The sequence below is a fragment of the Pelodiscus sinensis genome, chromosome 31 (assembly GCF_049634645.1).
Source record: "Pelodiscus sinensis isolate JC-2024 chromosome 31, ASM4963464v1, whole genome shotgun sequence".
Lineage (NCBI taxonomy): Eukaryota > Metazoa > Chordata > Testudines > Trionychidae > Pelodiscus > Pelodiscus sinensis.
Genome location: NC_134741.1, coordinates 2,433,802 through 2,503,754, shown reverse-complemented (window position 1 = coordinate 2,503,754; position 69,953 = coordinate 2,433,802). Strand labels below are relative to the sequence as shown.

The following is a 69,953-nucleotide window of genomic DNA, read 5'->3' as shown; positions in this document are numbered from 1 at the left end:
AACATCAGCTCCAAGCTCTTTTCCTGCACTGTGCAGTGAGAGAGGAGTGAGAGCCACATACCTGCTCAAGGTGCTTCTCACATCCTAGAGAAAAGAGACAGAAAAGAATCTCAGCCTCATTGGACACACACAGGGAACCCCAGGGAAGGGATTTTACAAATATGGGGAAAGAGCCTCTGTCCTGACCCCAGGGCCATAGATTACCTGAACTAACGGGGTTTTGCCATCTTTAATAGCTCTGTGCCTGTAACTATGCAAAGCACAACAGTTACTCACATGTCAGCAATGCACAAGGTGTTACACCAAGATCTGATAGCTGGACCCCAGCACTTGTGATTCAGGAGCCTCCCTTCCCTGTGTGGTGAGCTAGGATGTTTCTTCCTCAGTCTCACTTGTAGGAATTCACTCACTGGCTTCTGACTCTTCCCCTCCAGCTCACTGCACAGCACAATGAGATAGGAAATCTGCATGGAAAGTCTCCTGACAGTGTCAGTCTGAAGCCTCCCAATCTCCTCATCCAGCTTCTGCAGCTGAGTAAGCAGGAATTCCTCTTGTTCCTCCAGAAACTGCCACAGATGCTGAAACTCAGCCACAATCTTCTCTGCCTCTCTGCTTGTGTCTGTTTCTGTATGAAAACAGGGAAAGGGCTGGTCAGGGGCACAGATGGAGTCCAGGTCCCTTTCATGGGGAACTGAGTGTGCAGCAGGGAGAACTTCTTGGAAAACCCTAAAATTTGTGACATTTGACTCTACTCTGCAGGTACTAGGGAGAGGCCTCTTTTCCAGCATCTCCTTTGGCCCTGTGTCCCTCTGAAAAGGATGTCCCCATGTCTGTCATGGGCAGCAAGTTCTGTTATTCATGGGCTCTGGGAATTCAGACCCAGAGCAGCAGGAAGCAGGATTCAGTACCAAGCTGACAGAAATACCCAGGGAGGAAAAAGCAGCAAACATGTTAATGCACCAAATGAGCAGACAGCCCTTCACATTCAGTTCCCTTGGGGAGGACTTCTGGGAAAGCCACAAGAGCTGGACATCAACTCATCCACTGACATGGAAGCTTAGAGGAGGTCTACACATGGATCTAACCCAGCAACCCATGATCTAGGAGAAACACAAACAAACCCAACCTCACCAAGGCCACACAGGAGACTGCCTCCTAACACAGCCCTCCCACTGCCAGTCCCTGCCGGTTCATAACCTCAGGCACCTACCAGATACTCCTGGCTTTTCCCCTCTGCTTTCATTTTACTTCTCAGCAGCTTTTTTCTCTCTTCCCTCAGGGTCTTCAAATGGGTCTCCAATTTTTCCTGAAGAAACAGAAATAAGCACCAGGGCAAACCCCGAGATATCTGGAGCCCATTTGTCTGCCTTTAAGACAGTCCTAGTTTTGTGGAGCTCTGTCCCTGTCCGGCAGGGACTCAGCCCTGGACGTGGCTTTGTCCATAGAAAAAAAAAGACAGGAGGAGACTGCAAATGAAGCAGGACGCCTGTGAGGGTGGGGGATGGATCGGTGGTGGCACCTTTGTAAAGAATGATGCAGGTAGGGATTGGGGAGGTAAAAAGATTTAAGACAACTTATCATGTAACCAATTACAATTTAAGCAGTGACAGTATTTTTTAACCTACTGAAAGACAAGGCCAGTAGTGGACATGAGCTCTCCTGGGGGCAGGGCTCTCTCACGGGGTCAGCCACAAGGACTGCTGATAGGTGGGGACTTCCCAGCAGTTGCAAACTGACATTAGCTGCTGGGGAAAGCAGGCACTGCCAAGGGCAGTGGGAAGTTTAACTGTTAACTAGCACCGATAAGCATTAGTTCATCAGTTGACCAGTTGGAACTCTTTTTACAACCCAGCTGAATCTCAGTGGTCTCTAACATGGACCTGCGCTGCCTGAAGCCCTGCTGTGGCTGGACTCAAGGTATCTGGGCCCCACACAATGTCCAGCCTAGTGACCTCTTCTAGCACTCGCTGCAGCATTGGAGTTTAACCTCTCTTGGAGCATCACAGGAGCTCAGCATCCCAGTGGGAAACCTCTTCTCCCTGCTGGGCCTGGGGCTTTATCAAGGCGTCTTTCCCTCCTAAGGATCACACTTCAACACTATTCAGTGATGCTGAGGGGCAGGGGGCAGTGTAGCCTAACAGTTAGGACCTTGGACAGCGACCGGGGTTCTGGGCTAAACTCTATAGGCTACATCTACACTGGCACCCTTTTCCGGAAATACTTAAAACAGAACAGTTTTCTGTTATAAGTATTTCCGGAAAAAGCGCATCTACATTGGCAGGATACTTTTCCGGAAAAGCACTTTTTCCGGAAAAGCGTCCGTGGCCAATCTAGACACACTTTCCCGCAAAAAAGCCCCGATAGTCATTTTCACAATTGGGGCTTTTTTTGCGGAAAACACTACTGTGCTGTCTACACTGGCCCTTTTCTGGAACAGTTTTCCAGAAAAAGGACTTTTGCCCGAACAGGAGCAGCATAGTATTTCCGGAAAAGCGGCTGATTTCTTACAGTAGATTGTCAGTGCTTTTCCGGAAATTCAAGTGGCCAGTGTAGACAGCTGGCAAGTTATTCCAGAAAAGCGGCTGCTTTTCCGGAATAAGTGGCCCAGTGTAGACACAGCCCATCACTGATGTACTTGGTGACCATGAGCAACTTCCTGCCCCACTTTTCCTTCCCACCATTTGTCTAACTAGTCTGTGACCTGCTTAGGGCAGGGATTGTCCCTTGCTGGGTGTTGTGCAGGGCTCAGATACCATTGGGGGTCTATAAGGAAATTGACAGATTATTACTGCTGTTATTCCAAACAGTAACAGCTTGTAAACTCCTGGGCTCCTGTCCCAAGGCAGCTCGCTCATATAGAGTGGCCCTGCAGATCCTGTGATCTAAACCTCTCTGATTGTTAACACCTTCCCTTGTGCAAAAACCCCTCCTGTCACCAGTGGGAACTGGGTTTCAGGATTCAGAGTCTCAGAGAAATGTTTCCCACATCAAGTATCTGTAAAGACTTGATGTAAGTTGTCACAAAGCCAGAGCAGTTACTTTTTACAGCATCTCATATATCATGAAGGATTTACAGAGCGGTGTCACACCTGTGCCACACCTGTGTCACACCTGTGTCACACCTGTGCCAGGTAACAGTCAGTAAAATTAGCTTGTAATTAAAACCCAACCTTATTTCCCATTACACAGGACAGCAACTCTGTACCTTGTACTCCTGTGGAGGCTTCCTGTATGGGCACCACTGTGTGAACCTGGGATCTGTCACACACCACCCAGATAGGAGTTTGATCCTCTTCACAGAACAGCTTCAGAGCCTTCTGGTGGTCCCCATACATCTTGCTCTCTCTGCTGCCTGGAAACTCAGTGGCTTGGCTAGTTCTACCATGTTTGCCAGCTGACGGTTGGGTCCATGCTGCTCAGTGTCTCTGCACTGACAGCTGAGGGGAGCCTGGCAGAAATTGTGTCCACACTCCAGAGAGACTGGGGCTGTAAAATCCTCCAAACAGACGGGACACAGCGGTTCCTCCCGAAGACTTTCCACGGGGCTCTCTGCAGCCATAGCTGCCTCTGGGCTGGGGAACCGGGGTAGTTTCACTTTCCAGCACTCAGCAATGTTGGGGCAGGTCTGGAGGGGAGTGTGCGTGATGTCCAGAGATATACATACCAGCATTGATGTTAAACAAAACAAAAAAAAATCAAAATTAAACAGTAAAAGAGCCCCAAAAGCTTTGTTTACTCATTGTACATGCCAGGGCCTCTATTGGGCTCCTTCAGCCAAGTGCGCCAGCGAGAATCCTACCCCCCAATCTCTGCACCTCTGACGCCAGGGCTCCTTATCCTGTGTTCAAATGCCCCCCCCTCCCACACACACACACACACACTCTGCAGTCCCCTCTTACAGCACCTCTGTGCCTCCACAGCTCGGACCTGCTCTCAGGCCCCACTCCCACCCTCAGCCCAGTACGAGCATCAGGAAGCACTAAGATGAAGAGAAAGATGGAGCAACATGCACTGAGCTGAATTTTTATAATTCAACAGAGGAGAGAGCAGGTAGCACTGAGCCAGCCGGAGGCAAGGCCATTGCGCTGCCGGAGCAGCTCCCCCATACCATGCTCCCAGCTGGTGTATCCCACTCCCCAAAGCCTGACCCACAAGCAGCACAGGATGGTGAGTCACAGCCCCTCCCCCACCCCAGTTGTGCCAATCTCCCCAACTCCCACAAGCCGAGCTGCAGCCCCCCAGCCTTGCCCCCCGCGCCTCTCCCCCACAGACCCCCGCATTGATGCCCTGCAAGTGGCAGGTGAGCAGGGCAAAGGCAGGTAAAGGGATGCTGCCCCCCCCACCCAGCAGCGGCCACCCCGCAAACACCCCGGGGGCGGGGCAGGAGCGAGGTGCCCAGCAGCCGCCAGGCCCGAAAACCAAACCACGGGCGCTCCCAGCCGTTGGGAACAGCGGCGAGAAACGAACGAACCTCTCCCTCCCCCCGCGTAGCCAGAAATTTGGGTGCCAGAGGGACACCCCCCCCCCAGCGATTTAACTGCCCGGCCCCGACCTCACCTGCCGCCCCCACGAAAGCAGGAGCGCGGCGAGTAACGGCTCCCTCAGAACGCTCCCTGTCGCAGCCTCTCTGCCGCGCGCGGAATCAAACCCTGCGGCCAATCGAAGCGGGGTGGGCGGGTCCTGAGCAAGGAGTGACGGGACAGGCGGAGAAGGACGCACTGAAAACCCGGCGGGGGCGCTGCGGAATGGGGGAAGAGGTAAATGGGAGGTAAAACCGCGTGTAGCGCGTCAGTGACTCCGGCGTTCCACTTCTCCCCACTGCGCAGGTGCCGCGCGTGCAGCTGGTGGCCCCTCGGCAAGCGCCTCCCGCCGGTGAGCAGACCGTTCCAGCCCCAGTCTGAGCGCATAGTGAGGGTACTGTGGCTACTGCGCATGCTCCACTCGGGTGGCGCTTGCGCAGCGCGTCCTAAGAGGGCGAACTCTGAGACCAGCTGTTGGTGCAGTTGCAGCCGGGTGAGTGCGGGGCGGGGGTTATTCGGAGGGTGTGTGTGTGTGTAAGTGACGTGCTGTCAGTGGGGGAAGGGCCGTTGTGGTTGCAAACCGGCCCGTGGGGCGGGGGCAGGGCCTTTCCCGGGGCTGGGATCTGACGGGCACCACGTGCCCAGGGACTGGCCGGGGGGGTGTTTCCCTCCCGGGTGAGGGGCTGGACGCAGGTAGTTGTTTTAGCTGCAGTCCCTGCAAACCGGCCGTCGCCTGGCCTGGGTCTAGGGCCCGGAGAATCCCTGTTCGGCTTGTGTGTCTGCTTATAGCTGCTTGGCTCACGCTGTCAAACGGGCAGGGAACCTACGGCCCGGGAGCTGGACATGGCTTCTGGCTTACCTGGATCTGGCCTCCTGATATTTGGGCGCCTGCTCTGGCTTTCTAGTCCCGTTCTCCGCCACACACACACACACCCCCACCCACCCACCCCCGGTCACTCCAGCTGGTGTGTTGGCCATGTCGGTGAGTGAAAGATTCCCTCCCCCCCCAGTTTGTTTGTGCAGGGAAGATTATGCATGAAATTGCAGGGGAGAGAGACAAAGTCTGTGCAGGGGCCAAATTGACTGAATGGGTGGGGAGATGACACAGCTGGCTGCAGGGCCAAGAGGGGTTAAAGGGTAAAATTAGGACAGGCATCATGGTTAAAAACAGGATCTGAGCCCTGCCAAAAAACAGTACCCTGGGGGAAAAGGGGTGACATTTGCAGTGTTTGTAAAAAATATGGGACAGGAGACAGAGTTTTCTCCCTGCCAAGATGGAGGGTGGCAGCACCCACTTCCCTGGGCTGTGTGGGTGTCCAATGCCTAGAGAAGACACCTCTTCCCTACCTGAGAGGTGGGTGCTGCCCAATGGGGTAAGATTCAGTAGGTGGGGGCTGCCTGGGAGAGCTGCTATTTTGCTTCCTGCCAAGGACTCTAGTTTATGAGCAGACGTCCGGGGTAAAATACCTGCTGCAGGGTTCTTAAAACTGGGTAAATTGTCCTGTATTTTCTGTCTCCCTCCCCCTCCATACTGGCAGGTCCTGCTGCCGCCAGATCCTTGCTCCACAGCCGCCTGCCAGCCAGCAGAGAGTGGGGGGGCCAGTGGCTGCTCCCTCAGTTGGTCCATCCGCGATTCTTCTGCTGCGTGTCAGCGTCAGCCAGCAGACCCCTCCCCCATTCCATTCCCATCGAGCTCTTACCACACTACCAGTAGCAATAGGCCGGTCCATGTGAGCAGGTGCCAGGCGTCAGATGGTGACTTGTTCCCTCTGCAGCCCCCCATCAGCCTTTTGCATCCTCCCCCTCTTGCTATCTTCTCCCTGCCCTGCCCCTTCATGCCCCATAGCATTCTGCTCCCCCATATCCCCTGTGCCCATGTGCTGCCCCAGAGAAATGTGATTCCAGGTGCCAGGAGAGGGGAGTGTGTCATCCCTCCTTACAGGACTGGGCTCAAAGGAGAGCAGCAGGGTCAGCTCCAGGAATGTAATAGTCTAGTATATTAATCAATTAATTGATAGCAAAAGCCTATAGATTAATGCAGTGGTCTCCAACCTTTTTAACCACAAGATCACGTTTTCAACTTAAGTGCAATGTAAATCTACTGCAAACCCAAATACCCTTGCCCCGTTTCCTTCCCACCCCTTCTTTGAGGCTCCACCCCTTCTCCGAGACCTCACCCTGCTCACTTCCTCCCCCATCCTCATTCACTTTCACCAGGCTCGGGTAGTGGGTTGGGCTGCAGCCTCTGGTCTTGGGACAAGGGGTTTGGACTGTGGGAGGGGCTGTGGTCTTAGCTTAGTGTGGGGGATTGGAGTCCAGGAGGGGTTTTGGGGTGCAAAGTCTGGGAAGGAATTTGGCTGCATGGGGACTCATGTCTAGGGCAGGAGGCTGGGTGTAGGAGGAGGCTCAGGGCTGAGACAGGGGTTCAGGAAGCAGCATCTGGCTGGGCACTGTTTAACTCAGACAGCTTCTGGGTGTTGGAACAGTAGGGTTCAGGCAGGCTTCCTCCTGCCCTGGCTCTGTACTACTCCTGAAAGCAGCTGGCATGTACAGTAATGGCTTCATTGCGCCATGTGCTGCCCCTCATCCACTGAGCCCACTGCTTCTACTGGCTACGGTTCCTCATTATTGATCAATGGGAGCTGCAGGAGCAAGTGGTGTTTGCCAGCAAAGACAGCATGTGGAGAACCCCTACTCTGCCTTTCTCAGGGGCTGCAGGGACACACCAGCCACTTCCAGAAACCAATTACCACAGGGATAATGACTCCAGCCATGATAGGTTGGGCATTTTAGAACTCACTACTCAAAGAATTAAATTTAAGTGTAAGAGAGAAATGAAAATTATGAAATGCACAGACCAGTCAAAAAGCAAAAATACTACACTTTGCAAGCAGTAACAGAAGTAACAAGAACCCCCACATGTGTGTTGGGTCGGGAGATGAGAGGGAAGGACACCCCCCAAGATGGAGGAGTTTTTATTTTGCATCTCACTTGTGTGGCCCCAACTGACTTTTCTGTGGGTCAGTGACCCCTGACTCAAAACAGGTTCCCTGCCCTTCTCAGAAATAAAGATAATACAGAAACTTTTTGTGTTTGACATAGTATTTTATTTAAAAATGAAGCCTGGCCAACAAACCCCCATCTGCCCATAACATGATAACACTCCTTCACTCTTCCTTCCCCCAGACCCTAGATCTGAACCTATCATACACTGGAACCCCCTGCTCTGAGCCCCTCACATACCCCAACTCAAATTCCTGCACCCTCATATCCACAAGCCTGTAGCTTGCTTAGTACCTTAACCCTACATCTGACCCCAACACTGCCCAGCCTGAAGACCCCACCCCAACTCAGCATCCCCTTCTCCACCTCCTCCTGCATCCAGATTTCCTCCCAGAGCTTGCACCTCTCACCCCTTCCCACACCCAAGTCCCTCATTCCCACCTCAGAGCCTATACATCCTGCCTCAACCCAGCAAGGGTAAGGCTACACTGTAGGGCTGCAAGGGTAAGGCTACACTGTAGACTGGCATGATTTTTCCGGAAATGCTTTTAACGGAAAAGTTTTCCAGACAGAGAGTTTTCTCCCTGCCAAGATGGAGGGTGGCAGCACCCACTTCCCTGGGCTGTGTGGAAAAGAGCGTCTAGATTGGCACGGATGCTTTTCCGCAAAAAGGGGCTTTTTTGCACAAAACAAATCTCAGCTGTCTACACTGGCCCTTTTGCGCAAAGTGACTTTTGCCCGAATGGGAGCAGCATAGTATTTCTGTAAAAAGCACTGATTTCTTACAGTAGGAAGTCAGTGCTTTTGTGGAAATTCAAGCGGCCAGTGTAGACAGGTGGCAAGTTTTTCTGGAAAAGCAGCTGATTTTCCAGAAAAACTGGCCAGTCTAGACACAGCCTAGGAGTTTTGCAGGATTCTGGAGATATCCCAGAAAAACTCTTGTGCATCCAGGGGGCATTTGTTCTTCCGCTTTTTTTAGTGGAAGAGCAAACGTGCTCTTTCGGTAATCCCTATTTTCCTCTTTCCATGAGGAATAAGGGGGCTTCCAAAAGAAGGGTTTTTTCTGACATTTGATCCAGTCTAGACAGGCCAAATGTTGGAAAAACCTCTTCCTACAGAAGAATTGGGGAAAAAAGCAGCAGTATAAGTGTTGAGGATGGCAAGTGATGGAGACGAGGAAAATAGAGAGGAAGGGATGGGGCTTCAAGGAAGGGGCAGAGCGATAGATGTTGGCTTGTTCTGTCATTTAAAAAGTGATCCTGGGTGTAAAAAGGTTGGAGACCACTGGACTACACACATTACTTCTCCTCACCCCTACTTGCTAGTACATTTTTTAGCAGGCTGGCCAGCAGTCCAGTTCAGTCCTGGCTTGAAATGGGTCCGGAAACTACCCCTGCTGCGGCTCTGTATTTAAAGTGTATTAGGACTTGGGTGGGCAGGCAGCCCAGCTCAGTTCCAGTTCAAACCGGGTCCAGGAGCTCAGATCCCGCCCCTAGACAGAAACTGCTGCCACCCTGTGATACTGCTTCTTTATCAGAAGTAGCAGTACAGGGCAACAGACATCTGGTCTGCGAGGGGAGCTGCTTTTTAAACTAGCTACCCTCGCAGACCAGGTCTCTCCTGGCAGCCAGCACTGGGCAGGGGCTATCCTCAGGAGTGAGGAGGCAGGGGGCTCCTCAGCCAATGTGCTCCAGCCCCACCCCCAGGGACTATAGAATAGTCAACTAACCAATAAGAATTATTGAGATTACTCAACTATTCAATTAACTGATATTTAACATCCCTAGTCATCTCTTCCAGACACCCAGTCATGTGAGAGAGGTGTAGAGGGGTGTTCCCCTTGCCCTTTTGAACCCTAAAATCTTAAAGATAAAAAGGCTCCAGCTGCACAGTCATTATGCTTAACAGGGATTTGATGTTAATTTGAACTTTTGTGCTGCTCAGTTCTGATGGATTACTGCTGAGCTCACTTGAATACGAGTTATTTTACCAGGTGTCCAGTATCCAACATAGGGAAATATGATCACCCCGAGCCTGGGGCTTTTTCACATCACCAGCCACTTAGATTTTGCTTTCTGAATTTTCACTACAGGCGAGGTTATTAAATATGAAAGCTCTGAGATACTTTGGGAAATAACTTTGTACTTTCAAATTTATGAAAATCTGTATTTCTGTAAGTAATTCCCCGTCCTGCAACCCCAAAGTACACGCTTTTATATTACTTGATATATATACAAATATTGGGCATTTTACTTGAATATTTGTACTTCTAATCACATATTTTGGTGTCACAGTTTCTCTGCATGCTACATCTATTGTTACAATACTTTCCAATGGGGCTCTTCACTCCAACAGTCTTTCTGTTCTGTGTTGCCAAAATCCAGGTTTCTAAAATGAATTCTCTCCTTTTTTGCAAGGGTCCAGATTAGAGGTGTAAGGACTAATTGAGATGCAGAAAGGGGGGAACAGATGCCTCGTGGGACTGAAAGGGAGAGGGCAGAGGTGACTGGTGGTAGCAATAGGTGGCACCAGCTCCTATGCCCCTGACAATATTTCAGTTACTAAATAGAGAGCCCCAAATGCTCCCTGCTGCTGTGGGTGCTCCTCCCTGCACCAATCGCCCACTCAACAGCAACAGGGGAATTCTTTCTCTGAATTTTTTTTTATGTTGTAGATATCGGCAAACTCTGATCCATTATGGACTGACAACATTTCATTTGCATATTCATTATTTGCATAATAAATATGCAAAGAAAATGTTGCCTATCTGCCAAAAGTTTGTGAATGGCTTTACCAGTCCGCAGTATAAAACTAGATTGGGAACCACTGGTCTAGTGGATACGGCTCAGTGTGAAAGCTGAAGCCAGGCAAGAGAGGAGGCACAAATGTTTGCTAGGGACAGTGATTAGCCACAGGAATTGATGGATTCTCCATCTCTTGATACTTTCAACTCAGCACTGGGCGACTTTGTGGGAAACATTCTATAGGGAAACAGAGCTTTGTGCCTGGGTAGCTGAGCTAAGCGTAATGGCTTGTCACAGAGGGGGTCAGATTGCAGTATTAACATTTATCTTGGATACTGTGAATCTATGAACTTTAGGGTCCCATCCTGCAAATACTTACCACACCAGCTTAATAGTAAACATTTGACTGGCATTAACTTCACTATGGCTACGTCTAGACTGGCATGATTTTCCGGAAAAGTTTTCTGTTAAAAGCATTTTTGGAACAGAGCGTCTAGATTGGCACGTACGCTTTTCTGCAAAAGCACTTTTTGCAGAAAAGCGTCCATGGCCAATCTAGACGCGCTTTTCTGCAAAAAAGCCCCGATCGCCATTTTCGCGATCGGGGCTTTTTTGCGGAAAACAAATCTGAGCTGTCTACACTGGCCCTTTTGCGCAAAACTTTTGCGCAAAAGAGACTTTTGCCCGAAAGGGAGCAGCATAGTATTTCCGCAAGAAGCACTGATTTCTTACAGTAGAAAGTCAGTGCTTTTGCGGAAATTCAAGCGGCCAGTGTAGACAGCTGGCAAGTTTTTCTGGAAAAGCGGCTGATTTTCCGGAAAAACTGGCCAGTCTAGACACAGCAGTTGTGTCTACATTAGCATCCTTTTCTGGAAAAGGGATGCTAATGAGACCAGTCAGAATTGCAAATGCCGCGGGGGATTTAAATATCCCCCGTGGCATTTTCATGAACATGGCTGCTGCTTTTTTCCGGCTCGGGGTTTTGCCGGAGAACAGCGCTAGTCTAGACAGGATCTTGCGGAAAATAAGCCCTTTTCCGGAAGATCCCTTATTCCTACTTTCAAGTAGGAATAAGGGATCTTCTGGAAAAGGGCTTATTTTCCGCAAGATCCCGTCTAGACTGGCGCTTTTCTCTGGCAAAATCCTGAGCCGGAAAAATGCGGCAGCCATGTTCATGCAAATTCCGCGGGGGATATTTAAATCCCCCGCAGCATTTGCAATTCCGACTGGTCTCATTAGCATCCCTTTTCCGGAAAAGGGTGCTAATGTAGACACAGCCAGCCTGTACGTCTATTGTGGGGAGGGGTTATAAAGTCTCTGTTGGTTTTGTCCTTATGAGATGGCCTGAGTCTGTGCTACAAATAAATGGAGGAAAACGAGGCATTTTAGAATCATAGAGCTGGAAGACACCTCACAAGGTCATCAAGTCCAGCCCCCTGCCCAAGGCAGGACCAATCCCAACTAAATCAACCCAGCTTGGGCATTCTCAAACCGAAACTTAAAAACCTCCTAGGGATGGAGATTCCACCACCTCCCTAGGTAACCCATTCCAGTACTTCACCACCCTCCTAATAAAATCGTGTTTCCTAATATCCAACCTAGACCTCCCTCACTGTAACTTGGGACCATTGCTCCTTGTTCTGCTATCCGTCACTACTGTGAACGGCCTCTCTCCATCCTCTTTGGTAACCCCCCTTTAGGAAGGTACCAAATCCCCCCTCACTCTTCGCTTCTGCAGACTAAACAAGCCCAAATCCCTCTCTCTCTCCTCATAGGTCATGTGCTCCAGCCCCCTAATAATTTTGGTCACCCTCCGCTGGACCCTCTCTGATGCGTCCACATCCTTTCTATAGTGGGGGGCCCAGAACTGGACACAATACGTCCAGATCTGGTGAGGACCAGAGCCGAGTAGCTGCAGGAACCTAAATTTAAACACCTACATCCATGCTCAGGCAGCATAATTAGTGGCTTGTTTCTTGAAAACACTGGGAGCTCAGAACTGAATCCCGTTGTTACAGGTGCAGTAATGTTGAAACTCAAATCAGGTGTTGAGATAAATGAATGTGGATTTGGCATCTAAGTTGTGTGCTTTTTATGAAATATCTAGACTCAGCATTTGCCCACAGTGGCAGAGTCTAGCATGTGTGTCACCAGGGACAGAGACTAGGCAGAATGGGGGTGTGGAAAAGAATCAGAGTCCTTTCTGAAATGTCTCCCATTGCCTTTCTCCCTCTGACAGGCTGCAGAACACCCATGTCTGTCTCCAGTTCAGTCCCTGGCCTGCAGAGCCAGGGACATGAAATGGCTGTGGCGGAGCCGGTTAGCTTCGAGGAGGTGGCTGTGTATTTCTCTGAGGAGGAATGGGCTCTGCTGGATCCTGGCCAGAGAGCCCTCTACAGGGATGTGATGCAGGAGAATTATGAGGCTGTGAGCTGGCTGGGTAAGGATTCCTGTCCCCTCGGGTATTAGAAGCTGGATGGGCTCTGCAGCAGTTGGTTGGGTATGGTTCAGGGTCCCTCATTGCTCTCTGCTTCTCCAGTGTCAGGACTATCAGCCCCAATCATCCTGACTCCTGTGTGAGAGACTGTCTACTCCATGTCCTCTCCCAGGGGAAGCAGGTTCAGGGACATAAAAATGGTGCAGCTCTTCCCACGCCCCAAGTCTCCATGTGCTTCCCATCATCTTGCCCATGTTGTTCTTTGGCTGGAGGTGTGAGTGGAAGGGCCCAGGCAGGAATGGCAGGTATCAGAACTCTGGGACTGGGTTCAGCTGCTCTTAGTGCCTGCAGGGTATGTCCCCCCCCCCCCCCCCCCCACCTGGTCAGGGTTTGAAGCAGGCAGCCAAGGACTCACTTAGCTGCTCAGGCTACTTCGTCTGCCTCCTTCTGGCCCAAGTAGAGCTTCTGAGGCAAAGATCAGGGCGAGCCAAGCTCTCCAGCCAGGAGTTTGTGGTCAGAACCCTTGGGGAACTAGAGCTCTGCTGGGTCCTTCCTCTCCAAGTCCTAGTGACCCACCGTGTGGCAGCTGCAGTCTGAGCCCTGCCTGGGGGCCTTGATATCAGACCTGTGAGCCCTCACTGGAGCTCCTTTTCTGAGCAGTGTGTTCCTGTCCTGCCCTGGGGCAGGGGGAATGGAACGGACCCTGAGGGAGACTTAGTTGTACCCTAGAGAGTGTAGCAAAGCGCTCAGCTCCCCCAGGGAAGTGGCACCTTTACTGAAGGTAAGTGTGTCCTGGGATCTTGTACCAGCCAGAGCCCAGTCCCTGTAACGTGGGGAAGGAGCTTCTCTGGGTGGGTGACGTGGATCTGGAAGTGGTTCAAACCTTAATGAACAAGATCAGCACTTGGTTAATTGCTCCCCTGGACAGGATTTCCAGTCTCCAAAGCTCATGTGATCTCTTGGGTGGAGCGAGGGGAGGAGCTGTGGGTCCCAGATCTCCAAGGCTGTGAGGAAGGGGAGATATTCAATGACTCCCACACAGGTGAGGAATCAGCTAAACTGACACAGAAACCAATTTCTGTGTCCTCGTAGCAGGTGTCACTTGTGCATTTTCATCATGTCTGACTACCCCATCAGCCTGTATTCAACTGCAGTCTGACGAGGGAGGTGGGAGACGGGGTGTTACTCAGGTTTCTTTCCACCTGGGTAGCTTGACTCTGTGTGAGATGATGTTGGGAAGTAAATCCAGGGAGACGTGGCCTCCAACCAATAGGTGACTGGCACAAACAGGACCACAGAAGAGCTTTCACTTAACCTTTAACGTTATTTCACCTCAGTTGCTTACACTTGTCTACAACAGGTTAGTAAAATGTCCCAAACTGCAAAGATTCCTGAAGTTGGGTGTAGTTCTTGAGCAAGGATGAGTAAGATTCAGCCCACCAAGCTGTTTGATCCGGCCCAAGGCCTGCTCTGTCTGGGCCCTGAAGCTGGTGGCTTCCCTCCACCAGGAGCATGAGGTGCCTGGAGGGAGCTGCCAGCCATTTTCAACAGTGAAATGTGTGCTAGCAGGAGGAAACTGAGGGGCAAGAGACTTTGCTCACTTCCCTGCTCCTAAACCAAGTCTCCTCCCCCCACCCTTCATCAGGGGTGCGCAGTGCTTTGAACCGCCAGCTGTTCAGAATGGCTGGTGGTTCCGTGTAGGTGCCACCCAGCTCTGGCTGTGAGGGGTGAAAGAGTTTGCATACTCTCTTTTCCCCCAGGTCCCGTGCCCAGGTACAATGATTGGCTTTGGGCAGGGAAACACACAAAGTCTCTCCCCACACCCTTCCCAGGGCCATATGGCTCTGAGCAATACATGGAGGTAACCTCCCTGAGCCGCCAGGGGCTGCTGCAAGAGGGTGCCTGCCTCAAGAACCCTGTTGGGTTGCTGGCTGGGAGCAGCCTAAGGTAAGTTACTCCCAGCCAGAGCCTGCCTCTGGCACCCCAGGGCCTCCCACTTCCCAACTCCCTGCCCAGGTCACCACCCCCTCCTTCCCCACATCACCATGCAAATGCTCTGCACACACATCCTGCCCCAGGTTACAATTCCCTCTGTCACCCAAGTCAAAATTAATTCCTGCACCCCATTCCCTCCTGGACCCTGCACCCCAATCCCCTGCCCCAGACAACTCCTTCTTTACCCCAACTGCCTCTCTGACCCCACGCCCTTTTCTGCACCCCAGTCCCCTTACCCCAAGCTCCCTTCTGACCCAGCCTCCTTCCCAAACTCCACATCCCCTGCATAGAGATGAGTGGCCCTTGAGCACTTTACAAAATCTGAGAGTGAACCCCCCCCCATAAAAAATGATTGTCCACCCCTGCTCTTGAATGACCCAGCGGCAGTTTTCAGTGGGCCAATCTTCCTTCTGCTGGTGGGGACCACAACTTCCTGTAAGGGAATCCCTGATAAGTCCCTAACTTGTCATCCCTGTTTATTCATTAGTATTACAGTAACCCATCATTTCAGGGAAAGTTGAGCAATGCTGAAGGTCAGGCAGGCAGTCACCTTCCAACCATCAGCTAGCCAGGTGGGATATTTCAGAGTTTTCCTGCCTTGGGGCCCTGACAGACACACTCTGAGGGCACACAGACAGGCTTCTCAGCAATTGCAACAGAGATCTCTGCAGGAAGGACATGGACTTTTCTGTGGCATGGTCATGTGACTTTCTAGGATCAACCACAGCAGAAATAGAACCGTCATTGGTGGTTGGTTTGAGTACTGAATCACTACCAGATTCATGCTTTGTATGTTTAACTCCACGTACAAGAATGATACAGGCACAAAAACAGGGCATGCAGATTATGGAGACTGTAACTTTAAAAATGATAGACATAACACATCATGTAACATCTTGAAAATGCTTTATGAAAATTCATATTCATCAGTCAATTTTCATGAAGTGGAGGGCTGTGACAATTTCATCTCCCCTGCAGGTGTTTCAGTGTTTTCTCCCCCTTTTCCTGTTCCCCTTTCAGCTCAGCACAGTGAATGACTCCTGTTTGGTTTCTGTCTCTGTCCCAGCAGGTGATGGGATGCTGAGGGAGAACAACGAGGAGAGTCTTCAGCAGGCAGGACTGGAGCAAGTTGCTCCACATGGGATGTTACTAGGAAGATCTGAAGGGCATGTTTCCCAGAATCCTGAGCAGGGAAAGACATGTGAGAATCATCTTAGCCCAGAAAAGCAACAGGGAATTCATGCAGTGGAAGGATGGGGTAAATCTAGTCATAGGAACAGAGGTGTGAAAAGAAACAAAGACACTGTTAAACAGAAAATCCCTCATCAAGAGGGACCCTACACTTGCAGCGACTGTGGGAAAAGTTTCCAATGTCAACAGGTCCTCCTTTTACACCAGAAAATCCACATAGGTGAGAAACCCTTCAACTTGTCTGACTGTAGTAATAACTTCAATCGGACCTCCAAGCTTATTACCCATCAGGGAATGCATCCAACTGAGCAACTCTGTGAGTGCCCTGACTGTGGGAAAAAGTTACATTGCCGATTAGGTGTTACTGAACACAAGACAAACCATAGAGCAGAGAAACCATTCAAGTGCAGTGACTGTAGGAAAAGCTTCAATGAGCACTCATGTCTTCTTGGACATAAGAAAATCCACAGAGTGGAGAAACCCTTTGACTGCTCTGACTGTGGGAAAAGCTTCAGTAGGAGGTCAAATCTTGTTACTCATAGGAGAATCCACACAGGGGAGAAACCCTTCAGCTGCTCTCACTGTGGCAAAAGCTTTAGTAGGCGCTCGCTTCTTAAGACTCATTGTGCAATCCACACAGATGAGAAACCCTTCAATTGCTCTGAGTGTGGGAAAAGCTTCAGTCAGAACACAAGCCTGATTAAACATCAGAGAATCCACACAGGCGAGAAACCATTTAGCTGTTCTCAGTGTGGGAAAAGCTTTAGTGGGCACTCACTTCTTAAGATTCATTGTGCAATCCACACAGGGGAGAAACCCTTCAATTGCTCTGAGTGTGGGAAAAGCTTCAGTCAGAATGCAACCCTGATTAATCATCAGAGAATCCACACAGGAGAGAAACCCTTCAACTGTTCTCATTGTGGGAAAAGCTTTAGTCGGCGCTCACTTCTTAAGGCTCATTATACAATCCATACAGGGGAGAAACCCTTCAGTTGCTCTGAGTGTGGGAAAAGCTTCAGTCAGAACGCATACCTGATTAAACATCAGAGAATCCACATAGGACAAAAACCCTTTAGCTGCTCTCACTGTGGGAAAAGCTTTAGTCGGTGCTCACATCTTAAGACTCATTCTACAATTCACACAGGGGAGAAACCCTTCAGCTGCTCTCACTGTGAGAAAAACTTTAGCCGGAGCTCACTTCTTAAGACTCATTGTGCAATCCACACAGGGGAGAAACCCTTCAGTTGCTCTGTGTGTGGGAAATGTTTCAGTCAGAATGCAAGCCTGATTAAACATCAGAGAATCCATACAGGGGAAAAACCCTTCAACTGCTGTCACTGTGGGAAAAGCTTCAGTCATAACGCAAACCTGATTAAACATCAGAGAATCCATACAGGGGAGAAACCCTTCAACTGCTCTGTGTGTGGGAAAAGCTTCAGTCAGAACACAAACCTTATTAATCATCAGAGAGTCCACACAGGGGAGAAACCCTTCAACTGCTCTCACTGTGGGAAAAGCTTTAGTCGACGCTCACATCTTAAAAGCCATTGCAGAGTTCACACAGGGGAGAAACCTTTCAACTGCTCTGAGTGTGGGAAAAGCTTCAGTCAGAACACAAGCCTGATTAAACATCAGAAAATTCATGCAGGAGAGAAACATTTCAACTGCTCTAACTGAGCAAAAATGTTCAATCGTAGCTGATAGGTTTTTGAACATCAGAGAACCAACATAGTTGAGAGGCCTTTTAATTGCTCTTACTGTGGGAAAATGGTCTTAAATTGCAGTGAAGGAGGTTTAGGTTAGACATTAGGAAAAACCTGATAACTGTCAGGGTGGTGAAACACTGGAATAAATTGCCTAGGGAGGTTGTGACATCTACGAGGCCATGTAACCGTGTGTTTCCAGTTTTGCTAATCACAATAGGACAAAAAGTTAATATACCGTAACAGGGATTTGCGTAGCTTTTTACGATTGCTTTTCCAGAAGAGGCTTTTCCAATATTTGGCCCCATGTAAATGGGGTCTAATGGCAGAAAAGCCTCCTCTTTTGGAGGAGCCCTTGTTCCTTGTAAAACAAGGTATACAGGGCTCCCCGAAAGAGCATGTTTGCTCTTCCGCAAAAATAAGCAGAAGAGCAGATGCCTTTACTGGACATGGCGGGGGGTTTTTTGGGATACCAGAAGTATGTGCCTTGTCTTGCTCAGCTATTTCACTCCAACTTTGGGATGGAACTGCGATTTACATTTCATTGTTATTCAGTCTGAAATATCCCTCCTGCTCTCTGCTCAGTTCCCAACACTGGCTGCAGACAGCAATATTTGGTACATTGGCTGCTGTCCATGCTGGCAGAGAGCTGTCCTGCACTTGCAGTTCATCCACCTCCCAGAGAGGCGGCAGCTCTGTGAGGTGGAGAAGCATTGTGGGTGGGTTTTCAAGCCAGGGCATTTATTTGTGTGTGTGACATTTAATCAAAGCCCATTTTTAACCCCTCTGGTCTGGGAACAGAAATGAAACTTACTGAAGCTAGGTCTGTCCTTCACATTCCTGAAGATCAGAGAATCAAAAGGAAAGCATTGGTGGGGGTGTAACTCAGTGGTAGAGTGTTTGCCTGCAGATCAAGTGGTCCTTGGTTCAACTCCGTGTCCCCTGCAAAAACTGTCCCTTTAAGGCAGTGGTGTCCAACCTTTTTACATCCAAAATCACTTTTTAAATGTCAGAACAAGCTAAGATCTATCCCATCCCCTCCCAAAAAACCCCACCCCTTCCTTGAGGCTCCGCCCTCTCTGTTCCCCTCCTCTCTATCACTTGCTATCCTCAGCCCTTAGACACTCTCACGGTACAGCTACACTGCCACTTGTTTTCTTCTTCAAAAAAAGCTATGCAAAATGTACACCGCATTTTGCATAGTTTTTTTGGATCCTTCTGTTGGAAGAGGTTTTTTCTAACGTTTGGCCCATTCAGACTGGGCCAAATGTCAGAAAAAAACCCTCTTTTGGAAGCCCCCTTATTCCTCGTGGAACGTGTCTGTTCTTCTGCCAAAAAAAAAAAGCAGAACAAACGTGTCCCTGGAAAACTCTTAGGCTGTGTCTAGACTGCATCCCTTTTCTGTAAAAGGGATGCAAATTAGACACATCGCAATTGCAAATGAAGCGGGGATTTAAATCTGCCCCCCTTCATTTGCATGAACATGGCTGCCGCTTTTTTCCGGCTAGGAGCTTTGCCAGAAAAAAGCGCCAGTCTAGACGGGGATCTTTTGGAAAATAAACCCTTTTCTGAAAGATCCCTTATTTCTCTTAGAAAAAGGAATAAGGGATCTTTCGGAAAAGGGTTTATTTTCCAAAAGATCCCCATCTAGACTGGCGCTTTTTTCCGGCAAAGGTCCAAGCTGGAAAAAAGTGGCAGCCATGTTTATGCAAATGAAGCAGGGAGGATTTAAATCCCCGCTTCATTTGCAATTGCGATGTGTCTAATTTGCATCCCTTTTACGGAAAAGGAATGCAGTCTAGACACAGCCTTATAGTCTAGCCGTATCTGCACTGGATTGAGACAGGAGGTGTGGGCTTTGGGGTGGGAATGAGGGATTTGGGTGTGGGAAGTGGTGAGAGGTGGAAGCTCTGGGAGGAAATTTAGATGTAGGATAATGTGGAGAAGGGGATTCTGGCTCAGGGAGGGAGCTCCAGGCTGAGCAGTGTTGGGCTCAGTATTGTTGAGGTGCTGAGCCAGCCACAGGCTTGTGGATGTGAGGGTGCAGGAATTTGGGTTGGGTGTGTGAGGGACCCTGGGCAGGGAGGGTTGGGAGTATGATGGACTCAGGACACAGATTGTCAGTGTGTGGATGGTGTAGGAGTGTTGTGGTAGAAGACTGGGGATGCAGGAGTTTGGGGATGTGAGAGGCTCAGGACGGGGTTCTAGTGTATGATAGGCTCAGGTTTGGGATCAGGAGAGGGGGGCAGGAGTGTTATGATGCTGAGGCCAGATGGGGGCTTGGCCCCAATTAGGGGTTTGTTGGCCAGGCTTCATTTTAAAATAAAATATTATTTCAAACACAAAAGGTTTCAGCATTGTCTTTACTTATGAGAAGGGCAGGGAACCTGTTTTGAGTCAGGGGTCACTGACCCACAGAAAAGTCAGTTGGGACCACACAAATGAGATGCAAAAATAACCACCTCCAACCCCCCCCCCCCACCTCACTAAGGGTATGTCTACACTACCACCCTAGTTCGAACTAGGGTGGTTAATGTAGTCAATCGAAGTTGCAAATGAAGCCTGGGATTTAAATATCCTGGACTTCATTTGCATCTTGCCAGGCACCGCCATTTTTAAATCCCCGGTAGTTCGGACTCCGTGCCCGCAGCTACACACGGCATGGAGTAGGTAGTTTGAATTAGGCTTTCTAATTCGAACTACCGTTACACCTCGTTCCACGGAGGAGCAACTGCAAGGCAGCCTGGTGCCAGCACCAGCAGTCATCCGCCACATGGCCCAGGCTGCAGCTCCAGCTCCGATGCTGAGAGCAGCTGCCCAGCAGGCCTAGCTCTTGCCCCAGGTCAACCCGCATTTCCAGCCCCCAGGAGTAGCTGAGAAGCCACAAGGCAGCCCTGGCCATGGCTCCAGTCCCAGGGAAGGGCTGAAGCAAAGGCCAGGGCCATGTGGTGGTTGCCCTGCTGCTCCCAGGGCGGGGTCATGTGGAGTCGAGATTGGCCCCAGGCCCATCGCCCCCATGGGGCTGCCAGCCGGCTATCCCAGGACCTCGTCCTGCAATCAGCTGGGCAGCCACATTGGAGCCCTGGCTCCTCCTCTCCCACCAAGTCCTCGTCCACCAGCTCCCCAGCCACATGTAAGACAGGCGAGTGCACGGCTTCACTGTGGATGTAGGTGGGACTGAAAATTTTGTGCCCAGCTGAGAGAGAACTTAGCTGTCTGGTCACTGCAGAGGCCCCTATCCACTGTGCCCCCAGCACCTCCGCATGCCCAGCCCCTACAGTGCCCCGGGCTGCACTTACTATTTAGGAGTAATTAAAAATCACAACTAACTCTAACTGCCACTTTAGGAAATGTCTGCGTTAGGCTATGTCTACACTGCCCCTGTCTTGTGGAAAAACAAATGCAAATGAAGCTAAGTGTGGAATATCACCGTGCTTCATTTGCATAATTAATTTTGAGCAAGGAGCTTTTGTGCAAAAAGGAGCTGTGTAAATGGAAAAAATGTGAAAGAACGGTTCTTGTGCAAGAGGGGGGGGGTTGTGCAAAAAGAAGCAGTACAGATGGCTTTTTTTGTGCAAAAGCCTCTTGCACAAAAACTGGGCCTCATTAATTATGCAAATGAAGCACAGCAATATTCCATGCTTACCTTCGTCTGCATTTGTTTTTCCGCAAGAGAGGAGCATTGTAGACATATCCTTACTGAACTAACAGAATGTAGCAAATCATTTGCAAACACACCATCATCACCCAAAGTTTCCACCAAACACCAAAAATACCAAACCCACTTGATCTAATGTTGCCACTACAAATAAATACAGTGGTGAGACCGATATCCTCAAGATGACTCAGTCTAAGAAAACACTGGTGGGCTGTTTCCCCCTGCTCACTGCACTCACCAACCCCCCTCTCGTCAGCTGCTTTCGTGGCCAGAAAGTCATAAACCACACACTGACCCCGGCTGCGCTCTCCATGGCGCTAAGTCACTTGCACCCTTGGGAGCTTCTGGCAGCTAGGTCAGGCCTGTGGGGCGGCTAGTCCAGAGGCTGGGGCCAGGGTCAGAGGCTGGGCCCCGGCCTGCTCCATGGCTGTTCCAGAGATGAAAGTTGCAGCTACAGCCAGGGCTTTGTAGCGGCTGACCAGATGCTCCCAGACTATGTAGTGGACACCTGCTGGAGCCAGAGCCAGAGCCAGAGCCAGGCTGCAGTGCCATTGCTCATGGTACCTCTCTGCTCCTGTTCTGCACCCACTGTTCCCTCTAAGATTTCCCACCCAGAAGCGTAGTGAGTTTTGTCTTGTGCCCCAATAGTGAGTCATGTGCACTTGCTCAGATGTGCTGCCCCCGAGAGATTCTCCCAGCGCAGAGACCCCAGCCCAGCCCCCCCTTGCAGGGAGCCTGAGCCCTGCTCACAGGCAGCAACTCCCCACCTGGTGCTTGCAGGGCTGCCTGCGAGTTGCCGCCAGGGGCTGAGGGAAGCTGCTGCCTCCCCCAGGATTTGTAGAGAGCGGGGGGAGGCAGAAGGTGGGGGAGGCAGCTGGGTGCTGCAGGGGCAGGGGGCTCTGAGAGCCAGAGGGCAGGGAGGGGGAGAGGGGTGTGAGAGGCTCTGGCCCCAGAAGCAGCTGTATGACAGGCCCAGAGCCAGCCCCCGATCCAGCCTCTTTCCTGGAGAAGCTACGCAACTGCCACGTGGCCCTGGCTCCCCACTCTCCCACCCAGTCCCCGGCCCAGCCATGTGCAAGAAAGTGGAGAGGAGGTTCTGGCTATGGGCGGGGTTACATTTACTTGTGCAGCCCATGCAGGCGCGCACTCTAGAAGGGACTTATGCCACACCCCTCTTCCCCCCTCACCGCCCTCTTGCTCTCACATTGCCCTCTGCTGAATCCCACTCCCTACAAACAATGGACTGCAGAAGCTTCCCTCTGCCCCTGTAGGGATCCAATTTCAGCCCCACAGGGAGCAGCCTGGGGCAGCCCCTGCCCTGCACACAGGCTGCCCCAGAAGCAGCACTTTCTTGGGGCAGGTCTGTCCTCCCCACACAGGATTCGGGGGGCCAACAAGGGAGGGCCTGGATGGAGGTCTCTGCACTGGGAGAGGCTCTCGGAGGCAGTGCTGCTGGTGGGTACCAGGGCGGCACATCCAAGCAAGTGTACGTGACCCAACACCCTCACAACAAGCTGCTGCCTTTTACAGGCAGAGCTTTCTCCTGAATGCCTTGTCTAAGCCAAAACAAAATACAGGACTATGTAGCACTTTAAAGACTAACAGGATGGTTTATTAGATGATGAGCTTTCGTGGGCCAGACCCACTTCCTCAGATCAAATAGTGGAAGAAAATAGTCACAGCCATATATACCAAAGGATACAATTAAAAAAAAGTGAGCACATATGAAAAGGACAAATCACATTTCAGAACAGAAGGGGAATGCAGGGCGGGGGGAAGGAAGGTGAATGCCTGTGAGTTAATGATATTAGAGGTGGGGAAGGGTAGATGTCTGTAAGTGAATAGTGTTAGAGGTGATAATTAGGGAAGCTATCTTTGTAATGGGTAAGATAGCTGGAGTCCTTGTTCAGCCCCCCCGCGGAGAGTGTCGAATTTTAGCATGAATGCCAGTTCAGAGAATTCTCTTTCAAGTGCAGATTTGAATGTCTTCTGAAGTAGGATGCAGGTGAGTAGGTCATTGAGACAGTGTTCTTTCTGGTTGAAATGGCAAGCAACTGTTTTTTCTTTGTGGCATTCATGCTAAAATTCGACACTCTCTGCGGGGGGGGGCTGAACAAAGACTCCAGCTATCTTACCCATTACAAAGATAGCTTCCCTAATTATCACCTCTAACACTATTCACTCACAGACATCTACCCTTCCCCACCTCTAATATCATTAACTCACAGGCATTCACCTTCCTTCCCCACCATCTTGTTAGTATTTAAAGTGCTACATAGTCCTGTATTTTGTTTTAGCTACACCAGACTAACACGGCTACATTTCTATCACTTCTCTAAGCCAGGCATTCTCACCTCTCTCAGTTACTGCAAACTGCTTGCTACAAGCACTGCCAGGACTCTCTTCCCTATGAGCTTCCTTAAGCAACAGTTCACCTTTCTCTGGCTCCACAGCAGCCTTGCCCTGCTGAGCCACAACCAACTTTTCCTGCAATTCCTTTACTCCCTGAGTCTTCTCTGGCCCCTCCAGTGGATTCACAGACAATTCTCTCTCAGGCACACAGACAGACTCACAAGAGACAGGGTCAGAGGCACCTTCTCTCCCTTTGCAGCTCTCTAGATGGCTGTAAACTTCCACACCATCATTAGGCTCCAGAGTTAGCAGACCCTCATTCTCTCCTTGTGCCCAGGCTAAGGGGTCACCCTGGTCCCACAGAGTCACTCCCCCCTCTTCCAGCAACACAGCAGCATCAGGCACAACATCAGGGTCACCACTGTCTGATCTCTGGGTTTCTGGCAAAACACTGACTGGATCTACACAAGTCACAGCATCCTCCTCCCCAGCAGACACAAACTTAGAGCCACCTCCTTTCTGGGCCTTCTCTGTGTCCAGACCCAACTCTGGGACAACAGCACTGCCCTCAGCCATCACAGGCTGTGGGGCACCTTCCTCAGACAAAGGAAGAAACTCTTCCCCACGCACAGACAGACAACCAGAGACAGCTTCTCCCTTGTCCCAACACCCCTGGCTAATTTCAGGCATACAGCTAGACACTGAGATGGCTTCCTTTACTGCCCCACTGCTACTTCCACCAGCCAAATTTCCAGCTTGCACACACTGTGCTTCACACCACTCCTTTTCACCTTGTACAGGTTCAATTCTACAAACCTCACTAGCCACCAACTCCTCAACTAAAACTTCACTCTGGCCAGCCACTCCAGACTGCCCCAGAGAAACATTTCCTTGATTTCTGGGCCCTTCCTGCCCTGGTTCTGATTCCAGCCTCACCTCTGAGGCATCAGATGGGCCCTTGGGTCCCTCACTCACAGGCACACTGCCCCCCTACACAGACACACAGCTATCTGCCACAGGCACACATTCGAGACACTTTCCCCTTGGTTACAGTAAAACTGACCAGCCCCAGAAAACTTTCTCTGATTTCTGGGCTTTTTCCACCCTGGTGTTGATTTCAGCTTCGCCTTTGAGGCACTAGACAGGCCCTTAGAAGCATCACTCGCAGATTCATGGCTAACAGCCACAGGCAAACATTTAGAGACACTTTTCTTTCGGTTACAATAAAACTGACTAGCCCCAGAAAACTTCCCAGAGTTACCTGTACCCCCCTCACAAACCTCATACATGCTTCGGGGCTGTGTTACAACATTACCTAACATGCCCACACGGTCATACACTGAACTTTCAGGAGGACACAGTTCCTTTTGTGCTTCAATTCTTTTGGGTTGAAGTTCAAATCTGGCAGCGTTTTCCCGGCCTTGATTGATTTGTCTGTCCCACTCTGCCATTCTCTCTGCATGTTCTCGGTCTAGCCTCTGTATTCTCTGTTGTGATAGCAGATGAAACTCCTCCACTTCTCGTTTACATCTAAGTTGCATTCTCCTTACTGGATCCTGCACTCTTAGGGTATGTCTACACTACAAAGTTAATTCGAACTAATGGACGTTAGTTTGAATTAACTTTGATAGGCACTACACTAGCGCTCCGCTAGTTCGAACTTAATTCGAACTAGCGGAGCGCTTAGTTCGACCTAGGTAAACCTCATTTCATGAGGACTAACGCCTAGTTCGAACTTACTAGTTCGAACTAAGGGCTGTGTAGCCCTTTAGTTTGAACTAGTGGGAGGCTAGCCCTTCCCAGGTTGCCCTGCTGGCCACTCTGGCCAACACCAGGCAAACTCTACTGCCCCCCTCCCACCCTTAAAGGGGCACTGGCTGGCTACAGTGTTTGTGCCAGTTGCAAGGCTGCCAGCAGACCCTGCCAGCAGACCCTGCACCTGACACCCCATGAGCCAGCCACCCGATGCCCCCCAGCCCTCCCCCTCTTCCCGGGACCAGCCTGGCGGCTCCCAGGAGCCTGCCCGGGGACGCAAGAGGCGGGCGCCCACGTGGTCTACTGCGGAGATCGTGGACCTCATCCAGGTTTGGGGGAATCCTCCAATGTCCACGATCTCTGCACTAGGCACAGGAACGTGGCCGTCTATGGCCTCATAGCTGCCAGCCTGGCCGCCAGAGGCCACCACCGCAGCAGGGAGCAGGTCTGCTGCAAGATTAAGGACCTGCAGCAGTCCTACTCCCAGGCCTGCCTGCCAGGGGCCGACCAGGAGGCCTGCCCCCACTTTCTGGCTCTGGACTGCATCCTGGGGGATCATGCTGTCCCTGCCCCCCGAGTGGTGATGGATCCCAGGGCAGAGGGACCACTCCCTGACATGGAGGAGGAGGAGGAGGACACCGAGAGCCAGGAGCCTGGCGGCAGCCTGCACCAGAACCAGGACCCCCGAGGCACCCCACTGAGCCACTCGCCTGTGTCATTCGAGGCCGGGGAGGCCTCCACATGTGAGTACCATCATGCTCCCCTTATGTGTATGAAGGGCTGAGGGGAGAGGGAGCCCAGGGACCGTGCGCCTGGGCCTTGCCCACCACAGAGCAGCAGCTGGGTGTCATGCAGGGGCCCTGGCCTTGCAGAAGGGGGCTGGGTTTCAGCCACCTGGGCCCCAGGGAGAATTGACCGCTGCTCTTGTTTCACCACAGCCGCAGCACCTGGGCCTGCAGGGCGCACCACCCCGCCTGCAGCAGCCACCTGCGCCCGGGCCAGCAGGAGAGCCAGGAACCAGGAGGAGTACCAGCGGCAGCACCTCCACTTCCTGGATCACCAGCTCCGCACCCAGGACCACTGGATCCAGGAGGACCTTCGGCTGCGCCAGCGGAGCTTGGAGGCGCTGGAGGAGCAGAGCCGTGCCCTCAGAGGCCACCTCCAGAGCCTCCTCGACCGGTTCCCGCTTCCTCCTGCTCCTGCTCCCCCTGCTTCCCCTGCTCCTGCTTCCTCCGCAGCCCCCGTCTCTCCTGCCCCAACCTCCACACCCATTCCTCCCCGAGGCCCCCACACCCACAGTGATGCAAGATGGGAGAGGCAGCCAGACCCCCACCCTTGAGTTTTCCATTCCCTTCCTCCCTTCCCTCCCCTTCCAGCTCCCTCCTCCCAGGTTTCCCCCTCTTGTCTCCCACCCTCACTCCTCCGTCCCCCACCCCACTTATGTTAAATAAAACGAGAGGTTGTTTGCCAAAACAGGTGTCTTTATTTGACATTAGGAAGGGTGGTTAGGAAGGGGAAAGGGGAAGGGGGGGTGGAAGAAGGCCCCAGGGGGGCATGCAGGGAGAGTTCAATCCTCCTCCTCCTCCACCAGGAAGCTCTCCCTCAGGGCTTCCTGGATCCGGACGGCCCCCCGGTGGGCTTCCCGGACAGCGGCGGTGCGGGGCTGAGCATAGTGGCCAGCCATGCGGTCAGCCTCAGCCATATAGGCTGGCAGGAAAGCCTCTGTAGCCAGACACAAACCCCATCTTGGTTTTCCACGAACCCCATCTTGTTTCCCCCCCTCCCCCCCCCCCGAGAGCAAGAGAAAGGCAGTCAGCCCTGGGAACGCAGGTGTGCTGCCTGTCCCTGATTCTACCATAAACAGAAACCAGACAGTAAATGGGCTAGCTGACTACCCGGGGCCTCCCGTCGCCCTGATGGCTAGTACCAGTAATTGACACAACTGCACTGTCCCAGGAGAGGAATCTTCGCCCAACACATACCAGAGGTGCCCATTGTCTGCATTTTCCCAGGTGTAAATTATGCTTTGCACCCTTCGTGGGAAACTTGGTGTTCAAAGCCATTTTTTCTAATTGGCCACTTGAGCCCAGGAAGAAGCCTACATGACCCAAGGAGTATAAAAAGAGGTTCAGTAGCCCACCCCATTTGAGCTTCAATCATCTACACCTGCTGGCAGGTATTGATTGTCTCCCGAGGTCTGTGGGACGCCCAACCTCGCCCTACTTTTTCCCGAGGGATTGAGAGAAAGATGCTGGCCACGCCAAGTCTGGAATGCAGGGGTAAGAATATATACTTGCTATGTGTCTATTTTGCATGCATTTAATAAGAGCTCAGAGAACCAAAGGGGTTTCATGGTACCTGTAAGTGACTTCTTAGTGTAATTTCTGTCCTGTCCTTTGTAGTGGCTGTGTTATCTGTAACACAGCAGTAGCATTTAACAACTAAGTTTACCCTGTAACAATAAAATAGTAACTGTTTAAGCTTTAATCTGACTCCTTCAGTTGCTGTAACAGAACCAAGCACAATTTAAAAGAACTTCAGCCGGTCATAAGGGACTCACTGCCCTGACCGTCGGCTGAAATCAGAATTGGCGTAGTCGGCAGGATTGTGCTACTGGTTCACATACAGCAACATGAAGTCTGTCATGATAGACATGGATTTTAGTGGTATAGAGAAAGGGTTTGCCCAGGAAGGTTGGGGCAACCCAAAATGGGATAGAGAAATGTTAGAAAGGGATTGGGGAAGTCCTGAGGAGTTGTGGGTGCAGTTCTGTAAGTATAGAACTGCCTGCAAGTTAAAGAATGGGACAAAGCCTGAGTCTGTGGAAAGGGGCCACTTTCCATTTAGCAAGGAAAACAGGATCAGGCCCTGACAAGCAGGCAGGCAACAGCTAGATTGAAGGCCTCGTGGTAGAACTGAGAAAAAGGCAGTAAGTACAAGTACTAGAAATCTAAATCCTTAAAACATACTTACAAGAGTAATATCAGAAACAAGGCCAGTTTTTTAATTTTAAAGATAAGAAAGTTTTAAGAAAAGAAAAACCCACAGAGAATTTAACTGTACAGAGAATGGAGAGAATTGAGCAGTTGTGCAAATGCTAAAATGGTGTAGATAGAAAATTGTGGTTTCTTTACAGTCATTCTGAAGGAAAAATGGGCCCTTTTTCTTAAGGAATGTCTGTAAATAATCCAGGCAAATTTGACTCAAATCTGTACATTTGATTAGAGAGACTGCTAAAAGAACTCTTAAGGGAGGGAGTTCTATTGGAACTGAACTACCCCAATGAATAAAAAGGAATATAATTGTTGTACAGCTATGTAGAAATAGTGTAAGAAAGGTTCAGAGAGAATGTATGTGTATCTGTGTGTAGATATATATAGAGAGAGAGAGAGTGTAAATAAATGAAGTTTTAAGGTCCAGTAATCTTGTTTGTAGGTTTAAAACAAATTGGTTTGGTTTACTTTCAGTCCAAGTTGTTTAATGAAAGTACAGGAAAACTGTGAGCATAAAAAAGAGTTACATCCTATGCAAAGTTTAATGTGGCTAAGTAGTGTTATAAACAAAGATTGCACATTTTCCTGTAACATGCCATGTATACTATAGAATGAGTAAAAACTGCAAACAAATTCAAATGCTGTGGAGGATCCAGGAGCCACAACATGTTGTGATTTCCTTTGTGATGCAAATGTCCTAGCAATAGCTAAGTTTGATCAGCAAACTACCTGAAATCAGAAAGTTCTAATTGTAGCCCTCCAGAAAGAAAAAGGAGGTATTGGTATTGCTATTTTAGTCCCAATAGGAGGTTGGGTATACTAGAAAAAGTTTAAATGTAAGGAGTCTTTTAAGAAGGCAGAGAGAAGACTGAGAAATTGGCATTTGTAAAAGATGTTGTCCTTTTGAACAAAATCTTGCAAAGATTCGGGCATAGCCCATGGTCTGATCAAGTGTTAACTGCTTGTTCATACAATTTCAGACCTAGAAGACAAATTGGCTAACTACCTGTGGATATGTAAACCCTTGGCTCCAATGGAGAGGGAAACAGCTCCAGCTTGTCTTCTATGGAAACCCTGTAATGAGGTGTTCTTCAAAATTGACTGAATATAAGAATGCAAATATGAAACTGCAAAAATGTAAAAGCCTCTGCTGCAGAAGTGGAGAGGTAGAAATGCATGACCCTCAGTACCCAGACGAGCTAGATTCCCTTAAGGATGGGTGCTGAGAGTTAAAGCAACTCTCAGATTTATTTTTTTTTCTTTCCTCAGGAATATGCTTAAGAAAGGACCAGGAGGTATGAGGTTTAGTGAACAAGCTCACCCTCCTTACCAAATTAATAGTAGACAAACCTGTGTCATTGGAAAAGTCATTTAGCAGGAATTAGGATGGACCATAAGAAGGAAAAAGCATGTAAAAAGGGGAAGGCAAAAGGTTTGGAGCCCTATGGGCATAGTTGAAGGAATAAGGAAAGTAGAGCAGACATTGGAAAGTTACTAGGAATGAGAAACATTTTCTTTGAAAGGACAAAGCAAGTGATTTGAGGGAATGTGAAGATAAAAGGTGGACTCCGTGGGAGTGTGGAAAGAATTAAGCAATGGTAGTAATATGTGAAGGGAAACTTGCTTTAAAAATGACATCTTGTTTCTTTGCAGCCTCTTCCTTAAGCACTGTGCAAACCATCTAGGCAAAGAAACAATCAAATGTAAACACTTGTCTATGGACACCTTTGTTAAATCTGTAAAGGAAAATTAGGGATTCTACTGAAACTTAATTGGTTAACTGCATAAAAGAATGAGCTCTCTATATTGTAACTCTATTTTGTGGGTTTCAAATGAACTAGTTTTATTTTGTTTTGGATAATGTCCTCTTGCTTAAAATTGCAAATAGACAAGGCACAAATTGGTTAGTGCTTCTGTTGGGCATTCAACTCTTAAGGTTAAATTTAATTTTCTAGAAACCAAATTATTAGTTTAGAAATTCAAGCTTTGAAACTTCACTGTCTCTTTTCAAGGCTGAGTTGATAACACTTTTGGCTTGCTTTTAAATTCAACATTATATGTGAATACAGGCTGCCTGGCTATTTCAAAGGAAAGTGGACAGGGAAGGCTGTTGCTGTTTCAGCAGACACATCCACTGCACCCCTGACCACAAACATAGAAGGAACAGCTCAGCTTGCAGAGCTGGCAGCAATCAAATTAGCTTGTGAGGCAGGGGCCAGTACCATCTACACTAACTCCTATGCTATATGGGCTGAAGCCACCCAGTGAATAATTAACTGGAAAAATAATAACTGGGAAATGGGGGGAAAGCCTGTTTGGAGATTGGAATATTGGAAATGGATATACTAGTATGCAACCCAAAATGCCGTAAGCATAGGTCATGTGGCAGCTCACCAAAAAATAACACTCTGACTGCACAGCTAAATAACCTAGCAGATGCAGCAGTACAAATTTTTGCTGCCCAGGTGGATTGGGAATGCCTGTACATTTGGCTACATGAAACCTTGGAACACACAGAAAGCGATGAGCTGGTGCGGCAGGCACAGGCCAGGGGCTGGCCTATCACCCACAAACAAGCCAGAGATCTGGTACAAGCTTGCACCCTATGTGCTGAGCTCAGGAAACATATAACAGAAGGGCAACAGTTTGCCAGGCTAAGAGATGGAAAAATACTATGGGCAACCTGGCAAGTATATTGGTCCACCACCCACCAGTAAGCAAGGGTGGAAGTATGTTTTAACTGGAGTAGAAATTGTTCCAAGAATTGATTTTGCTTACCCAACACGATGGACAACAGGGTTGTCTACGATCATGGGACTAAACCGCTTAATAGCCCTTGTCCCAACACCCCAGTTAACAACTAAGTTTACCCTGTAACGATAAAATAGTAACTGTTTAAGCTTTAACCTGACTCCTTCAGTTGCTGTAACAGAACCAAGCACAATTTAAAAGAACTTCAACCGGTCATAAGGACTCACTGCCCCGACCGTCGGCTGACAGCCTCCCCCTTTCTCTCACACAAATTGTGCTGCACAGAACATGCTGCCACTACAGGAGGTATATTGTGCTCGGCGAGGTCCAGACGGGTGAGGAGGTATCGAAAGCGGGCTTTCAGTCGCCCGAAGGCCCCCTCCACCACGATGCGGGCCCTGGTGAGCCTGGCATTGAAGGCCTGGCGGGAAGGATTGTGGTGCCCTGTGTAGGGCTTCATCAGCCACGGCTGTAGGGGGTAGGCGGCATCCCCCACCAGGCAGACGGGCATGTCCACGTCCCCGACCCTGATGTGGCTGTTGGGGAAGAAGGTCCCGGCCTGCAGCCTCTGGCACACGGAGGAGTTGCGGTACACCCGTGCGTCGTGTGCCTTGCCGGACCAGCCCACATTAATGTCCGTGAACTGTCCCCGGTGGTCACACACGGCCTGCAGGATCACGGAGAAATACCCCTTGTGGTTGACGTACTGGGAGGCCTGGTGTTCCGGGGCATGGATGGGGATGTGTGTCCCATCGATGTCCCCCCCGCAGTTGGCGAAGCCCCGGGTGCCGAAGCCCCGGATGATGGCGTCCGGGTTGGCGAGGTGGATCACCCTGCGGAGCAGCACCTGGTTGATGGCCCTGACCACCTGTGGAGAGACACAGCAAAGCGTAAATCAGTGGGGCGCCCGGGTGGCTGGGAGTGTTCGTGCCCTGGCAGTGCCCCATGCCCCACTCCTGGAAGCAACCCCCCCGGGTGGCGTGTAGTATGGCTGGGAGAGACCGGTGCGGGGCACTTTCAACTCCTCCCTCCCCCCCCTTTTGCCCTGGGGCAGCCCATCCCCTCCTTGCAGCCCTCCTTCCCCGCCCGGTCCAGTGGCCGGTGAGTGCCGTACCTGCATGAGCACCACTCTGACGGTGGATCTTCCCACGCCAAACTGGTTCCCGACGGATTGGTAACTGTCCGGTGTGGAGAGCTTCCAGAGGGCGAGGGCCACACGCTTCTGGAGGGGGATGGCGGGCCTCATGCGAGTGTCCCTTCTGCGCAGGGCAGGGGCGAGCCACTTGCAGAGCTCCAGGAAGGTGTCCCTCCTCATCCTGAAATTCTGGGTCCACTGTCGGTCTTCCCAGCGCTCCAGGGCGGCCAGGCAGAGAGGCAGGGGGCTGATGTGCACCAGGTGGTGCCAGGCAGCCTCCAGCCATTGCTGGCAGGCTTGCAGCAGCAAGTCCAGAAAGTGCACCAGAAGGTGCAGGGCGAGCTCTGGCTCCATGTTGCCACCTGTGGCGGCATCCCCGAAGGGAAGCACCGACACACACGGGCACAGAGACCAACGCTTTGCTGTCCCTCGGCGAGGTTGGCAAGCAAGAAAGAAAAGCTGAGAACCGGCTGTCCAGGGGGGTCCCTTCAAGCACGAGCCTCAGGTAGCCTCAGACAGCAGCCACACAACGCAACTACTGACCTGATGCCCTGCCAGAACCGGTTTCAGGTGCCCTTAAATGCGCCCCTGCGTCTAATCAGTGTGGATGCGCTAGTTCGAATTCGCAAAACGCTAATTCGAACTAGTTTTTAGGTCTAGCTGCGCTAGTTTGAATTAGCTTAGTTCGAATTAACTAATTCGAACTAAGTTAGTTCGAATTAGCGCTGTAGTGTAGACATACCCTTATTTCTTCTGTAGCATTTCTGACCATTAACAAAAATGCCAGCTCCAGATTAGAAACTTCCTCATTAAAGGCAATGCCTCCTTCCAAGCACAAGAGTTCCAGAGCCTCTCTGTCCAGATTTTCATACTGTAACTGACTCATTGCAGCTGCTCTTTAACCAAACAAACTCTCAGTAGCTAAAATCAAATTTAGACAGTGTGGGGTCCTGATCCCAAAGCTCAATTGACCAAGATCTGTGGATCCTGCCGACTACGCCACTGTGACGGACCAGGCCGGTCTAGGCACAGCTGAGGGCGTCCGCTCAGGGCGAATTGCTCAAATTCAGGGCTCCTTACAGCCCCCAGACTGGTGACCCTTCTAAACAGGCCACAAACCAGTCCCACAGAGCACTTCAGCTACCTGCCTGAAGCCTCCCGAGCAAAACCCCTCTGACACCCCAGCAATATCCGTGCCCCAGATGGCCCTGGGCCTATACACCGGTGGGGGGTTTTAGAACCCAATCCCACCTACCCCAAACAAGTTCTGTACGGTTCCAAGAAACCAGCCACAGATCCCTGGTCAATTTACCCTCTGGATCTTACCCACAAATCACGCTGAGCCAATCCTTTAGCATCTAACAACTAAAGGTTTATTACTACAATAAAGAAAAGCATGAGAGTAAGGTTGTTAAAGGAAAGTACATTACATGCATCGAATCGCCCAGTTCTCGATGCAGGCTCTAGCAGAGATGTTACATCTGCTGGCTTAAAAGTCCTTGTTGCGCATCCTAGGATCAGGATGGGTCCACAGTTCTTCCGGGCTCTTCGATCCCTGCACTGCTGCATCTGGGATGAAGTGCTGAGCTGAAGACCAAGATGGAGTCCACCACATGGCCTCTTTATCCCTCCTTCCTGGTCTCTTCTTGGCTACAGCAGGTCACCTGGCCCACGGCTTATTCCTGTGTCCCCTGCTGGTAGCCCTTAGGTATGAGTCACCACTCATTCTTTAGGTGTGTCCTTGGCCCATTGAGTGCCATTGTCCCACAGGACCTTGCTGATTAGCATGTCCATAGGCCAGGCTCTGGCCACTGCTCAACCACATGCAGGGAAATATTCAGTATTCACACAGATTACAGATTCCTAACTACACACACAGACATTATACAATCACATGACTAGCATACATAGGATTAGCAGACAGTAAGCTTCTATTCAACACCCCACATGGCCCCCTTTTATACCATTTTTGGGGCCAACACCTCCCCCTAGGGGTGCATCAGTGATCTGGCTGCTCCCCTCAAAATCCAGTAATGTGACACAAGATTTTGGGGTACTTTTGCTGGCCTCCACTTCTTCATTTATCATGCCAGAATGGGGAAGGAGCCATGGCAGCCTCTCACCCTGCCCATCCCCTGCCGTTTCTGCCCTGCCTGGTGCCTGCAGCCCCCACCTTGTGAACCCTGCCTGGCCTCTGCAGCACCCCGCCCTGTGCACCCTGCTCAGCCCATGCAGCACCCCCTACCAGCTGAACCTTCATTCCCTCCCTAAAACTGCCTCAGTCCCTGCAGAATGTCTGCCATCGGTGCTTTGCCTGAGCCCGGCCCATTCCCTGAACCTCCCCTCTGCCTATGCCTGCGCCTGCCTGCCCTTGTCCATTTCCTTCATTGCCCCCACGGCTGCAACCTGTCAGACTCTCCCCCTCCCCAGCTCCTACAGCGCTCCCCACCCACTGCTCTGTACCTGCCTCTCCCCATTACTGTCCCAGGCCCCACAGTGCCCCCCACCCACTCTGCCCCCACACCTCCCCATGCCTGGCCCCTGCAGTGCCTGGTGTGCACTTCACCCCCAGCCCCGCCTCGTGCCCGGCCCCAGCAACATCCCCTGCCTGCTAGACCATTTGGGCTGGTGAGGGCACGTTAGCATATTTGTATTGACCAATAACGACAGTCTGTGGTTGTCCCACACACGGCCGTTGTCAGACAAGTTGTGCTGGGGGGATAGAGCAGACGGGGGGATGGGGGTTGGCATAAGCAGAGTAGCCAGTAATAACATGGCACTAGTGGCAGGTTGGTCTTTCTCTCTTTCTAGATGGATATGGGACCAGTGGATGCACCCCTTCCCTGCAAAGCCAGAGGGAGCACTGCTAGCAAGCCCCACCTGGGAGCCAGAGCCGCAGCAGGAAGAGGGCAGGGTTTTTTGGACAGAGGGGCCCCGGAGGGTGAGGATTCTCAAAGGGCTGCACCTCCACAACACTGGCTGGAGCCTGACTGTCACCAGATGGGAAGCCTCTTGCTGTCTGCTGAGCCCCAGCCCTTCCCTGCAAGGTGGGTGTCGCGCAGGCCGCAGGCCAGCTCCCTGCTCTCCCTGCAGGAGTTGGTGGGAAGGCAGGAGGCGGGTGAGCAGGGATTCAGCAGGAAGGGGCTGGGCTGCAGGAGACCAGAGGAAGGAAGGAGGAGACAGAGGAAGGAGCACAAGCAGGGGCAAGGGGAGGGCCCTGTGGTTCCCCGCACCCCTCTTCCCCCTCCCTTCACTCTGGCTCTCAGAGCCTCCTGCCCCCTGCAGCACCCAGCTGCCTCCCTCCCCCCACCTCGCCACATGTCACTGCCCAGCCTCAGCCTCAACCCCAGCCCCCAGCTATCTGCAAACCTTGGAAGCTGGCAGCAGCTTCCCTCAGCCCTGGGCAGCAACTCACAGCCAGTCCCACAAGCAATAGTGTGGGGCAGCCCCTGCCCTGCACACAGGCTGCCCCGAGAGCAGCACTCCTTGGGGGACAGGTGTAACCCTCTCCCCATCAGGTGCGGGTCGCTGTCTGGGAGCAAAAAATCTTCCACAAGAGCGCATCCATACTGCTATGTGCTTTTGCGCAAGAGATGTGCATTCGTGCAAGAGCATCCATGGCAGTGTGGACGCTCTCTTGTGCAAGAAATCTCTGATGGCCATTTTAATCATAGGGGCTTCTTGTGCAAGAAATTCATGTTGCCTGTCTACACTGCCCTCTTGTGGAAGAGCTCTTGTGCAAGAGGGCTTATTCCTCATGGGGAGAGGAATAACTTTTCTGGAAGAAGCCCTGTTTTACAATGCTATACTGTAAATTTACTTGCACAAGAATGCTCGTGCAGTGTAGACAGCTGGCAAGTTTTTGCCTCAGGCTATGTCTACACTATGGGTGCATCTAGACTGGCAAGATTTTGCGCAACTGCTTTTGTGCAAAAACTTGCCAGCTGTCTACACTGGCTGCTTGAATTTGTGCAAGAGCACTGACATTCTAATGTAAGAATTCAGTGCTTCTTGCACAAATACTTTGACACTCCTGCTCAGGAATAAGCCCTCTTGTGCAAGAATACTTGTGCAAGAGGGCCAGTGTAGACAGGCACCTTAATTTTTTGTGCAAGAAAGCCCGATGGCTAAAATGGCCATCGGAACTTTCTTGCACAAAAGCCCATCTAGATTGGGCACAGATGCTTTTGCGCAAAAGCATCCGTGCCAATCTAGACGCTCTTTTGCAGAAATACTTTTAATGGAAAAACTTTTCTGTTAAAAGTATTTCCGCAAAATCATGTCAGCCTAGACACAGCCTATGAATTTTCTTGGCAAAAATATGCTAATGAGGGACACATTTGCAAGAGTTGCTATCTCATTTGCATATTTTCTGCTGATTTATTTTTTTACGGGCACTATGTTTATACTGCATCCATTTTGCATTAGAAACATGCAAATGAGGCTAAGCGTGGAATATCGCAGAGCCTTAATTGCATAATTAATAAGCACCCACTTTTTGTGTGTGACAATATGCTCATCCATGCTTCATTTGCATAGGCTTTTGCGCAAGCGAGGTGCAGTGTAGATGTAGCCTAGGTTTGGCCCAGAGCCAGACTCATCATGGAAGCAGCTGCTGGCAAGAGTAGCTGGCCAGCAGAATGGCTGGCAGGAGTGGCCAGCAAGCCACCAGTAAGAGCAGCAGCAAGTGGCCAATGGAGTAGGTGAGATGCCTCTGTTGCACAGGGAACGCTGCAACATTTAATTTTAACCGGATTAAGAATAAACTAGGTTTGCTCTGACTGATAAGCTGTTAAATGTCCCTGGATTCAGAAGCGAGGAACGCCTGATAAATCCATATCTAGTCACCGGTGATTTCTTTACAAACAGGCAGACACCAATTTTAGGGCCAAACCATATATTGTGAGAATTTAGGAACAGCATACACAGAAAATGACAAACCAGAAATATAAACCTACCCTAATCTTAGAAGAAAGAAGACAGAAAATCCCTCAAACAAATAGGAATATACAATACAAAATGGTTGATTTACAGCTCATGCTCACGACCTACTACACCACGGCTAGTTTCAAGCCTTGGTGGAGGATCAGTGAGGAGATTCCTTGAAACTGGTATCAAGGCCTTTCCAACACAGGACTGTCTAGGAATCCTTGACCTCTTGGACTGTAGCTCTCCACTGGATTCAGGGGCGAATGACCCTTCGGTACATCCACGTGATCCAAAAAGATGGTGGTGGCGGTGACACATAGTCCAACTATCACTATCCCTGGTCTCAACTCCCAAATGTGGGACTCCCAATTGTGGGACTAGATAGCTATGAAGCTGAGCCCACACTACTACATTCACAGTGATGATAAAACTCGACCAATCTCACTCACTCATACGTACATAGATGCAGACAAGACAGGGTAGACGAACCGAACAAGCACACGTACATGACAGAACCGAAACAAATGAACAAAGAACCAGAACAGAAAGGACAAAGAGAGGTTTTATTAACATGTGGGTGGGAAAAGGTCCATGAGTGTTGGGTTCATAACTTTGTGATATGTGCAAAGATTCCACAGGGTGGTGTGCACCTATGAAGGGTTATGTGCAATCTTCGGTGATGTTCAGTTTCTGGGGGGGGGGGGGGTGTGCACAATGTTTGAACGGGGTGCAAAGCTGAGGAATGAGTGCAAACACTGACTCTGGCGGGAAAACTCCCCTTCCTGCTTCTTATGGTCACACAAAATGAAACCCATCAGAGACTCCATTTTGAAAACTCCCTGACTAAAAGACTCATAAATTTACCCTGTGTAACTCCTCCTATCCTCTCCCAGGGTGGGAGGTAAGCGCTGAAAATCGCCCTTGAGCTCTTATCTGCCTTGAGCAAGGGCAGCAACTGTGAGTGGAGTTTAGAAGAAGGTTGAACATGTGAATTGGATACTTACTTTGCTGGACTTGTGGGCCCAAGAGGCAAAGGACATTGTTCAATCCACTTGTGGGTTGATTTTGAACCCTGCTTGTGGTATTTTCCCAAGGTAATGTCACATTACTTCTTGCCCTCTTTCATTAAAAGTTTATTTTCAATGCTCAGACTCTGTGCTGGTGAGTGGGAAAGCATTGACCCCCCCCCCCCCCCCACGGCTGCCCAGGGGTGAGTGTGGATTTCCCAGGCTACTGGGTGGGGGCTTGAGCCAGTTTTGTGTGAGATGGATGAAAAGGAACTCCTAGGCTACGTCTAAATTGGCAAGATTTTGCGCAAAAACAAGTGCTTTTGCGCAAAAAACTTGCCACCTGTCTACACTGGCTGCAAATTCTTGCACAAGAACACTGACATTCTAATGTAAGAAATCAGTGCTTCTTGCACAAAAACTATGACGCTCCCGCTCAGGAAAAAGCTCTGTTGTGCAAGTGTTCTTGCGCAAGAGGCTAGTGTAGACAGGCAACATAAATTTCTTGCGCAAGAAAGCCCGATGACTAAAATGGCCATCGGAGCTTTCTTGCGCAAGAGAGCGTCTACACTGGCACGGACGCTTTTGCGCAAAAGCACATCTCTTGCACAAAAGCACATGCCAGTGCAGACTCTCTTGCACAAATACTTTAACACAAAAAGTCTTGCGTTAAAAGTATTTGCGCAAAATCTTGCCAGTGTAGACATAGCTCCAGATATTAAACGCAGCCCTGGCAGCATGCTTACACCAGCAAGGACAGCAACCAAAGCACAAGCCTCACTGTGACCAGGATTTGAACCTGCACAGGGATACCCTATTGGGTTTCAAGTCCAACACCTGATCACTCAGCCATCACAGCTATGAGCAATGAAGTGCCCCAGGACCAGAGAAACTGGTAAATAAGCCCAGTGCCCAGACTTGACTTCACCTGCCACACAGATTTCAAACAGCAAACCTGGCTCCCAGCACACAGGGGGGCTGTGTCTAGACTGGCAAGTTTTTCTGCAAAATCAGATGATTTTGTGGAAAAACTTGCCAGCTGTCTACACTGGCTGCTTGAATTTTCGGAAAAGCACTGATGATCTCATGTAAGATTGTCAGTGCTTTTCCGGAAATACTATGCTGCTCCCGTTTGGGCAAAAGTCTTTTTTTGAAAGATTTTTGCACAAAAGGGCCAGTATAAACAGCACAGTAGTGTTTTCCGCAAAAAAGCCCAGACTGCGAAAATGGCGATCGGGGCTTTTTTGTGGAAAACCGCGTCTAGATTGGCACGGACGCTTTTCCGCAAAAAGTGCTTTTGCGGAAAAGCATCCTGCCAATCTAGACATGCATTTCCAAAAATGCTTTTAACGGAAAACTTTTCCGTTAAAAGCATTTTAGGAAAATCATGCCAGTGTAGATGTAGCTGGGAAGTTTGGGGGCTCGTTGCTGTGCCTTCGTATGTAGCATCAAACCAGCCCCCTCCTGTGGGGCCTGTGAGTGTTGCAGAATCTGGGCTCCTGTGCCTGGGCAACGGCAAGCAAAAGGTCTGGGGGTCACATGAAGACCCTGATGGGCTATGTGGGAAGTGGCTGAGACTTTGCTTTGCCTTTGCCTGTGAGCTTGGAAACCTCTTGGCTCCTCAGACCATTGCTCTGGATGGAACTTCACAGAAGTCAGAAAAATGGAATTGCTCTGTATACCAGTCATAGAACCATAAAGCTGGAAGAGACTTCAGAAGGTCAAGTCCAGCCCCCTGCCCAAAGCAGGACCAATCCCAACTCAGGGTTATTTCAAAGGAAGGGTTTCTTTTTGAAATAACCCTTTTTTTTCTCGAAATATTCTATTTCGGAAAAGCGGCTGGCCACCATTATGCAAATGAAGTGCAAGAAATTCAAATTCAAATCCGCACTTCATTTGCAATTTCATTTGTCTGCATTTGCATTCGTCTCTCAAAGGAGGAATGCAATGTAGACATACCTTAAGACAGTGGTCACCAACCAGTAGATCAGGATCTTGAAGCCTCTGATGGGTGATTTTGACTGGTTTGGCCAAGAGGCTATCAAATGTTGGCACTTCAGCTGCCCCTCCCCCCACTTTTCTGTGGAGCTGTCCGCAGGGCAGGGACAGGAGAGGAGGGGAGGCGCTGATGTCAGGGTGATGACCACTCTTCCCTCCTGTAGTCTATCCCTACAGAACAGAGTGGGCACAACATGTTTTGGGATGGAGGGAGTTTGCTAGGTGCTTTTGGGAGTGGTGCAGGGCCAGGGCAGGAGTAAGCCTGCCTTTGTCCCCTGCACCACCACCCAAGAGCCTCCTGTGGTAAGCAGTGCCCAGGTGGAGCCTGCATCTTGAACCTTTGCCCCAGTCATAAACTCCCTCCTGCATCCCAAGCCCCAGTCATAGCCCTAAGCCCCTCCTAGACCCAGACTCTCTGACAGAGCCTGTACCCTGACTCCCCCCTGCACTCCCAACTCCAGACTCAGCTCAGACACTAAATCCTTTAGCCCAAGATCAGAACCTGCACCCCAACCCTCTGCCCCTGCCTGATGAAAGGGAGGAAGGATGGGGGAGGGAGCTGGGGTGGGGTCTTGGAGAAGGGGCATAAAGGAGGAAGGGCAAGGGAATTTGGGTTTGAGGTAGATCCTGGATTGCAGTTAAATTCAGAAAAGCAATCTCGTGCTTAAAAGGTTGGAGACCACTGCCTTAAGAGAAATGCTGAGGAAGTGCTCCTACAATGTCAGAGGAGACAACAAAATGAGATCACTTCTCTAGCTAGAAAAGAGAGGCTGTGACAGGAGTGGGATTTGGAGATCAGAACACACAATTGCAAGAAAGACAGGCCCTTAAGTCTAGCATCTTAGACCACTCAGCCATCCTGACACCCATGCTAGTATTTTTAACTAGTTTTCTTACATGTGTGAGTTGCTTGGAGAGGCCAAGGGAGCACCTCTCTTTCCCTACCTCACAGCCACTCTACAGCACAGCTGGGCTTATCCACACTCACCCTCACCTACAGTTGCGACATGTTTTGCAGTGAGCTGACAAGAAATGGAAGAGGGGAAACTGGTGGCCGGCAGAACCGAGACTTGGGTTTCTCCTGTGCCAGGGAGTCTGTGTCAGTGCGCTTGGGGATCCTGAGTTGTTGGCTTCTGAGTTTGTTGGGCTCCATACCAGGGGTATCTCTTCTGCAGGGCAGTGCTTGAACAGGGCTAATGCTTATCCCTGCAACACACTTTGGCTATGTCTACACTCACGGCTTCTTGCACAAGTATGGCCGTTCTTGCACAAGAATCTGCAGAGCGTCCACACTGCTCGCCCGCTCTTGCGCAAGTAAATTTACAGTACGGCGTGGTAAGAGAGGGCTTCTTGCACAAGAGCTACGCTCTTTTTTAACAGGTGTAAGCCCTCTTGTGCAGGAGCTCTTGTGCAAGAGAGCAGTGTGGATGCTCAGCAGGGATTTCTTGCGCAAGAAAGCCCTATGGCTAAAATGGCCATCAGAGCTTTCTTGCACAAGAGAGCATCCACACTGCCATGGGCACTCTTGTGCAAAAGCACAGCTCGCACATGGCAGTGTGGACGTTTTCTTGTGCAAGACATCTTGCGAAAGAACACTTGCGCAAGATGTTCTTGCGCAAGAAGCCGCCAGTGTAGACAAAGCCTCAGTGTCTTTGTGCTACAGTATGTGCCTGGGATGTGGGCCTGAAGAACTTACCCCAAACAGACATGTATCCACCCAACATGTTCTGTTTGATACTCTCTGGAGTCCTGGCTTTGACTGGTGTCTTGCACATGGGGAATTAGATTTAGGGGGAGATTTCTAGAGTCCCACAACAGCTGCTGCTAGTGTGCGACTGTGCACATCTATCTGGGGTTCCTGGACACCGGGCCTGTTTTGGTGAGTCCCAAGAGGACCTCACTGGGAGTCCATGACAATGGACAGGTGGAACAGGCTGCAGAGCAGGGGCAACCTCGGAGACCCCCATGACTTTGCTGCAGGGAGTCTTCTTCTTGAGAGTTGCCCTTGAAGCCAGGGAGAAAATTAGGGTCACAATCATAAATGTGAGGAGGCGCCTTGTTGGAGCATTCTCCTTTCCTATGACTAACTAACCTAGAAGACAAGACATCCCTGTGGAGAAGGTAAGAACCACCAAGAGAGCTGGTGATTCTACAGCAGGGGAATTAGCTCCAGTGGTAGAATGCTTGCGTATCATGTAAGAGGCAGTGGAATGAATTCCCACATTCTCCAGTGATAGGGGAAATCCCCACTTTCCTTCTCACAGGCAGAGACAGACAGAGGGTTAAGTGCCTCCACTAGCTTCCTCCCTCTTTCTACTTGGTCTCCCCAAAAGCCAGCGATGCCGGGGCAGAAAACTGCTAAGACTCAGCCTCCTTTTGCCTGGCAGTGACAGGAGTGATGGAGACAGGCCCCAGGGGGGCAGAGTTGCCCCACTGGGAAAGTGCCTGCTATACAGGGGGGAGGCAGTGGCTTGCTCCACATGATCTCCAACTAGCTCCCTAGGGGTGAGGCCTTGGTTGCTTCCTTGCTGATGTAACTCAAGATCCCTGGCCCTTTGCTTCCACTTCCATGTTCATCTTTACAAAGCTGATTGGCTGGCAGAGTGCCAGTTGAGCACAATCAGTGCCCTGAGAGTGACTGAGCAGGCTGATAGGAGGCACTCATAGAGCAGGTCACCCATCCAGCCCCTGAGCTCAGCCCATGCTGGAGGCAGCCAGACAGCTGGGAGGGAGCCAGAGCCAGACAGGACCAGGGGATGGGAAAAGGGTGAGGCAGAGACCAGAGACAGGACAGCAGAAAAGAACATCTATGAATGTCAGTGAGAGGCAGAGGTAGCAAAGTGGCAGTAGCATTTTTCACCATCACACTTCTGGAAAGGGGCAGCCCCAGGACTAAGGGTGGAGAGAAGGGCTGGTACTTGGGGGTGGGGCCAGGGTTTGTCCTGAAAGGCTACAGGCACCGTTAGACTCTTTTGTTCTTCCCTGTCTCACCCTAGTGCTGAGCAACACTCAGTGTTGGACTGAGCATTCATCCTGCTTTGGGACAAGTCTCTGTAGTAAGAACCTGCCCAGGAGGCTCTAGCAATGAGGCCCCTCCCTGGCAGCCCCAACTACACAGCAGCGTTATTTAGAAATAATAATGTGAGTGTCTACCCACCAATTCTAAATAGATTCAAAATAGCGGATGGTTTATTTCAAAATCTGTAAACCTCATTGCACGAGGGATAATGCCTCTTCCAAAATAGCTATTTCAAAATAGTGGTCGTGTGGACACTCTACTGCTGCTATTTCAAAATAGCTCCTATCTAGGGCAATTGAAAGTAACAACACCCCAGTGCTTTCTGGGGCTCTAAATAGTGCATCCACATTAGGGGAGCCTGCCTCAGACTAATCTTGAGGCTTCCCTGTAGTGTGCATGCACTATATAAAAAAAATTCAAAATAACTTATTTTGTCAAAGTGAGCATGCTGAGTAAATATACCCTGAGGTTATTTTCTCTGACTGGGAATCAAACCCAAACCACAGCAACGACCATGCTAAATCCTAGCCACTAGACCACCAGGGACACATGGGGGCTCAGTTTTTTCCAGCCTAAAGTCACCTGCCCCACAGAATTCAAACACCAAACCTGGCTCCCAGAGCTCAGGGGAAGTTCGGGGGTCTTGTTGCTGAGCCAGGGGGTTCAGCATCAAATCAGCCCCTGCCTTTGGGGCCTGTAATTTGTTCGAATCTGTCTTCTCTTTGATGTGTATAATAATAAAGAAATATAGTCTGGTGGGCCCAGGGGCAGCCCTAAACTAGCTGCCAGCAACTGGCGCCCTAGGCAAACCATGAAATCAACACACACACACACACACCCAATGGCAGATATAGGCTGAGGTTTTTCATAAACTGGGAAACATTTTGCCTCTATTTTCCATGTAATGTTTTTTAAGCATATTTATTTAAACAGGCATAATTATTCGGTTTGTCCATCCAACCAATGTTTCTGAGATCAGATTAAAATAGAAACACGAAATTTTCAGAAGAGATTTGTACACAACAGTTAGACGATATTTCAGTACAATTTCAAATAAAAATGCATTACAAATGTTAATTATAATTTTTATTACTACAAATCCAAAATAGTCCATTATGCTATCCTGCTTTAACTGCCATTACTACATTGCTGGGGAAAGGGAGGCTGGGGATGGAGTTCTGTGGCTGGGGAGAGGGGGACTGGGGATGGAGTTCTGTGGCTGGGGGGGGGCTGGGGAGAGGGAACAGGGTGCCAGTGTGGGGAGAGAGTCCACTGCACTCACCTCCTCCCAGGATTCTGCCCCCCCAAAGGGAAGCTGGTGCACACCTCTCCCAGGACCAACCCCCCTCCTCCTGAGGCGCAGGGAACCCCTGTGCATGCCTCTCCCAAGGCCAAACCCTCCCCCCCATGGCGCAGGGGAAGCCAGCGTGTGCCTCCCTGGGGCCAACACCCCCCTCATGCAGGGCAGGGAACCCCCACATCCACCTCTTCTGGGACCAAACCCCCCTCCGGCAGCACAGGGGAAGCCAGCGCGTGCCTCCCCCGGGGCTGAACTCCCCTCCTGCGGCGCAGGGGAAGCCGGTGTGTGCCTCCCCTGTGCTCCTCCTCCACGGACAACTCACTCCTCCTGTGGCACAGGGAAGCCTTCCTCCAGGGCTGCCACTTCTGAGTTTGCCTATAGGCACAGGCCGTCTCTGGGTGGGCCACACACAGAACCCCAAAATGTGTGATTTGATGAGACAATGCACTAGCACCACCCACACACAAGCAAGTGAAATTTTGGAAGAGGATGCTATTGCACCTAGAGAAATGCCAAAACATGGGATTGAATGAAGGACCTTTAGAGCTTCAGTACAATGCACACTGATCTGAGTTACTTTGGCTATTACAAGTTGATGTTCTTGGCCTGTAATTCTCTGTCCAAGGTGCTTGGCAGCCATGCCACACACAAGGGATAGTGTCATGCACTGCCCAAAAAGGCAAGACAAGCATTCCCCCACCCCATTTGACTCACTTCCTCCCCCCATTCTTGCCTTAGCTCCCAGGCTGACCTGGTGGCTGAAGTGGTCAGAGGTCCAGCACCGTGGGGAGGAAATTGGGCAGCTAGACCCTGGTGGAAAGACTCCTGATGCTATTTGCTTCCCTGCCAGTCCAGCCTTGTGGTGCCCTCACTCCCAATACACAGCCCCCTGCTCCATGCCTGGGCAACCCCCAGCTCCATGCTGCTGCTGACTCCTGTTGTGAAGCCTCTGCCAGCCTAGCCCTGTGGTGCCCTCACTCCCAATACACAGCCCCCTGCTCCATGCCTGGGCAACCCCCAGCTCCATGCTGCTGCTGACTCCTGTTGTGAAGCCTCTGCCAGCCTAGCCCTGTGGTGCCCTCACTCCTGAGTTTCAGCTCCTGCTACCTGCCTGGGTTTCTCCCAGCCCCACAGAGCCCCTCACTCCTAACCCAGAGCCCAGATTCCTCTAAGCTGTGCGGCAGCTCAGCCCCTCATCTGCTTAATGACCCGCCCAGCCAAAGACTCAGGACTCTGCACTTGGGAGCTGCTGGTTGGAGGAGGGACCCTTTTCCTTCAGCTACAGCAGCAGCAGCAAAACCCTCTTGCCAGCCGGGTCTTGCTGCCCAGTCTCTTCCCTCCATCAGCATGGCAGCAGAGCTACCCAGCCCACAGGAAACAGTTGCACAAGTGGCCCTTTCAGAAAGGAGCCTGGGGCAGCTGCAGGGATGTTGTGGGCTCAGCAACAAGGTGGGCGGAGCAATAGAGTTGCCCCTTCCCTGCAACACTCTGTTCTGCTTACACTGTCTGGCTGCCTCCCCACATGGGCTAAGGTCAGGGGCTGGGTGGGTGACCTGCCCTGCAGCTGTGATGGCATCAGGCCCCTCACATGAGTCTGCTCAGTTTGGAGATCAAGCTCTAGTGGGCCTCAGACACCCAGCAGGAGAAAAAAACCTATTTGTTAAACCTGAGAGAAAGGAAGCCTTAAAACATGAGGGGGGAAGCCCTTGTAGGTCCAAATGAGATTTGAACCCTCATTGCAGGATTCAGAGTCCTAAGTACTGCCCATTACACCAGGTGACCTAGAGCTAATGCCTTTGGGGGGATACCTGTGACTCTCAGCTCTGTACTCCTGGTGTTCCTCTAGCTGCTTCATTTCTCATGACTCTCTGTCCTGCCCCAGTTCTGCTCTTTTCAGGACAAATTCCTTGTTAGGACCAGTCACAGTCTGAAATCAGAATGGCTGTTCTTCCACAGAGCATCCACACTGCCTGCCCACTCTTGTGCAAGATTTATAGTAGGGCATGGAAAGAGAGGGCTTCTTGCATAAGAGCTATGCTCTTTTCTAACAGGTGTAAGCCCTCTTGTGCAGGAGCTCTTGCGCAAGAAGGCAGTGTGGACCCACAGCAGGGGTTTCTTGAGCAAGAAAGCCCTATGGCTAAAATGGCCATCAGAGCTTTCTTGCACAAGAGAGCGTCCAAACTGCCATGTTCTTGCACAAGAACCCACCACTGTAAGACATAGCCTAAGGGTTCATCCTATCAGAGGTGTGTACAAAAGCCTCTTGTTCCCTGTCCACTTCCCAACACTGGATACAGAATGAGGATTCTCTGAGGCTACGTCTATATTGGCAAGATTTTGCACAAATACTCTTTAACGCAAGAGTTTTTGTGTTGAGTATTTGAGTAAGCGAGCGTCTACACTGGCATGTGCCTTTGCACAAAAGATGTGCTTTTGTGCAAGAGCATCCATGCCAGTGTAGACGCTCTCGTGCACAAGAAAGCTCCAATGGCCATTTTAAACATCGGGCTTTCTTGCCCAAGAAATTGATGTTCCCTGTCTACACTGGCCTCTTGCACAAGAACAGTTGTGCAAGAGGGCTTATCCCTGAGCAGGAGCGTCAGAGTATTTGCGCAAGAAGCACTGATTTTATACATTAGAACGTCAGTGTTCTTGCACAAGTACTCGTGGTCAGTGTAGACAGGTCAATGTAGATGTAGCCTGAGGGTATAGCTCAGCAATAGGGTGTTTGATTGCAGTCTAAGTGCCCCCTTAGGCAAGTGTCTATTTAGTAGGAACATTTGCCTCTCCAGTTCCATTACAGAGTGGATTCCATTGTCTGGGGATTCTTTAATTTCATTTAAACCAAGGTGTGATCTGAATGCCCAGTGGCAGGTCTTTGGTCTCCATGGGCTGTGCTGTGCTGTGCAGAAGAACAGGAACCATGTCCAGCTGGGCAAAAATGGCCTAGTGCCTATTGCATTGGCAGGGGAAATTGCTCGGATATGGGACAGAAAATGTGACTGGAGATAGGCAGGAGCCTGTTACAAACATACCATAGATGCCATTATCAGACTGCCTGGTGCACATTCCTACCTTTCAGTGTGCACACAACATACATTGGGGTTCTAATTAAGGGCCACTTGCCTTTAACACAGATCCACTGATCTTTATGACTTTCAGGTACATTCATACCGCAGCTGTTTAAACACAACGTGCTTCTATTGCATGATCAGCAGCAGAGTCCCTGAGTTACTGTTGGAGACAAAGGAGGAGCAAGGAAAGAGTTAAAATGTACACTGCTCTCTCTCTCACCTTTTAACGATGCTATTTGGCTCCCTAAACTGTTAGGTTACATCTATACTGGCAGCTTCTTGCGCAAGAACTGTTTTGCAGAAGAGTTCTTGTGCAAAAAGTCTTCCACAAGAGTGCGTCAACACTGGCATGTGCTTTTGCACAAGAGCATCCATGGCAGTGTGGAAGCTCTCTTGCACAAGAAAGCTCGAATGGCCATTTTAACCATAGGGACTTCTTGCACAAGAAATTCATGTTGCCTGTCTATACTGCCCTCTTGTGGAAGAGTTCTTACGCAAGAGGGCTTATTCCTTGTGAGGAAAAGAATAACTTCTGGAAGAAGCCCTGTTTTGCAATGTTATACTGTAAATTTACTGGCTCAAGAATGCACGTGCAGTGTAGACAGCAGACAAGATTTTGCTCAAGAATGACTGTTCTTGTGCAAGAAGCTGCCAGTGTAGACATAGCCTTAAAGTGTTATCTGTTAACCCCCTATCTCTTCCTTGAGTGAGTGCAGAAGACTGTCTGAGGTGGACACAATAGGCGGGAAAACTCTGAGGTAAACAGCAGGAGAAAACAACAGTGCACACAGCCCTGAGAGGCCCAGGGATCCAGAAGTTGTATGTGGCCAATCCTTAAAGGAGAGAGGGATACAGCCACAAGGGGTTGACCATCAAGTGGAGCCTCCCAGAGAATGTCCTATGCTCAGATCGCCTGGCCAGCGGACCAGCTCAAGAGTCAATATGGGAAGATCAGATAACATGAACTGCCTTCTGCTTGCCTTATCATCCTGCCTGAGACTATTGAGTATATGAGTGAGATCTCCCTCTTTTCCCAGTTTTAACTTAATAAATAAACCCTTTACACTTCTATGAGGTGGTCCCCTCTCCTTAGTGTTCAAAGCATTTACAATCTACATCCCTTTTCAACAACTTTGTATAGGAGAATGATGTATAGGCAGTGAGGGAGAAAGAGAGAAAGTCGGAGATGGGGAAATAGGACTGACGACTGTATGTCTCATTAGCGGCTTTCCTCAGTGTCAATGTGGTGCCACTCTGAAGTTAACCCTGCACCCACATTGTGTGGTACCTTTGGTGCCAATGTCTGCAGTTCTGCTATCTGCGGCGCCAAAGGGTGCGGCACCAATGTTGATACTGAGTGCCCTGGTGCCAATAGTAGTAAAGATGTGGGCGGTGCTGATGGTCGCATTAGCACTGGTGCTGAGGATGGTTGGGAGTGAGTCTCAGTTTGGGTACCCAGGGCCGGTGTTGATCTTGGCACTGGTGGTGAACTGCTACTCGGAGACGGGGTCAGCAGCTTTTTAGATTTGGTGGCCAGGGATGCTTTTGAAGCCATGGGGCAGCACCGGAGGTACCCAGTTTATCCCCTCTGCTGACTCTGCTGCTCGGATCAGCAGGTGAAGAGTGTGTGGGGGACACTCTGCCTCTCTTCACTGTGGCCACCCCCAGAGCGCTTCGCTTCTGTGCCATACCCACCTCTGAGTTTGAGGGTGGAGGGGATCTGAAGGCTGTAAGGCTTTATCAAACAAGATCTTGAGGTGATCTCCCTGTCCCTATGTGCCCTGGCTGCTAGCTTGGAGCAATACATCCACTTTTGTAGGACATGCACCTCTCCCAGGCAACAAATGCAGGCTGAATGGCCATCTGACGCCAGCATGGCCTCATGGCAAAGGGAGCACTTCTTAAAACCTGGTGAATCAGGCATTATGAGGTCCAAGCAGAGTATTGCATTAGGACCTAGAACGAAATAACTAAACCTTTTTCTTTTTTTTAAGTAAAGCCGCTAACAATAAAATTAGAACTGTAGAACACAAGTGGAGTGGGGAGGGTTTGGGGATGAGGGGGAACATTACCTGGCTTTGTGCCCCCTTGCAGCAACATTTCCAGACACACTGTCCTGGTGGACCGAGAGGGAGGCTCTGCTGCTGTGGCAGCCACACAGTCTAGGGCTAGCCACAGAGGCCAGTGACACCACTACCATAGCCATGTGGCCCAGGGCCAGAGATGCCGCTGCCACAGCCACACAACATAAGCCAGCCCCAGATATACCCCTGCCATGGCCACATGGCACCAGAGGCACAAGATTCTATGGCTGTGGCCATGAGTTGCCCTTGAAGGCCACAGGTACAGTGGCAACCATGCCTCCAGCCTCCGGGGCTAGCCCCAGGTCATGTGGCAGAGCCTCAGCATTGCCTCCTTTCCACTGGCTACACAGCAGGAAAAGGGGTGGGGTTAAGCTCCTTCCCAGGCAGCACATGCCCATTGGAGGGCAGTGCCTGGCACTGCCTCCCAGGCAGGATCAAAGCCCTAGGCAGGCTGGATCCTACCCATTGAGAGGCTTGTGCCCACCTCTAGTATAGGCTTTCTCCCCTGCGTGTGTTCTCCTATGTGCAACAAGATTTGAGCTCTGACTAAAGCTTTTCCCACAGTCAGAGCAGCTGAAGGGTTTCTCTCCTGTGTGCATTCTCCTATGTCTAACAAGATGTGACCTCTGAATGAAGCTTTCCCCACAGTCAGAGCAGCTGAAGGGTTTATCCCCTGTGTGGGTTCTCCTATGTGCAACAAGGCCTGAGCTCCGACTGAAGCTTTTCCTACAGTCAGAACAGCTGAAGGGTTTCTCTCCTGTGTGGGTTCTCCTATGTGCAACAAGGCTTGAGCTCCGACTGAAACTTTTCCCACAGTCAGAGCAGCTGAAGGGTTTCTCCCCTGTGTGGGTTCTCCTATGTCTAACAAGATGTGACCTCTGAATGAAGCTTTCCCCACAGTCAGAGCAGCTGAAGGGTTTCTCCCCTGTGTGGGTTCTCCTATGTGCAACAAGTCTTGAACTGTCACTGAAGCTTTTCCCACAGTCAGAGCAGCTGAAGGGTTTCTCTCCTGTGTGGGTTCTCCTATGGATAACAAGGTGTGACCTGTGACTGAAGCATTTTGCACAGTCAGAGCAGCTGAAGGGTTTCTCTCCTGTATGGGTTCTCCTATGGATATGAAGATTTGAGCTCTGACTGAAGCTTTTCCCACAGTCAGAGCAGTTGAAGGGTTTTTCTCCTGTGTGAGTTGTCCAATGGATAACAAGGTCTGACCTCCGACTGAAGTTTTTACCACAGTCAGAGCAACTGAATGGTTTCTCTCCTGTGTGCGTTCTTCTATGTGCAACAAGGCCTGAACGGTCACTGAAGCTTTTCCCACAGACAGAGCAGCTGAAGGGTTTCTCCCCTGTGTGGGTTCTCCTATGGATAACAAGGTGTGACCTGTGACTGAAGCATTTTCCACAGTCAGAGCAACTAAAGGGTTTCTCTCCTGTGTGGATTCTCCTATGGATAAGAAGATGTGAGCTCTGACTGAAACTTTTCCCACAGTCAGAGCAGCTGAAGGGTTTATCCCCTGTGTGGGTTCTCCTATGAATAACAAACTGTGACTTGTAACTGAAGTATTTTCCACAGTCAGAGCAGCTGAAAGGTTTCTCTCCTGTGTGGGCTCTTCCATGTTTAATAAGAGTTGCACAGTTACTGCAAGCGCAGAGGGACTGTTGATGGAGGATTTGCTCTTGAACAGTTTCTGTCTTTGTTTTCAACCCTCTGTTTCTGTGACTGGATTTACCCTGCCCCTCTCCTGGATGGTTTCCCAGCTGCCTTTGTGGGCTATGCTGTCTCTCACAGGTCTCTCCTTGCTCAGGGCTTTGAGAAATATGCCCTTCAGTTCTTCTCAACAACATCCCACATGGAGCCATTCGCTCTAGTCCTTCCTGCTGAAGACTCTTCTTATGGCTCTCAGTCGGCCTCCCATCACCTGCTGGAACAGAGAATCCGGTCTGGAATCATTCCCTTCGCTGAGCTAACAGAAAACTCTAAAAGAGAACTAGAAAAGGGAGAACATGCCCAAAGAATAGCTGGAAAGATTGAATAATCATGAGCTGAGTTCACCCTCATTCCCCACAACCCTTTCCCCAATCACCACCCTCAGACTGGAGTTGAAGACAGGCTGAAGGGTGAGATGTGATGAAAATGCACAAGTGACAACTGCTCTGAGGACACAGAAATTAGTTAGAGTCAGTTTAGTTGATTGTTCACCTGTGTGGGCATCACTTATGATCTCCGCTTCTTCACAGCCCTAGAGATCTGGAATCTGCAGCTCCTCCCCTCGCTCCACCCAGGAGAGTACATGAGCTCTGGAGTCTGGAAATCCTTTTTGGGGAGCAATTAAGAGTTGATCTTGTTCATTTAGGTCTGTGCCATTACTGCTTCCAGACCCAGGATCTGAGTCGCCCACCCAGAGAGGCTCCTTCCCCACCTTGCAGAGACTGAGCTCTGGCTGGTACAAGAACCCAGGACACACTCACCTGCAGGAACTATGCTTCCTCCCACGTTGGAAAGGCCCTGCTAGTTTCCCAAGGGAGCTGAGCACTCTGCTGCACTCTCCAGAGTACAGCTAAGTCTCCCTCATGACCCGTTCTATCCCCCCCATCCCAGGCCATAAACATATTGCTCAGAAGAGGAGTTCTAGTGAGGGCTGGCAGGTCTGACTCTGAGGTCCCCAGACAGGACTCAGACTGCACTTGCCACATGGCAAGTCACTAGGCTTGGAGAGAAAGGACCAAGCAGAGCTCTAGCTCCCCAAGGACTCTGTCCACAAAGTTCCTGGCTGGGGGGCTTGGCTCACCCTGCTGTTTAGCTCAGATGCTCCTCTTGGGCCAGAAGGAGGCAGAGGAAGTTGTCTGAATAGCAAAATGAAGCCTTGGCTGGTTGCTTCAGGCCCTGCCTATGTTCCACACTCCTGATCCCAACTGCCTGTGCCCAGGTGGGTCCTGCCAGCTGCTCAGAACAGTTGTTGCCCCCACATCTGACCAGGGCAGTTCCTGTGGTCGCACAGGGTAGAGAGTGGCTGTGCTGCTTCTCTGCTGCTTGTAGGTGTCCCTGCAGCTCAGCTGCTCCTCGGTAGCCTGGGTTCTGTAGTACCAGCAGCAGCCTGTGTGTGGTTTCCCAGGTTTGTGTGTGGTTTCCCAGGCACCCTGCCATTTGGTGCCCCTCTGCGCTGCACAGAATATACCAGAAGCAGGAAGGGACTCTGAGTCAGCATCTTCCTTCCAGCGACTCAGCACAATAGCAAAAGGGGACTCGGCAGTACTAACAGCAGCCGCACCCAGCTCCATAACTCTGGTACCTACCATTCCGGCCTGAACCCTTCCACTGACACCTCTGGCCAAGGCACAACATGGGCAAAATGTGGGGAAGTACATGGAGACCTTAGCTGTGGGAAGAGCAGCACCACTGTTATGTCCCTGAACCTGTTTCCCCTGGGAGGGACCATGGAGGGGACAGTCTCTCACACAGGAGACAGGATTATTGGGTGTGGGGGCAATGGGGGACCCTGAACATAGCCCTACCCAGCTTCCTCAGAGCCCATCCAGCTTCTGTTACCCAAGCGGACAGGAATCCTTACCCAGCCAGCTCACAGCCTCATAATTCTCCTGCATCACATCCCAGTAGAGGGCTCTCTGGCCTGGGTCCAACAGAGCCCATTCCTCCTCAGAGAAATACACAGCCACCGCCTCGAAGGTCACCGGCTCCATCACAGCCATTTCCTGTCCCTGGCTCTGCAGGCCAGGGGCTGAGCTGGAGACAGACAGCTGTAGCCTGTTAGAGAGAGAAGGGGAATTAGAGAAATATCAGAAGTGGCTTTAATCCTTTTCATGCCCCATTCTGGCAACGAGGCGGGAGGGAAGTGACTAGTTGAGCAGTGACTCGACTACCCGATAAGAATATGCTGCTCAGGTATGCAACTACCTGATTAGTCACTTACATCTGTACTCTGAGCCTTGCAAAAAAAAAAGAGAGAATTGATTTTAAAAAAACCTCGATTTTGGCATCACAGTGTAGTAGGACTGTCATGGCTCCTTCTCCTCTCTGGCACAATAAATGCAGAAGTGGAGGCCAGCAAAAGTACCCCAGAACCTTATCTACCAGGCTTTGGTATAAAACTTCTCCCTAAAATCTTAACAACCTAGATTTTGGGGATAAAAATCTCCACTGCCACCACACAAGTATTGATATGAAAATCAGGGGAGAGATCACTTTGGAAATCTCACCCCTAAAGTACAAACCAGGACACAACCATTAACAATACCAGGTTAATAAAAAGGAAAGAGAAAGAACTTTTATTATCACCACAATATTCCTGTTGCAAGCATAATGACTAGATGGAAAAGTAATAAAGTAATACTCATGGAGAAACTCCACCATGGGCCTAGAACTTAGTTACAAAGGGAAGCTAAAACATTTTTTTAAAGTACACAGACATCAGATCCCATTTCCCAAACCATAAAACAATAAAACCTAAAGGATTGATTTAAACTTTACCCTACTTACAGAAGAGTGAAGAATTATTTCTTGGAGAGAGAGACAGGTCTGTCTCCTTCAGTAGCTGGAGGGAACTGCCCAGGACAAAGGAGGGAAAAACCAAAAATTCCTTTGTCCCAGTTTGAAATTCCTACCTACATTGCTATTGGCTGAATCTACCTGACTTAGGTAAGGTTAACCCCTTAGTTCCCAGGCTCCTGGCTAACCCTCATGATCATGACACATGCACCAAATCACAGACAGTGCTGGACAGCTTCTGGCTACACTGGATGTGATTTCTTCCTGGAGGTCTGAGATAAAACATAGTAAATAAGTACATGCACATCTTACTAGACTATTGAAATACATGAAAAGTATTTCCACATCTGTGGATTATCACAACTGACATACAGAGAGTGTTTTAAGTAATTGGGTCCAGAACCGTCTCGTTAACCAATCAAACTATCAGTCTCAAAATCAAATGTAGAGTAGCATGAGGTCCTGATCCAAAGTTCAATTGACTAGGTTCTGTGCCTCCTGTGGAATACACCACTATCATACACCAGGCCAGGTCTTGGCACTGCTGAGGGCATCAGCTCAGGGCTAATTGCTTAAAACCAGGGCTACTTACTGCCCTCAACTGGGGTCCTTACCCAACGCAGCCCTCCAGTAACACAGAGCACTTCAGCTGACACTGTGGCCAGCAGGAAGCCTCACCAGCAAAAGCCCTTAGACATCCCAACTTCCCTGTGTCACTATCAGACTTAGGCCTCACACACAGGTGAGAGGTTATAAAACTCACACTCACCAACTCCAAACAGATCCTCCTGGTTCAAAGGACTCAGCCACAGTTCCAGGCCAATTTTCACTTTAGATCTTACCCACAAGAGCACCCTGGGCCAATCCTTTAGAATCTAAACTCTAAAGATATATTAATAAAAGAAAGAAAAGGTTAAGAGTAAGATTGTTAATGAGCAGGGCTCTACAAATTATACAAACTACTCGCCTGTGGCGAGTAGATTGTAACCTGGAAGAGCCGGGCTTAGGCAATCTGCACATGCGCAGATCGCCGGACAGCGTGGCTGGCGAGCGTGGCTGGCGAGCGGGGCTCGCCGTGGTTTGGTGAGCCCTGTTAATGAGAACACTTGTCATACATAAATCACCGAGTGCTTGATGCAGGCTGGCTAGTACAAACATCTAGCTTAATAGTCTTTATTGTCAGCCTCAGAGGGCCCTTTGATGTTCCTTGCATCTTCCAACTGGAACTGGTCATATGCAAGCAGTCCATTTCCATTGCTTCCTTCCAGACAGAAAAAAAAAATAATATACAAGAACAGAGTCCATTCCATAACTTAATATATAAACATCACACATGTACACAAGTATCATACATAGAATCAGCAGAGAACAAGCTTTCATTAGACACCTTACATGGGCCCCTTTTCACAAAATTTGGACCCAACACCCATTAGTGGGTACAGCAATGCCCTTGCTCCGAGCCAGCTTTGGCAATGGTTTGAAATCCAGTTAACACTGGGACAATGTATGTAACCTTATTCCCCATAATGTAGGTATCTTGGCACTTAGCCATGAAAACAAAATGTAGTTGTGCCTCAGTTTCCCCTTTCACATAGCACACCAATTTTGGAATGCCCTTTCTCAGATGAGAAGCTCTAAAACTAAGTACAGGTATCAACAGTGAAATACCAGTGTCACAAGGCTTTTTAACATACAGTGTGTCCTTGGGTACATTTCTTAACAGTTTCTAGGGTTTTGGCACAGGATTATGTACAATGGACATTGTTACAATTCTTAGTACCAGCAGTACAGTGGTTATGAAAGTTAACAGTAGTAGGAACAAATCCATCCCAAGTGTACACTGACAATTCTGGCCTTTTAGATTTAAAAAGTTGCAGCCTTCCTGGGCAAACACAAGTCTTGCCCCTCCCCTTTGCACTGTATGTTCAAATTCAGAACTCCCTATCCCAAAGACAAAGGGCTGTCTGAGTGTGTCTCCCCTGCTCACAATGGCTATGGAATTCCCTTGCTCCCCACAGCTAATCATGAAGCAAGCAGTCCAGACATTAATCTGGCACCCCGCTGTTTTCAATCTAGTTTTCCAAGTAGGCCACTGCCTCACAGAAACAGGTCTGGGTAGATTACTGGCCTGATAGACTTATGGATCTCTGGTTCCTTCGCAGATTCAGACTGGAAACACTTTTTTTTCCAGCAACCCACACTTCCCAGCAAGCTGGTCAAACACAGTCACTTGGTCACCAGAGGGCTGTTTCATCTCCCTGGCTGCTTCCACTCCACCTGAAACAACCTCCAATCCCTCTGCAACTTCCTCACCCTTGTCCACATTGATCTTTCCATACCCAAGTCACCTTCACCCCCTTCAGGCACAGCAAACTGCTGAGCCATCATCAACTCCCCTGGAGTTTCCTTAACCCCCTGAACAGGCAAGTCTCCACACAATCCCTTTTCAGGAAAACACAGACACTCATCTGGGGGGAGATCAGACACATCTCCCTCCCCCTTGAAGCTTTCTAGACTACTACACACTTCCATACTGTCTGTAGGTCCCACGCACCCTGCTGCTCCCCGGGTGTCCTGGCTAGGGTAGTACCCTGATCATACAGAGTCACTCGCCTCCCTCCCAGCAACAGGTAACACACAAGCACCAGTCTGGTCTGATCCCTGAGTTTCTGACATGATACTGACTGAGCCCACCCCAGTTACAGCACCACTGTCCCCAGCAGACACAAACCTAGGTCCTCCCCTTTCTGGGCTTCAGCTGTCTCCAGAAATAAATCTGGACCCACAGCACTCTCCTCAGACATCCCAAGCTGACAGGCACTTCCTGTAGACAAAGAACTGGGAAGAAACCCTTCCCCCATAGGCATACTGCCCCTCCAAGCAGCCAAACTGCCAGGCTCCCAATAGTACTGACTAGCCACAGAAAACTCAGATTCACACTCACTCCTTTCACAAATCTCCCTGTTAACTACAGGCAACACAGAAGATTTACACTCATACATGTTCTGGGGCTGGGTGAAGATACCAGCCCAATTACACATATTAGCCATGCCACAATTATATCTCATACCCACCCAGTTGTACACTGAACTCCTGGGAGGATACAGTCTCTGTTGTTTTTCTACTCTCTGGGTCTGGATTTTCCTGGGATATTGAACAGGAACTGGAACATTCATGGGAGTGGGATGGTCAGTTGGTGGGGCCTTTGCTTTAGCAATCCTCTCCTGTGTTTCCACTTCTATTCGCCTGGTCTCAGAGCGCGAACAGAAACAGCTAACAGGAGAGTTTGGAGAGGGAGTTTAGAGGGGGAGGCTAGAGGGCACTAGTGACTTCTGACCTACTTTAAAACATAACTCTTAGAATAATCTATAGTCCAGAGGTTTTAAAAGAATCCCAGTATATACTTAAACTTATTCATTAGAAAAATGGAGGCAGAAGCCCAGCAGCAGAGTGGAGTCTATCCTGTTTATTGTGTTGAGTGTAACATGTATGATTACCTGCCCTGTGGGCGGGTGGCGTATGTGTACACCCGATGCAAGGAGCTCCTGACCCTCAGAGACCGAGTTCGGATTTTGGAGGCCAGGGTGGCTGAACTGGAGGAGCTAAGGGAGGTAGAGAGCTATGTTGATGAGACTTTTCAGGACACTGTAGTACTGTCCCACCTCCAGTCTGAAAGCCCCAGTGCTCTTAACGAGGATGAAAGTCTCAAGGGAACAGAGCATTCAATGGGAGCAGAGGGAAACCATCCCGTAGTTGGGACCCTCCTCCCAGAGGATGTTGCGGTATCCTCTCGCACTGAGGATACCTCTGAGGGGGAGGGAATGCCAGTTAGGAAGAGGCAGGTGTTAGTAGTGGGTGATTCGATCATTAGAAACATAGATAGTTGGGTTTGTGATGACCGGGAGAACCGTAAGGTCACTTGCCTGCCTGGTGTGAAGGTTGCGGATCTCTCGAGGCATCTAGATAGACTTATGTGTAGTGCTGGGGAGGAGCCAGTGGTCGTGGTACATGTAGGTACCAATGACATAGGAAAGGGTAGGAGAGATGTCCTGGAGGCCAAATTTAGGCTGCTAGGAAAGAGACTGAAATCCAGGACCTCTATGGTGGCATTCTCGGAAATTCTTCTAGTTCCATGCGCAGGGCCAGGTAGGCAGGCGGAGCTTCAGAGTCTCAATGCGTGGATGAGACGATGGTGTAGGGAAGATGGGTTTAGATTTATTAGGAACTGGGGACACTTTTGGGAGAGGGGGAGCCTATACAGGAAGGATGGGCTCCACCTAAACCAGGGTGGAACCAGACTGCCGGCACTAAACAATAAAAAGGCCGCAGAGCAGTTTTTAAACTAAGAGATGGGGGAAAGCCGATTGGTGCGGAGATGCACGTAAATCGGAGGGAGACTTCTCTTAGAGGAGAATCCACTGATAGAGATTCTCTAAGCTGTAGTCAGAAAGAGAGGAGGGGAGAGGGCAAACCATGGGCCAGAGTAGACAAACAACCGCATACAAAGAATCCAATGCATCAGGGAAGGGAGACAAATAAGCAGTGGCAAATTTTTAAAGTGCTTGTACACAAATGCTAGGAGTATGACTAATAAGATGGGTGAACTAGAGTACCTCGTATTAAATGAGAAGATTGACAAACTGAAACCTGGTGGAATGAGGAAAATCTGTGGGACACAATCATACCGGGATATAAAATATATAGAAAGGATAGAGCAGGCCAGGTGGGTGGCGGAGTGGCATTGTATGTGAAAGATAATGTAGAATCAAATGAAATAAAAATATTTAGTGAATCAACATGTTCAATAGAATCGCTATGGATAGTAATTCCATGCTCCAATAATAAGAAATTAGCAGTAGGGATATATTACCGAGCACCTGACCAGGACAGTGATAGTGACATTGAAATGCTAAGGGAGATTAGAGAGGCTACCAAAATAAAGAACTCTATAATAATGGGGGATTTTAATTACCCCGATTTTGACTGGATACATGTCACCTCAGGAAGACAAGCGGAGATAAAATTTCTCAATGGCTTAAATGACTGCTTCTTGGAGCAGCTGGTGCAGGAACCCACAAGGGGAGAGGCAATTCTCTATTTAGTCCTGAGTGGAGCACAGGATCAGGTCCAGGATATAACCATTACAGGACCGCTTGGGAATAGTGACCATAATATAATAACATTCAACATTCCTGTGGTGGGAAGAACACCTCAGCAGTCCAGCACACTGGCATTTAATTTCAAAAAGGGGAATTATTCAAAAATGAGGAGGTTAGTTAAACAGAATTTAAAAGGCACAGTGACTAGAGCCAAATCCCTGAAAGCTGCATGGAAACTTTTTAAAGACACCATAAAAGAGGCCCAACTTAAATGTATACCCCAAATTAAAAAACATAGCAAGAGACCTAAAAAAGAGTCACCGTGGCTTAACCACCATGTAAAAGAAGCAGTGAGGGACAAAAAGGTATCTTTTAAGAAGTGGAAGTCCAATCCTAGTGAGATAAATAGAAAGGAACAAACACTGTCAAATCAAGTGTAAAAATGTAATAAGAAAAGCAAAAAAAGATTTTGCGGAACAGCTAGCCAAAAACTCAAAAAGAAATAACAAAATGTTTTTTAAGTACATTAGAAGCAGGAAGCCGGCTAAAAAAACCTGTGGGTCCCCTAGATGATCGAGCTATAAAAGGAGCAATCAAGGACGATAAAGCCATTGCGGAGAAACTAAATGATTTCTTTGCTTCAGTCTTCACGGCTGAGGACGTTGGGGAGATTCCTGAATCTGCACCGTCCTTTGTGTGTGATGAATCTGAGGAACTGTCCCGGATTGAAGTGTCATTAGAGGAGGTTTTGGAACAAATAGAAAAACTTAATGTTAACAAATCTCCGGGACCGGATGGCATTCATCCAAGGGTTCTAAAAGAACTCAAATGGGAAATTGCTGAGCTATTATCTGTGGTTTGTAACCTATCCTTTAAATCGGCTTCCGTACCTAATGACTGGAAGGTAGCCAACGTGACACCAATATTTAAAAAGGGCTCTAGAGGCGATCCTGGCAATTACAGACTGGTAAGTCTAACTTCAGTACCGGGCAAATTAGTCGAAACAATAGTAAAGAATAAAATTGTGAAGCATGTAGAAGAACATAATTTGTTGGACAAAAGTCAACATGGTTTCTGAAAAGGGAAATCCTGTCTTACTAATTTGTTAAGAGTTCTTTGAAGGGGTTAACAAACATGTGGACAAGGGGGATCCAGTAGATATAGTATACTTGGCTTTTCAGAAAGCCTTTGACAAGGTCCCTCACCAAAGGCTCTTGTGTAAATTACATGGCCATGCGATAAGAGGGAAGGTCCTTTCTTGGATTGAGAACTAGTTAAAAGCCAGGAAACAAAGGGTAGGAATAAATGGTAAATTTTCAGATTGGAGAGGGGTAACTAGTGGTGTACCCAAGGGTCAGTCCTGGGACCAATCCTTTTCAACTTATTCATAAATGATCTGGAGAAAGAGGTAAGCAGTGAGGTAGTAAAGTTTGCAGATGATACAAAACTGTTTAGGATAGTGAAGACAAAAGCAGACTGTGAGGGACTCCAAGAAGATCTCACCAAACTGAGTGATTGGGCAACAAAATGGCAAATGAAATTTCATGTGGATAAGTGTAAAGTAATGCACATCGGGAAAAATAACCCCAACTATAGGTACAACATGATGGGGGCTAATTTGGCTACGACAAATCAGGAAAGAGATCTTGGAGTTATCGTGGACAGTTCTCTGAGAACTTCCACGCAGTGTGCAGCGGCAGTCAAAAAGGCAAATAGGATGCTAGGAATTATTAGGAAAGAGATAGAAAATAAGACCCAGAATATCTTACTGCCCCTGTATAAAACTATGGTATGCCCACATCTTGAATACTGTGTACAGATGTTGTCCCCTCACCTCAAAAAAGATATTTTGGCCTTGGAAAGGGTTCAGAAAAGGGCAACTAAAATGATTAGGGGTTTGGAACGGGTCCCATATGAGGAGAGGTTAAAGCGACTGGGACTTTTCAGTTTAGAAAAGAGGAGACTGAGGGGGGATATGATAGAGGTATATAAAATCATGAGTGGTGTGGAGAGGGCAGATAAAGAAAAGTTATTTATTAGTTCCCTAAATAGAAGAACTAGAGGACACCAAGTGAAATTAATGGGGAGCAGGTTTAAAACTAATAAAAGAAAGTTATTCTTCACACAGCGTGTAGTCAACATGTGGAACTCCTTGCCAGAGGAGGCTGTGAAGGCTAGGACTATAATAGAGTTTAAAGAGAAGCTAGATAATTTCATGGAGGTTAGGTCCATAAAAGGCTATTAGCCAGGGGATAAAATGGTGTCCTTGGCCTCTGTTTGTCAGAGGCTGGAGAGGGATGGCAGGAGACAAATCGCTTGATCATTTTCTTCGGTCCACCCTCTCTGGGGCACTTGCTGCTGGCCACTGTCGGCAGACAGGATATTGGGCTAGATGGACCTTTGGTCTGACCCAGTATGGCCGTTCTTACGTGTCAGTGTTAAGAGTGGATGATAAAGATATGGTGGGTGTGTCTGTCTGTGGGATGGGAGCAGAGCCAATTGGATCTTAGGGCCAGGCTGCAAACAATGGCTCATGTGACGTGTCCTGGATGGAAGCATAAGGCATATAAGTAAGAAGAGGAGTCAGTAGGTGTCTGGAATAGGTTGGTGTTCATGTGGCCATCAGTGATTACTACTATCATGTACAGGAAGCAGATCTCTTGTGTGGACAGGCCCAGGCTGAAGTTGATGGTTGGTTTGGTGAGTGTGAGTGTGAGTACATCCAGTGGGTCTCCTCCCCATGGGTCCATATGAAAAGCTGTTGCCAATGTAGAGTCCTGCACTTGGGACAGAAGAATCCCAAGCATTGTTACAGGCTGGGGACCAACCAGCTTAGTAGTAGATCTGCAGAAAAGGACCTGGGGGTTACAGTGGATGAGAAGGTGGATATGAGTCAACAGTGTGCCCTTGTAGCCAAGAAGGCTAATGGCATATTAGGTTGCTTTAAGAGGAGCATTACCAGCAGATCCAGAGATGTGATTATTCCCCTTTATTCGGTTCTGGTGAGGCCACATCTGGAGTATTATGTCCAGTTCTGGGCCCCCCCACTACAAAAAGGATGTGGACACATTGGAGAGGGTCCAGCGGATGACAACCAAAATGATTAGGAGGCTGGAGCATATGACCTATGAGGAGAGGCTGAGGGAATTGGGTCTGTTTAGTCTGCAAAAGAGAAGAGTGAGGGGGGATTTGACAGCAGCCTTCAACTTCCTGAAGGGAGGTTCCAAAGAGGCTGGAGAAAGGCTGTTCTCAGTAGTGACGGATGGCAGAACAAGGAGCAATGGTCTCAAGTTGTGGTGGGAAAGATCCAGGTTGGATATTAGGAAAAACTATTTCACTAGGAGAGTGGTGAAGCACTGGAATGGGTTACCTAGGGAAGTAGTGGAGTCTCCATCCCAAAAGGTGTTTAAGTCTCGGCTCGACAAAGCCCTGGCTGGGTTGATTTAGTTGAGATTGGTCCTGCCTAGAGCAGGCAGCTGGACTTGATGACCTTCTGAGGTCTCTTCCAGTTCTATGATAGCGTAAGCAAAGGGGAGGCGCTTGGGGGCAGGAGAAGAGGATACGTTGTTCTAGATCAGTACAACCAGCAGAGGCTGTACAGATGGACCAACTGGGGGAGCAGCCACTGGAATCCCCACTTCCTGCTGGCGTGCGGGTGGCTGGGGAGCAGGGATCTGGCAGCAGCAGGACCCACCACTGCTGATGGGGAGGGAGAAAGAAAATATGGGACAATTTACCCATTTTAAGAACAAGCCAGGACCCTGCAGCCGGGCTTAAATCAAGCCCTGTTCCTTTAGCCTGGGATGTCTGCTCACTAACTAGAGTGCTGGGCAGGAGGCAAAACAACAGCTCTCCCAGGCAGCGCTCAGCCACTGAATCTCACCCCTTGGGCAGCACCCACCTATCAGGAAGGGAAGAGGCACCTTCTCCAGGCACTGGCCACCCACACAGCCCTGGGAGGTGGGCGCTGCCACCCTCCATCTTGGCAGGGAGAAAACCTTCTGTCTCCTCTCCTATATTTTTATAAACACTGCAAATGCCCCCCCTTCAGGAATTTTTTTCTGGCAGGGCGCAGATCCTGTTTTTAACCATGCTACCTGTCCTAATTTTACCCTTTGGCCCCTCTCTTGGCTCTGCAGCCAGTTGTGTGATCTCCACACCCACCTGGTCAGTTTGGCCCCTGCACAAGTTTTGCCTCCCCTACAATTTCATGCATCATATTCCCTCCACAAACAAAGTTGGGGGGGGGGGGTAGGGGCTGCACACTCACATCCAAGAAGTGAGAAGGAAAAAAATGTAAAACCCTCCCTGATGTGGCCCCTAACTCCACACATTCAGCACACTGGGGCGGGGGGGGGCGGGGGGGGAGGTCCAGTCTAGTAGATTTTGATTGGCTAGACCCCAGGGAGTGGGCCAAGCCCCAAGGAGTGAAAGCCAGTGCAGGCTCTCCAATATTTGAGGGTTCCCTGAGCTTCAGTGGCCAGAGCCAGGCAAGCCCCGGGCCCTAGGTTCCCTGCCCCTGCTCGACATCGTGAGCCAGAAACCGAACAGAGATTCTTCCAGCCCTAGAGCCAGGCCTGGCCACTGCGGGTTTGCAGAGGCTGCTGCTAAAACATTTCCCTGCGTCCAGCCCCGCTAGCAGGCGAGCTCCCCTCACCCAGCAGGGAAGCGTCGCCCTGGGTACGTTGTGCCCGTCAGATCCCAGCCCTGGAAAGGGCCCTGAGATGTCCCCCCCGGGAAACCTCTGCCCCGCCCCACGGGCCGGTTTGCAAACACCACGGATAGGTCCCCCCGCCCGGGGTCCCCTCTGCCCCCATGTGACCGCCCCGCACGCACGCACCCCGGGTTTGCAGCGGAACCAGCAGCTGGTCTCAGAGTTCGCCCCCTTCGGGCGCTTGCCCAGGGCCACAGTCGCCCCCCGTGTTCCAGCCCAGGGGCCGCTGGGCGGTTCCTCCGGCAGAGGCGAGCGGGGGAGCCAGGCGGGGCCGGGTCGTTCCCTCGGGTCCGGCGGGAGGCGCCCCAGTCAGACGCACGGGGGGAGGGGCGGCCGGAGCCGCTTTCTCCGCGGTACCAGCGTCCGGACACGCGCCTGTAGAGAACAGTGGCAGCGGCGCTACCGCGCATGCTCCGTGCCCCGATTACTCTCCCCCCGCACGTAACCCAATCTCACAGGTAACCACTCTCCGCGCGCTGCCCCCGCGGCCCTCCCGGACATACCCCTCGCGGCAGGACGGGGGGCGTGTCAGGAGATCGGGGTGCAGGCTCTGGGAGCAGGAGGGGGCGTGGTTGAGCTCTGGGAGGGAATGTGGGTGTGGGAGGGATTCTGGGGGCAGAGGGACAGGGTCTGGGGCGGGGAGCAGGCTCTGCACAGGAGGAGGGAGGGGTGCGGTACTTTCCTGGTTCACCTCCCCTCTGGCCGCAATCCCTAGGTGGGGAGGGGGATGAGGGGGGAGTCTCCATGTGCAGCTGCCTTCAGGCGCAGCCCCCATTGGCCACCAGGCACTCGGGGGAGGGGGGCGGGGACGTGAGTCTTCAGCCGAGAGGGGCGATGGGGGAGGTTTCCAAAGGGGGTTGGGTCGATTTCACACCAAAGTTCCCCCCAGGCTCCCTCCCTGCAGACAGACGCTCTGGGCTCAGCTGCTCTGTCCCACCCCTGGGCTGCAGGAACCACCTTCCCCAGTTCCTCTTACCCCCAGGTCTCCCTGCTTCTGGAGTTGCTGGTGGGAGCTGGTGGGAGCTGCCTCCCCTTTGCTGCTTCTGCCAGCCCCCACCCTGCAGCCCCTGGGCAGTGCACTAGGAGCTGGAACATTCCCACCCCAGTGGGGCCTGTCTCCCCCACTGACTGGCCCAGCGGTTGGGATGGGGTAGGTGTTTGTCATTTTCCCCTCCAGAATCTCCCCAGCCTTTCCTCCAGGGTTGGGAGGTGCTGGTGGCTGGGACATTCCCAGCCCCATGTGCTGCTGCCCCTCCCTGCCACACCCTTCCTGTCACCAGCCCCTAGGGCAGAGGTGCAATATTGCCATGGATACAGGATACACTTGTGACAATGAGTGACCTCTACCTTTGCCCATCCCCCTCGGGGGCACCAGAACAGAAGGCCAAGGGCCCCCTCCCACTGTTGAATATGGGCAAGTCTGTCCTGGCACCTCTGCTCCTCCCCATTCCCCCTGGGCACTGCCACCCCACCCTGGCCAGAAGCTGGAGCCAAGTCACTGGCACCTCTGGGATGAAAGCAAATCCAGTGCCTGCAGCCAGTCTATGGCACAGTCATGAATGATTTACTGGCCAAGAGAAGGGAATGAGAGTTACTCTCCGGATGAATGCACCAGCCGGACATACACATGCACATGGTGCGCTCCTGCCTGGCCCAAGGGAACAGAGACGCCAGCTCTGTGTGTCCTGTAGCACCAGCCTACATGGGACAGCTGCAGATGCCTCTGTGTCTGCCTATCCTCCGCCATCCTCCTCGCTCCCTGCCCCTTCCCGAGTGTCTAAGCATGGGAGAGAGAAAGTTCTTTCTGCCCTGCCTTGTCCTTCCCTCCTGGGGGTGCCTCCCCCAGAGCTCACTCTGATATGAGGGTTTGGGGCCTGGCTTCTCTTCAAGGGCATGTGGAGGAGTGGAGCAACCATTGCTCCATGGTGGCCTGTCTGGTGTCTGCAGCTTCCTGTGCGAGGCAGGAGATGTTCCTCCCTCCTCGGATACACCAGAGTTGCATACTTGGCTCTGCCCCTCTTCTGGCCTTGGGTTGCTCCCGGTGTCACAACAAACCCTCGTACAGCCCCTGAGAAGCACCAAACTCTCACCCAGTGCCACAAGTACAGCCAGTCCCAGGAGGGGTCAGCACCAGCAGCAACCCCCCAGCATTTCCCAGACACCAGCCCCTGCCCTCATCTCTTCCAGTCGAATGCCTGTTTTAATTGCATGGACATACCGGGGAGCCAGCTGGCTACTGACCCAGTATGTGCCAGTGCCCAGGGAGGTCTGGGGACTGAGCATGAGCTGGCACCAGGTTGGGCAACATCACCCAGGCTGCATGTCTGTGGTGAGCAGCCGTGCAATACATACTGCACGCTGACCATCACGGGGAGCCATGTCATAGTGTTGGATGGGCTCATGAATCCCTGGGATGTGGGATCCTCGTCCACTCCTGTGCCTTCCTGATGCGGGACTGAGCCAGAGACTCCCTAGCTGAGGGGCAGAAGTTACGAGGGTGGGGGAGGGGAGCCATGAGGAGATTGGGGGCAGGGTGCGAGGGGGAGAGATGAGGGTGGCAGGTGTCCAGTTTGTGACTGGAAGCCCCTGGCCCAACAGGCTCCTGGAGGTGCCAGGCAGCTCCACTGGCCCAGGCTGTCGAACATCCAGTTTGTGGCTCCATAGGCTCCCTGCCAGCCCCTGTGCAGCCTGTGGGGAAGCCCTGAGACAGTATGTCTGGCTCTTAGCACTGAGGCAGATGGGGGGGGCATGTGCTCCCCACCCCCTGCCTGCAGATGCAGCCCCATCAGCTGGGCCAGGGCAGGAACTGCTGCTGGGCAACACGGTGAGCAGGGATGGTCACTGACCAGGCTCCCTGGAGAGGCATCCTGAGCCCTTCCCCTTCTTCTCCCTCTCGCACCCAGTTCCTCCAGAGCCTGGCTGGCATGGCTGCCCCACTGCCAGCCCTGCTGCTTGGCATGGTGCAGTCATGGGGCCAAGGGCAGGGAAGTCCTCAGGTGTGGAGAGCAGATGGGGGCTGGATGGGGGGCTTGGAGTTCAGGGGGCAGGAGGGAGGGATGGGAGATGGGCCAGAGGATGTCTGGCTCTACGAGGGGGGGGTCACAGCTTCCCCTCAATTTATTGTTCCCAGTGTGGCCCTTGGACCAAAAAGTTTGCCAAGCCCTGAACTAACCCAGGATTCCTTCCACCTCCACTTCACTCCACCCTCCCTCACAGCATCCCTCTGCATCCCACCCCCTCATTGTGTCCCTCCCCATCCCATCTCCTGCCCCATCACCCTCACTTCTGGGATGCCCTAAGAAAGGAACAGGACCTTGCCTCCCCGCAGCCAGCTGCACCCTACAGGCTTTGGCAGAACAAGTGGGGGAGGGGCTCTGCTCACCACATTGAGTCCCACTGAGGTGCTGAGCTTTTGCCCTGCCCCCCTCAGCTTGGCTTTCCTCCTCTGCCCCATTCCTGCCTTGCATCCTCCTTGGGCAAGTCACAAGGGAGCAGCAGGAAGAGCCATATGCCAGCCTCCCAGACCAGGGGAGGCCCAGCCACAAGCCTCCATCAGGTGCCCGGCCCGACTCATATCGCTTCCCTAGGCTGGCATCAAGAGGCATTCTCAGCTGATGTCACCACCCTCTGTCATGTGGAGTTTGGCTCATTCCAGGCACAGGCCGGGCAGCAGGAGCTGCGCTTACCTGGGCACCAAGGGGAGTGGCAATAAGAGAGGATGCTGTGTTTCTGTCTGGCTTTGAACCAGGGACCTCTTGTAAATTAGGCAAACATGATAACCACTACACCACAGAAACTCCTTTCAGTATTTCTCCATGTGTGCTTAAACTTGTACAAATATTCTGTTACTAACTCTGGCCAAGGCCTTGGGGGAAGAGGCAGAGCAAGTGCAGGGAACACCTGTCCCATGCGACTTCTCTAGACCTTCGTTCCCAACACTGGGAAGGTAGCAGGGGGTCCGGGTGCCTGGGGAGTGGTGACCTGTGTCACATCCCCAGAATTTCCCCCGTGCAGGAATGGACCTTTGGGAGCAGGCCCAGATTCCCTGGCCTCTCACCCAGCTTCTATCACACTCTAGAGCAGAGAAGTTCCCAGGGGTACAACTGAGTCATGGGGTGCTGAGTGAGGGGCAGAGGCTATGGAAGCTGACAGTTTGCCTGAGATGTCAGGGACCCAGCATGAGGCACCATCACAGGCTTCTCTCTGAAAGAAGCAGAAGGATATTGATGGGGGACGGGGAGTGTGGGAAGAGTGTCTCAGCTTGTTGCCCTGGTGAAGGGGGTGGCCAAAATACATGCTGCAAGCAGGATTTGAATATGTGCAGGAAACCCCTATTGGATTTCAAGTCCAACACTTTCACCACTCAGCCAACACAGCCACAGGCATAGCAGTGCTCCAGGGCCAGGGAAACTGGTAAATAATCCCAGTGCCCACACCTGATGTCACCTGCCACAGAATTGTTTTATGATTTGGGAATGAGAACCCTGTGAGGCTCCTCTCGCCCTGACAGGCTGAGACTCACATCCCCACTTTGCTCCAGGTTGTCCCATCTTGCAGAAGGCAGTGCAGGGAAATGGCCGGGGTGGAGCCGGCTCGGGTAGGGGATTGCGTGGGGAGCTGCAGGGGGGTTATTGCAGAGGGGGAGGGGCAGGAAATACACAGGGTGGGATAGGGTGGGGTAAACATGCTAGGACTTGCTCAGCCTAGGGTCTGATGGTCTGAACAGGCCCATTGGAAGGGGGTGTATGAATGTTCTCCCATTTCTGAAAAAGGAAACTCCCCATGGACAGGGCTGGGAAAACTGACCAGAGTCTCCATTGATCCGTCAATGGCTACTAGTCAGGCTTGGCAGGAAGGGGATCCCGAGCCTCTGTTTACAAGAAGCTGGGAATGGGCGACGGGGTGGATCACTTGGGGATTCCTTGTTCTGTTCATTCCCTCAGGGGCACCTGCACTGGCCACTTTGGGCAGACAGGACACTGGGCTAGAGGGGCCTTTGGTCTGACCCAGCCTGGCCATTCCTATTGATATTTCTCATGCTGGACACAGAGCTCACTAGGCAGAGGCTGCCATACACTAGGAAGGTGCTGAGATTCCTGTCCCTGTTGCCTGTACAGAGCTCTGCTCCCACCTCAGCCTGTGGCTGGCAGGTGGGTGACTGTGAAGACCCTGCCTTGCTGCATCTGCTGGGAGGCACAAGGAGCTCTCCTCTCTGTCTTCCCTGGAGCCTCCTGGCCTGTCTGGACAGGGTCGAGGTGAGATTCTGCCCCTTGGGCCTCCTCCATTGTGACTAGTGGGGCTGTGGCGGGGGCAGCAGGAGCTGAGTGAGGGGCCCCTATTGTTTCAGATGCCGGTGACCTTCAAGGAGGTGGCTATGTTATCTGCTTAAACGAAGCACACAAGATCTCTTAGGGTATGTCTACACTAGCTCGTTAATTCGAGCTAGGTAGGCAAATCAGGCAACCGGAGTTGCAAATGAAGCCCGGGATTTAAATATCCCGGGCTTTATTTGCATGTTCCCATCCAGCCGCCATTTTTAAATCCCCCTTAGTTCGAACGAACTGCCCGCGGCTACACGCGGCAGTTTAAAGTTAATCCAAACTAATTCCTTAGTTCAAATTAACTGTTACACCTCATTCCATGAGAAGTAACTAAGTCCTTAGTTCAAATTAACTGTTATTGCTGCTATCCATGAGAAGTAACAGTTAATCCGAACTAAGGACTTAGTTCGGATTAACTTTAAACTGCCGCGTGTAGCCGCAGGCAGTTCGTTCGAACTAAGGGGGATTTGAAAATGGCGGCTGGACAGGAACATGCAACTCCGGTTGCCTGATTTACCTACCTAGCTCGAATTAACGACATACCCCTATAGGGGAAAAGGCAGTACGCCGCATTTATTGAGAATACAACAGTTGCATATGCTTTTCAATCACTCACACACACAAACACCATGCAAACACAGTCCCGCCAGATGATGTCATAGTTACCA

At 50.6% G+C, this 69,953-nt stretch overlaps 2 protein-coding genes across 7 annotated transcripts; one reads left to right on the top strand and one right to left on the bottom strand.

Annotated features, from left to right (window-relative positions):
* Positions 1–4,879: 4,879 nt before the first annotated feature.
* Positions 4,880–19,099, top strand: LOC102446281 (uncharacterized). 4 transcript variants are annotated; one of them, XM_075913107.1, is made up of 4 exons: positions 4,880–5,013; positions 12,507–12,707; positions 13,633–13,746; positions 15,769–19,099. In XM_075913107.1, the coding sequence occupies exons 2-4, from the start codon at positions 12,521–12,523 to the stop codon at positions 17,565–17,567; spliced, it is 2,100 nt and encodes a 699-aa protein (XP_075769222.1). In that variant the 5' UTR covers positions 4,880–5,013; positions 12,507–12,520; the 3' UTR covers positions 17,568–19,099. The 4 variants fall into 4 exon arrangements, with proteins under 4 accessions (XP_075769222.1, XP_075769221.1, XP_075769224.1 ...); XM_075913106.1 differs by having other exon boundaries at positions 15,766–19,099; XM_075913109.1 differs by lacking the exon at positions 13,633–13,746 and having other exon boundaries at positions 4,881–5,013; positions 15,769–19,098.
* A 24,645-nt stretch (positions 19,100–43,744) lies between these two features.
* Positions 43,745–64,412, bottom strand: LOC142821609 (uncharacterized). Of its 3 annotated transcripts, none has more exons than XM_075913113.1 (3): positions 64,091–64,412; positions 53,217–53,410; positions 43,745–51,569 (listed from the first exon to the last, which is right to left on the bottom strand). In XM_075913113.1, the coding sequence occupies exons 1-3, from the start codon at positions 64,372–64,374 to the stop codon at positions 50,107–50,109; spliced, it is 1,941 nt and encodes a 646-aa protein (XP_075769228.1). In that variant the 5' UTR covers positions 64,375–64,412; the 3' UTR covers positions 43,745–50,106. The 3 variants fall into 3 exon arrangements, with proteins under 3 accessions (XP_075769228.1, XP_075769229.1, XP_075769230.1); XM_075913114.1 differs by lacking the exon at positions 64,091–64,412 and adding an exon at positions 51,848–51,961 and having other exon boundaries at positions 53,217–53,351; XM_075913115.1 differs by lacking the exon at positions 64,091–64,412 and adding an exon at positions 51,848–51,961 and having other exon boundaries at positions 43,745–51,566; positions 53,217–53,351.
* Positions 64,413–69,953: the final 5,541 nt, after the last annotated feature.

Bases quoted from the DNA above. Each gene is read 5' to 3' on its own strand.
- LOC102446281 (XM_075913106.1), top strand. From the start codon at position 12,521: ATGTCTGTCTCCAGTTCAGTCCCTGGCCTGCAGAGCCAGGGACATGAA. The intron at 12,708-13,632 runs GTAAGGATTCCT...TCCCCTGGACAG, and splicing joins TGAGGCTGTGAGCTGGCTGG to GATTTCCAGTCTCCAAAGCT. The intron at 13,747-15,765 runs GTGAGGAATCAG...TCTCTGTCCCAG, and splicing joins ATTCAATGACTCCCACACAG to CAGGTGATGGGATGCTGAGG.
- LOC142821609 (XM_075913113.1), bottom strand. From the start codon at position 64,374: ATGCGCGGTAGCGCCGCTGCCACTGTTCTCTACAGGCGCGTGTCCGGA. The intron at 53,411-64,090 runs GTGCGTGCGTGC...TCTCTCTAACAG, and splicing joins GGTTCCGCTGCAAACCCGGG to GCTACAGCTGTCTGTCTCCA. The intron at 51,570-53,216 runs GTAAGGATTCCT...TCTCTGTTCCAG, and splicing joins TGAGGCTGTGAGCTGGCTGG to CAGGTGATGGGAGGCCGACT.